Source organism: Solanum stenotomum, chromosome 8, assembly GCF_019186545.1.
Source record: "Solanum stenotomum isolate F172 chromosome 8, ASM1918654v1, whole genome shotgun sequence".
Classification (NCBI taxonomy): domain Eukaryota; kingdom Viridiplantae; phylum Streptophyta; class Magnoliopsida; order Solanales; family Solanaceae; genus Solanum; species Solanum stenotomum.
In genome coordinates, this window is record NC_064289.1 from 20,721,003 (window position 1) to 20,792,077 (window position 71,075).

The 71,075-nt window shown below is 33.8% G+C and overlaps 9 protein-coding genes across 9 annotated transcripts in view; 4 read left to right on the forward strand and 5 right to left on the reverse strand.

Moving 5' to 3' along the window:
- Positions 1-2,885: 2,885 nt before the first annotated feature.
- LOC125872695 (2-isopropylmalate synthase B) lies at positions 2,886-13,032 on the reverse strand. The gene is made up of 12 exons (XM_049553455.1): positions 12,268-13,032; positions 11,059-11,272; positions 10,897-10,977; positions 10,307-10,399; positions 10,132-10,218; positions 7,004-7,104; positions 6,799-6,832; positions 6,647-6,721; positions 5,788-5,871; positions 5,542-5,676; positions 3,948-4,093; positions 2,886-3,346 (listed from the first exon to the last, which is right to left on the reverse strand). Exons 1-12 carry the CDS (start codon positions 12,924-12,926, stop codon positions 3,217-3,219), a joined length of 1,839 nt encoding a protein of 612 aa, XP_049409412.1. The 5' UTR covers positions 12,927-13,032; the 3' UTR covers positions 2,886-3,216.
- A 1,473-nt stretch (positions 13,033-14,505) lies between these two features.
- Positions 14,506-15,738, reverse strand: LOC125874084 (protein C2-DOMAIN ABA-RELATED 7-like). The gene is made up of 3 exons (XM_049554893.1): positions 15,613-15,738; positions 15,269-15,364; positions 14,506-14,805 (listed from the first exon to the last, which is right to left on the reverse strand). Exons 1-3 carry the CDS (start codon positions 15,718-15,720, stop codon positions 14,506-14,508), a joined length of 504 nt encoding a protein of 167 aa, XP_049410850.1. The 5' UTR covers positions 15,721-15,738.
- A 2,800-nt stretch (positions 15,739-18,538) lies between these two features.
- LOC125874881 (signal recognition particle 14 kDa protein) lies at positions 18,539-26,112 on the forward strand. The gene is made up of 4 exons (XM_049555926.1): positions 18,539-18,655; positions 19,325-19,418; positions 19,540-19,649; positions 25,717-26,112. The coding sequence occupies exons 1-4, from the start codon at positions 18,653-18,655 to the stop codon at positions 25,885-25,887; spliced, it is 378 nt and encodes a 125-aa protein (XP_049411883.1). The 5' UTR covers positions 18,539-18,652; the 3' UTR covers positions 25,888-26,112.
- Positions 26,113-28,132: 2,020 nt separating this feature from the next.
- LOC125873171 (endochitinase PR4-like) lies at positions 28,133-29,601 on the forward strand. Its single transcript, XM_049554059.1, has 2 exons — positions 28,133-28,657; positions 29,139-29,601. Exons 1-2 carry the CDS (start codon positions 28,219-28,221, stop codon positions 29,549-29,551), a joined length of 852 nt encoding a protein of 283 aa, XP_049410016.1. The 5' UTR covers positions 28,133-28,218; the 3' UTR covers positions 29,552-29,601.
- A 4,715-nt stretch (positions 29,602-34,316) lies between these two features.
- On the forward strand, positions 34,317-35,910 carry LOC125874555 (RHOMBOID-like protein 13). Its single transcript, XM_049555457.1, has one exon. It carries the CDS (start codon positions 34,824-34,826, stop codon positions 35,637-35,639), a length of 816 nt encoding a protein of 271 aa, XP_049411414.1. The 5' UTR covers positions 34,317-34,823; the 3' UTR covers positions 35,640-35,910.
- Positions 35,911-38,496: 2,586 nt separating this feature from the next.
- Positions 38,497-44,267, reverse strand: LOC125874984 (protein ENHANCED DISEASE RESISTANCE 2-like). Its single transcript, XM_049556033.1, has 3 exons — positions 44,208-44,267; positions 40,633-41,595; positions 38,497-38,819 (listed from the first exon to the last, which is right to left on the reverse strand). Coding segments are annotated over exons 2-3 (948 nt in total). The 5' UTR covers positions 41,580-41,595; positions 44,208-44,267; the 3' UTR covers positions 38,497-38,818.
- Positions 44,268-45,748: 1,481 nt separating this feature from the next.
- Positions 45,749-51,819, reverse strand: LOC125873194 (probable transcription factor PosF21). The gene is made up of 5 exons (XM_049554086.1): positions 51,644-51,819; positions 50,311-51,371; positions 47,797-47,929; positions 47,464-47,548; positions 45,749-46,419 (listed from the first exon to the last, which is right to left on the reverse strand). Exons 2-5 carry the CDS (start codon positions 50,997-50,999, stop codon positions 46,037-46,039), a joined length of 1,290 nt encoding a protein of 429 aa, XP_049410043.1. The 5' UTR covers positions 51,000-51,371; positions 51,644-51,819; the 3' UTR covers positions 45,749-46,036.
- A 1,465-nt stretch (positions 51,820-53,284) lies between these two features.
- LOC125874199 (F-box protein SKIP16) lies at positions 53,285-58,902 on the reverse strand. The gene is made up of 5 exons (XM_049555044.1): positions 58,583-58,902; positions 56,972-57,694; positions 56,646-56,864; positions 54,798-54,904; positions 53,285-53,602 (listed from the first exon to the last, which is right to left on the reverse strand). The coding sequence occupies exons 1-5, from the start codon at positions 58,784-58,786 to the stop codon at positions 53,524-53,526; spliced, it is 1,332 nt and encodes a 443-aa protein (XP_049411001.1). The 5' UTR covers positions 58,787-58,902; the 3' UTR covers positions 53,285-53,523.
- Positions 58,903-68,090: 9,188 nt separating this feature from the next.
- Positions 68,091-71,075, forward strand: part of LOC125874524 (uncharacterized) — a 5,468-nt gene continuing 2,483 nt past the window's right edge. The window contains exons 1-2 of the mRNA XM_049555428.1: positions 68,091-68,569; positions 69,663-69,812. Of these exons, the coding sequence (XP_049411385.1) occupies positions 68,150-68,569; positions 69,663-69,812 (570 nt within the window). The 5' untranslated portion in view covers positions 68,091-68,149. The remainder of the gene's footprint in view (positions 68,570-69,662; positions 69,813-71,075) is intronic.

A 71,075-nucleotide genomic window follows, 5' to 3' on the forward strand; every position in this document is an offset into this window, starting at 1 on the left:
ACGAAAAGTACGAATAGAAACACCAAACTGATTTTGTATTTCAGCAAAGAAACTTTTGAAAATAGAAAATAACTCAGAACGATCTTTCATTAAGAAAACCCAAGTACATTTTGAATAATCATCAATGAAACTAACAAAATAACGAAATCCTAAGGTGGAACTGACTCTACTAGGACCCCAAATATCTGAATGAACTAATGAAAAAATAGACTCTGAACGACCCTCAGTACTACGAGAAAACGTAGCACGAGTGTGTTTCCCAAGTTGACACGACTCACAATCTAATGTGGATAAACTAGACAAACTAGGCACCATCTTTTGCAGTTTGGATAGACTCGGATGTCCCAAACGTTTGTGAATTAGATCTGGGGAATCTGTAACGGAGCATGCTGCTAAGGAGTTTGAAGAGGTAAGATAGTAAAGGCCTTGTGATTCATGTCCTGTTCCAATCATCTGTCCCGTACTGCGGTCCTGCATGAGAAAAAAATCATCGAAAAAAGTTATGCTACAATGTAGGGCTTTCGTCAAACGACTAACAGATGCTAGATTAAAAGGAGAACCAGGGACATAAAGAACAGAGTCTAAGGTGACAGAAGATAGGGGTTTGGCTTTTCCAACCCCTTTTGGTTTTGTTTGGATCCCATTGGCTAAAGTAATAGCTGAAAGAGATTGTGAATAAACAATATCGGATAAAAGTGATTTATTACCAGAGATATGATCAGAAGCCCCAGAGTCCATGACCCATGTTCCAAGAGTACTAGATTGCGACACACAAGCAAAAGAATTACCCGTAACAGAGACATCAGGTTGTGCAACCGAAACTACTTGTGGAGACGTTTGCTTATTTGCACGATACTGAAGGAACTCATCATATTCTGTCTGAGCAATATGAGCATTATTGGATGGTTGATTAGGTTGAGCACCATATGCTATTGGTGGAGATGTCTGTTTACTTGCGCGATTTCGAAGGAACTCATTATACTCCTTTAGAACAATAGGATCATAACTGGGTGGTGGACCATGCAAAATATAACATATATCACGAGTGTGTCCAGACTTATGACAATGACTACACTTGGATCGAGGTTTCCCAAAACGCCCTCCCCCTCGCCGATTCTCCATAGATTGATATGTACGCTTTTCAAAGGTTTGAGATGCGAGAATAGATGAGTCAACAGTGGGTGATGAAACTACCTTGTGACTGGGAGGTGCCGCAAGACGAAGGAGACGAGAGAATAATTCATCGATTGTAGGAACTGTAGGGCTAGCTAAAATCTGATCACGTACAGAATCATGATCAGGAGGAAGTCCAGCAAGAGTAAGAACTAGAAACAATGTTTGTCTGTGTTCTTGTTGTTTTTCCACATTCGTAGTAACTGGCATTAATGTGTCAAATTCCTCCATGACTGCCTGTACCTGTCCCAAGTAAGTAGACATATCGGATTCTTGTTTCTTTAAGTTGGTCAATCGAGATATCACATCATAGAATCGAGATATGTCATTAGTGTATAAAGCACGAGCCTTTTCCCAAACTGTATAACACGTCTGGAATGGGCGAAACAAGGGCATCAACTTGGAATCAATAGAACGCCATATGAGACTACATAATTGAGCATCTACTTTCTCCCATTGTGCTTTGGCTTTTGCATCTTCCTCACTAGTCTTTGCCTTTACATCTACCTCATAAGTCTTGTTCGTTAAGTGATCTTGGACACCTGACCCTTGCACCACAGCTCAACCGAGGAAGCCCAAGATAAATAGTTTGAACTACCCAATAAAAGTTCTGAAGTGATTATAGGGCTAGAACTTCCAATCCCCATATTTTTGGAACCAAAAACATCACACCCAAAAGACATTATGCTAAATTTGTCTCGGAAAATTCAAATCTCAAAGAAAAGTCACCGGAAACTGCCTGGAAATAGCCAGAACCCTAATTTCGGCGATCTGATCTGGTCAAAAACAGTAGGGGCCTAGTCGGAATGGCTGGACGACCCCAACTGTGAAAAAAAAATCTCAAAAAATATGATCAGAAAAGTCCTCTCGCGCCGGCGCGTGAGACAGATCTCGAACCACCTTCGATCGGCGCGTGAGAGCGCGTGGGGTGGTTTTGGCTGGGGTTTGGTCGCGGGGGCTTTCCGAGCCTCGTGGTGGTGTTGGTTTTCGCACAACACCCACAGAAAGAAAAAAGAATAACAAAATCAGACCCAAAAGTCACCGAAAATTGACATAGACACACAGTGACTTGTTTGTTCTCACCAATGCTCTGATACCATGTGAGAAATATATACGAAAAATATTATTGAATTGTGTATCTAAATAGTTACATTGAGACCCTATTTATAGACACTACATTGGAATCCTTTTCCAACTAGGATTCCTATTCTTATTCCTATTCCTATTTCTATTCTAAGTAGGAAATACTTATTTCTATTCTAACAAGTACAAAAGCCCAATTTTTTACCATTCAAAGGAGAAACATATTCAAACGGTATCAATGAACAAGGGCTTGCATTCTCACGACCCTATTTAGGTTATCAACCAAAATAATGGACTTAACATTCTTCAATTACCTAGTGCTTATGGCCCTATTTAAGTTATCAACCAAAATAATGGGCTTGACTTAACATTCTTCAATTACCTAGTGCTTATGAAGAGTTGCATGCTTTTCAAACGTATAATTTTATTGATTGACGTGACATACTCTGAAAAAATTAATTCATGTACCAAAAGAAATTCCAATACTTGTAGAAAACAAATATCACCCAAGAACTGAATACGAAAGACATAATCCAACTTATGTTAGAATGACTTTCAGCAAAATATAAAATTGCAAGTTCATAAGGCAGATTTATCAATTACAAGGTTAGAACATCACCACATAAAAATTGATAAAGAGATTATCATAATTTCTGAAATCATTTCGAAAATCTTCGTGGTTTGTGTGATTAACCCAGAATGAGATTCAGACTTTAGTAAAATGGGAGCATGAACAAAGTTAGGAAGTCCTGAAAAAACATCTTATATGGACAATGTGTCTAATGTTTTAACTGATACACCATAAACTTAGATGATTTTCAAGCACTACCAGGCATTTAAGCTTTGTTTTCTCGAAAACTACAGGTTCAAATTCTTTGAACGGCCTCCTCCATTCTGTACAAATGATAAAGCTCCAGTGCAGTTGCATAAGTTCCATAACCTTGATTTGCAGAGAAGTACCTATATGACTGCACTGCCTTCGGGTTTGTTGTTTTTCACCAACAGTTTTCTGAAACTCATCATCTTATTCAATGCACCAACATAGGCTCGGACACTGGAGATAACAATATCCATATCTGCTCCGGTTCCACTGGAAGAAGAAAGAAGATATAAAAAGCCTATTCTAGTAAGAGAAAGGAAAGGTGATATTTCATAGACTTGCCCCAAAAAAAAAAAAAGTGATGTTGGACACATGATTGACATCCAGCCAAGCATATCTACTACGGATTTTGACTCTTCTACTTGATACACACACTAACACTGGTGTTTCTTTTGGACAAGTCAAATGGAAAAATGGGAGATTGAAGAAAGAACTTGGAGGCACAAGAGTAAGAGTTGGAAGCAGTCATGTGAGGGGTTGCAGTGATGAGGAAACACCAAGGGTGAGGGCAGTCAATAGAGAAAATAAGCAAGAGGCCTGGAAGTTCTTTTGTTGGGTGAAGGCTGCACTATAGAAGAACGGCGAAGAGAAGGGGAGAGGAAACATGAATCTTATGACTACTGTGGTTATGCTTTATTGAGAACATATAAATTTGGCTCATTTCACTTTGATGTCATGTCCTCAATTCCAAAATTTATTGTGTCAACACCTACATTCGCCCCTCCCTCTCTCTCTCCATGTTCCCTAGGTTCTACAGAGAAAGAAGGCAAAGAAGAATAAATGCAAACAACATGGCTGGTACATTTCATACCTAAATGTACGGTGAACAGTCTCTCCAGTTAAGGCATGGGTTGATGTATGGCCATTTTCCCCACGAATTAAGACTCTGGTTGAAGCTATAGCATCTATACCTTGTGTGACTGCATTCATGGAATACTCAAGGAGTGTTACAGGTACCTGCACAATGCATGGACACTACGATTACCAGACCATAATACACATTAAAACAAAAAGATTATTAAATAGAAGACAAGTTTGACTGCTATAGAGGCAAACACCATCTTCTCGAACAAAAAAGTTGGGTTCTCTCTAGATATATAGAAAACTGCTTGTAAGTCAAATTCAAAATGTAAAAATTCCTACTCAAAATGCATATCAAATATAGTTTTACTTATTTTTGGAAACTATTATAAAGCTAGTAGGTTCATCAATTATGTGGAAAATGATAAAACTGCTCTTAAAAGATATCTTCACAGTACAACAACACACCCAGGGTAAACAAGTGGGGTCTGGGGAGGGTGGTGTGTACGCAGCCTTGCCCCTACCTACCCTGTGAAGGTTGAGAGGTTGTTTCCAATAGACTCTCGGCAATATCTTCACAGTACATTATAGCAAAATAGCTGGCATTTGTTATGTAGGATTTGGGTTGTCTGCTGACATCATCATTGAATGCAGCACTAGATGCTGAGTTAGGATTGGACTAGCTTTAGAAAAGGACTCCATATGAGGTTTATTATGTAGTCTTAGAGCCCGTTTGGATTGGCTTAAAAAAGTAGCTTTTAAGTCAAAAAATAAAAAGTCAAACTTAAATGACTTCTAAATGAAAAAATTAAAAGTAAGGAATTCCTACTTTTGGCTTTCAAACTTTTTTTTACTTATTTTAAGTTTTTTTTAACCATGTCAAACACTCCCAAAAACTAAAAATGACTTCAAAGTAGGTTTGACCAACATTTAAGTCAATCCAAACATGCTCTTAGTTTTGAAGTACAACATATACTTGGGTTGACCTGACTTCTTCAACAGCAAGAATACTGTTGTAAAAAAAACAATTGACCCTAAGGCAACTTTTATTTTTGGATAACTGTGGTGTCCGGACCAGCTTTCGCACAACTCGACTAATTCCACGGGATACCTGCCACCTCCCACGAACAATAGGTACCAGGTAACTCTGTCCACTAAGGCTAGGATAGGACAAATGGAAAGAAATTACCTATTTGTTTTGTCTCTGAGGAATTTGAACTCGAGACCTCATGGTTCTCAACCCACTTCTTTGACCACTAGGCCACACCTTGTGTGCACCCTAAGACAACTTTTTATGTAGTACATATGACGGGGAAAAAAAGTACAGGTAAGAGTACACAACAAGACAATATATCCAAAATAACGAGCTTCCGAATATTTTGCTCAACAAAACTCAAACTTGATGCATCTATAGCCTGGGGAGAAAATAATATTAGTATGTGTATAATTATGAATAGGATTTGCATAAAAGAGATTCACCAAATGAGTTTGTAATAAACCATTTATAGTTGAATATTAACATACTGATCGGCTTGAGATCAATATGGGTCCTAGCGCTGCGACAAGATTATTTATTATTAGGAAGTTTCATTTCTATTTCATACCTTGACAGTGAGATCAACTGCCTTATAAGCCGCGTCAACTGGCCCCGTTCCAACAGAACAAGAAATATGCTCTTGACCATCAGCATCAATGAGCTTAACGGTTGCTGTAGAAAGGCCAAGACTTCCACAAGTAACCTGTCCATAGAGCAGGAGGCCTTTCAATCAGCTGAACTATCCTTTTTAATCCAGATCAAAGGCAGAGACTTGAATTAAAACAGTGCAAATATAGTCAACATTAACATCTACCTGTACATTTTGAAGTTGCCAAACAAATTGAGGCTGGAAAACTTCATCTGACATCAGTGCTATCAGGTCATCATCTGTAATTTTCTGAAATAGCAGCGTGGAGATAAATAGATGACCAAAAAATATTTCACGATACCAACATCATATTAGATCCACACAGTTCTTAACCTTAATTTAAATTATAATTGAACTGATAAAAGTATAATTAGCCAAATAACCCTTTCAAATGAGCAGAAGAAACTTTGACAACCAAAAGAGGGTCTTAGCACAAATTTGACAGTTGCCCCCGCTTGAGAAGAGCGGTAGTTTATAATATACCAGTAATAATAGGACAGTTTTTCAAGGGTGTGGGTGTCGAATACAAAACAAATAGTTAACAGATTATCTTGGTTCAGAAGGTATGCTGAACTCTGCCCAATCTTTCCGTTCACATCCATGCTCCATTTTCTTCATCTGTTTCTACTCTTACTTCCCTCTTTACTGATACTATAGTTCATCTCACTTTACAATATCTTAGAAGTTCTTACGGATCAGTTGTTTCCAATTCCACAAGAATTAATGTACAACCCAGATACGTAGATGAATAAAAACACCACAATTCACAAAATTTGAAGATGTGACATACTTAAGATTGTACTGAATGTGAAAAAAGGGAGGGGGAGAGAGAGAGATTGTAATTATATTTTTAGCTCATGTTCTAGCCACTAGGTTATCTAGGAAGGACAAAAAGTTCCAGCCATCAATCCCCTTCCATGAATTTTCAATGAAGCAAATTTACTGAACTCCACCACTCCACATGAATTTGACTGATGACGTAAATATACCAAACAGCAATGGAAATTTCAACAGCTTAATTCACCTTTTTCTTCTCAGCCACAGATTTGAATCGCCAGAAGAGGTCATCAAGTTCTTTTCCCTCAATTTCGTATCCAAGCTGCATAGGACTAAAATGATTTGTCTCGTGCTCTTAAATTTATGAAATAAACTAGATTCTCAGAGCATACAATTTACCTCAAGCATTTTAGCTTGCAAAGCATGACGCCCACTACAAAAGAAAATGTTCAACGTATCAATTTCCTTGAAGACATGATGTAATTCAATGTAAACAATGAATAGAGCACGTTAGGAAGGAGGGCACAGGAGGGATAAAGTTACAGACTGTGATGATGATTATTTGATGCAATTGTGGTTCTGACCAGATTGGTAAATCACATACCTGAGTTTCCCGAGGACAATACCAGATTCATTAGCACGATTAAGCCCAATATCTTCAGGAGATATGATCTCATATGTATCTTTGTGTTTTAACATTCCATCCTAAAGAGCATAAAAGTAGTTTAAGAAGGAGAAGAGCTTAAAAAGGAAAGACTGAAATATTTTTCCCTTTTTTTTTAATTAGTAACTGTACGATTATAAAAAGGTGCAGGATCCAGCTTTGAGGTAAGGAAGAAAAGGGAGGGGAGACACAATATACTACATATATTCAAAGAAGTTTAACTGAAAAACTTTGGTGTAAACAGGATATGGTGGGGGAGGTAGTAAGTCTAGTGGACTTCATAGGACAATTGTAAAGTTCTTTTTTGGGTTTTTGGTTATCAGGATGCCCTATGGGGTTGTAAATCCCACCTCATCAGTTGTTATTTGATGAGTTTTTTTTTGTGTGAATACAAAGTTACCTTATCAAAAAAAAAAAAAAGTTTAACTGAAAAACTTTATGCATTTGAAGATGAATCAAAAACAAATGATAACAGGACAATCAATCAAGCTCTAACTAAATACATGGAAGATTTATCCATGGATATTCAAATATAGGATCACTACGCATCTAAAATGAGAAGGGCAATAAACAAATGAATAATCAGAAATATAAAAGAGTAAGCAGATTCAAACTCCTGATGCAAGTTCTTTTACGTCAGGAGGTATAATATCTCTTCCCCTCCAGGAATATTGGTACCAAATGTTTATTATAATCTAATGCCCCAAGAAGGAAAACTTGGAGCAACTTCTAATTGTTTGTTGGGTTTTTGAGGCTTCTCTGTTTAGCTTAGAAGTCTTCATATTAAGCTGTGAGCGAGAAAGTCTTTGACAATGTTCATTGGGAATCCCTTATACAGGGATGGCAATAGGGAGGGTTAGCGCAGAGCAAGACTTGACCCGTTAAGATTTTAACCCGCCCTAACCTGCCCCGTTTAGAATTTTCCAACATTTTGCCCCGCCCTGCCCCATTTAAGTGTTAATTTATTTTTCCCACTTTTTTATGTTCTGTTTAATTTTTAAAATGCGATGATGAGTCCAGATCTTTCTTACTTACACTAGGTGTGATACAGATTCCTTTGGATTTTGATTGTATGTACCAACACAAAGTGATAAATCGGTTAAATTTAAGTAATAAGCTACAGTGTTCAAAACGCAAATGAAATCTTAAATCTTTTGTTAATCAAATAACCCGAATAAAGGATAATGATATGCTCAGAAACATTGGAAATTTTCCTTTGGGAATCAATCTGAGCATTGCTGGCAAGCTACAGAGTGTTCAAAACACTAAGGAACCTCTCATGAACCCACACCTGCCCTGCCCTATTAAAAATTTTAAAATATTAGCTATGACCCGCCCTGCCCCGTTAAGCCTTTATTCTGCCCCACCCCGCCCTTGACCTGCCCCATTACCACCCTATCCTTGTCAACATGTTAAAATCCATGAGCTCCGGCAATAAATAGATTGAGTGGATCCACTTTTGCATCTCCATTGTCATGTCGTCCATTATCATAAATGGATCACCTAAAGAATTTTTTGCTTCACCAAAAGGTTCTAGACAAGGAAATTCGCTTTCTCCTTTTCCTTTTGCCTTGGTTATGTAAAGTCAAAGAAGAATGTTGTCAACAGCAAAACTACATGACAAGATAAAGGGCTATAACCCAAGTCTGAGAAATCAAGGAAATCTGCATCTCACTTACCTTTTCTATGCAGATGATCACTCTTTTTTTTGCAAAACTGAAATGATCATATCGTACATCTTCGTATGGTACTTTTGTTCTTCAAAGCGAATTATGGTCTTCAAGTTAATTATACAAAGAGTGTTTTTTGTCCGGTGAACGAAATGATCAACTTATAGAAATAGCTGACACCTTGGGTTGTGAAGTAGGGTCTTTTCCCATTAAATAATTAGGCCTTCGGCCTTTCTTTGGGGTCAAAGTCTAAAGCCACTACAATCTGGGATGGGAGGAAAAGTGCAAAAGGAAGTTATCAATGCTGAAAGAGAAACATCACTCATTAGGAGGTAGGCTAGTACTAATCAATAGTGTGTAAAGGGATTTTCTGTGACAAGGAATAAGACAAAACAAGTCTTTCAAAAAGGGATACGGTTTCTACTGACAAGCAGGCTGGAGGCATGGGGAACAACTATCTGAGGGTTCATAGTATCTTCTTGCAACACAAATGGCTCTAGAGATTTAATAGGGAAGAGGGAGCTTTATGGAGAGATGTTATTACGGCTAAATACGGACTTTCCAACCTATGGATTACGAAACATCCATAATTTCCTAATTCATGTGGTGTATGGAGGCATATGAGTGCACGGTGGGACTCTTTCTATCCAAGACCTCAACTGTAATTGAAAATGGCGGAAAGTAAGGTCTTGGACAGATATTTGACTTGTGCAATAACCTCCAAAAAACCAATACCCAACATTATTCACGATGGCACCAAATTCTGAAGCATCTCTGTCAGACTACAGGAGTGAAAAAGGCTGGAACATCAAATTCAAGCACAATATTAATGATTGAGAATTGGATAGCTGTGCTCTTTGCTTCTCAGACGCCATAGGACCACCCCCACCCTTCAACTCCGGTCTGATTCTTTAAAGTGAAAATATGATTCTGAAGGAGTTTTCACGGTCAAATTCTGTTATCAGAGATAAATCCCGCTGTCATTGAAAATTGGCCTTGGAAATGTATTTGGGAAAATAGGGAACCTCTGAAAGTTCGATTGTTTTGCTTGGTTGATGACAAAAGAACCTTGTCTTAAACATGAAAATCTTCAGAAAAGGGGTTTCAACATATGTAGTTGGTTTGCCTTCGTTGAAAGCGAAGTGACGACTCAACCATTCATTTCTTCATTGCTCCTTCAACTCATAGAGCTAGAGCCTCTTTCTCAGGACTACAAAAGAGCTGCCGTTAAGCAGGAATTTATGAGGTCTGGGGAAGGAAATCAGGGAACTTGGAACACCATTCCATCAGTAATTTGGTTGATCGTTGGAAAGAAAAGATGTCCATGAACTAATAAGAAGATTTGCCTCTTTCAGGAATTGTTTCTTTCAACAATAAATTAGAGCAAATTACACAAACCTGATGGATACCACTTTCATGAGCAAAGGCATTAGCTCCAACAATGGCCTTGTGTGGCTGCACATGAAGTCCCGAGTACTCCTCTACCTGCACGATAAAGGGTCAGCAGAATGCATACTGGAAGAATATTAACCAGTAAAAGATCACCATACTATGAGTTAGTAGGGGTACAAACCATCTTGCTTGACATGAGTATATGTTGTGTATTAATCCCTGTGTATAGGCCACCTAGTACTTGCTCTCCACGACACTTTAAGGCCATTACAACCTATTCCAGCATTGGACATGGTAAAAGGTTAGAAAATGAAGGCCCGACATGCCCAAGATGAAAACCAAAGAGAAACAAGTACCACAGAGGAAAAAGGAGTCCCATACATGTCAGTAGTTTGTCAGTTTTAACAGCACATATCACAACCAATGGCAGAAATTGGCTCCAAAGACCAAAATGGCAAAATACGGTTGCATGTTTGCAACTATTGTTTTGCAAAGGAATAATATTACGTACCACACAATTTCTACTCTAGTATCAGTCTAAATTCAAGATGTTAATTTAGTTTAGGAAGAGGTGGAATAGTTCCTTTTGTGCAGAGAATGCCTTACGAGATTATTGGAAATTTCTTTGAAGACCTAACTTTTTGTCAAGGAAAGAACAGAGGGGAATTCATAGTCAAGGTTGTTTAATTAGCGATTCCACCCCTCAAATTTTGGAGCCCAAATCATGCACATAAGAGAACTGAAATTTCTCAGTGAAAAGCTCTCACACACCTCCTCTAAAGAAGCATTTCCAGCTCTTTCACCAATTCCATTGATGGTCACTTCCAATTGTCTTGCACCTGCACATGCTCCCTGAAATTGGACACGCTTTAATGTGCATACAACTTAAGTTGGCATAAACAACTAGGTTCTCATCGACATTGTACCACATACAGCTAAGGTGTTGGCAGTAGAAAGCCCAAGATCGTTCTGGCAGTGTGTTGAAATGATCACATCTTCAACTCCTGGGGTATTGGCTTTTATTTTAGCAATCAATTGTCCAAATTCTTCGGGTACAGTGTATCCAACAGTATCAGGGATGTTAAGGGTTGTTGCCCCAGCTTTGATAACCTCTCCAAGGATATGATAAAGAAACTCTGGATCAGATCTGAGAGGAAAAAACAGGAAATAAGGTTTTTTTTGATAAAGTAAATTAATATTATTAAAGCTAGTACCAAGGAAGTAGTGCAAATAAACAGGAAAACAAGGCTCAGATCAGCAAAAAGAACGGATCCCAGTTAGCACAATGCATGAAAGTGGTTCCCATTGTCGATTCTAATCACTGAGCTAGTCTACAAACTTTTATACATGGCAACAGAATAAAACTTGGTAGCTTAAACCTCTTCTTTGAGAGCTCAAAGCATCATACCAGAGAACTCCTTGATAGGAAAAGGCAAATTACAGTACACAAGGTCTTATTATCTTTTAAGTGTTCCGTTGAAAGGGAAAAGAGTCAAATAATTTCAAGGTCTCCCACGCGCTTGTTAAAAAGAATGCCATAAACATGTGTGTTTAATAAAACAAGTTTGGTGTCAACAGACTCGTGATGAAATTTTCTCCAGAAACTTTTCAGAATTCTTCAGGATCATTCGCCAGCTAAATTACGAGTCACTTTAAAATAAACATCTGAATTTATCTAACACTATCTAAGCATACAACTATCTTTTCAACATATATGACCATAACGAGCATGACTAATCCAAAAAAGAAACAGGGAAATAAGTCCAATTTATTCCTTAGTCCCCGATTGGCAACTTTGTGGATAGCCTAAACTCAATAATTATCTCCATACAAGAAAAAGTCCCAGAATCAACAATTCTAGCAATGATGATTGCTCAAAGCAAGTATATAATGGTATGTGATAGGGGAACGAAAAGTTTAGATGCTAATTAACTTAAATATTATATCATCAATTTTATATTAAACTACTGAAAATGAAAAAATAGCAAAGTGATGGTAAAGAGTTTAGTCTACTAAAGTAATTCTCACATCAAAGTTCAAATTTTGAATAACTTTACATTTTTGAATGTTGTAAAAATGTATAGAAATGAAATGGTGTCAATAATTTTGGAAGGTTCAAAAGTGTAGGTGTAAAGTCCAAACCTTCCAGCATCTTCAGGGCTAAATTCAACATCCTCACACCCAATACTCCTTGCATAAGCCACCATACTCCTAGCTTTCTCAACAACTTGATCTCTACTCATTTTCAGCTTATAATTCATATGTATCTCACTTGTAGCAATAAACGTATGAATCCTCGGTTTCTTAGCATACTTCACAGCCTCCCACGCCTTATCAATATCCTTCTTATTACACCTCGCCAATCCACAAATAACCGGAACATGTCCCTCTTCATAAACACCATTCCCAACTTCCTTAGCTATCAATTTTACAGCCTCAAGATCAGCTTCAGAAGAAGCAGGAAAACCAGCCTCAATTATATCGACACCAAGCTTAGCTAACTGACGTGCAACATCCAGTTTCTCCTTTGTAGTCATTGTAGCCCCTGGTGATTGCTCGCCATCACGGAGAGTGGTGTCGAATATGCGGACGTAGTTTGGATCGGGAATGTGATTCGGAGTATATTCCGGTCGACGGCGTATTGAGCAGCGGACAATGGGAATGGAAAATGAGGAATTGGAGTGTTTGGGGTTTGATGGTTTGAAATTGAAGAGAGTTTGGGTTTGAAGAAAAGGGTTTTTGGGACGGAATGAGATTAATGGGTTACCGGAAATTGGATGATTTGCGGTGATAGACGCCATTGCCGGAGAAGAGAAGAAGAAGAGAAAGTGAAGTTTGCAAGTGCTGGTTTTAATGGCGGCTGGAAGAGAGACTGAAAATTCAAGTAAAGATAAATGAAAATATCAAATACTCTTAGTATAATTAAAAATTGCAAAAATATAACCTTAAATTGAGGTCCCTATTCTAAACCTAACTATTTTTTTTTAATAAAAGACAAATTAAAGGTTTGACTTCTTTTATTGATTTTTTATAATGGTCTCGGTATCGGTATTGAGTTCGATTAGAATTTGTGTTGCATGTCACTTCATTTGCAGAAAACACTTTTTATTAAGGTTTTTTTTTCATATCTAGAACTCGACTTTGAGACCTTTTATTCTTTCATTACATCATTTGATGGTAAAAGTCATATTCACTTTACCAAATTGCGTGGAATTTTTTGAGTTTATATTTGAATTCTATATTAACTCTACTAAAATATTTTAGCATTATGAACTTGTGATTTAAAAAGAATAGTAAGGATATCATTAGCTTTTTATTTTCATTGATCGTTAATTTTTACTCTATCGTTATTCAAATTTCAATTTCATTGAAGTAATCAGCAGACTTAAACTTTTATAACAATCAGCAGAATATCAAAAGCATGATGTATGTAATTTTAGGATACAAAATTCATAATCTTAAATAATATGGAATATAGTTATCAAAATATAATAATATGGAATATAAATTTGTGTGTAAAAATATATTTAAATTATAATAATTAGTAAATGTAATTTTAGGATACAAAATTTGCTCGCCTCTCTCCTTTCTCTTTAAATTTTGCTCGTCTCTCTCCTCCCTCTCTCGATTTTGCTCATCTCTCCCAATTTCACTCGCTTCCTCCTCTTAATATGTATTCATTTTGATACAAATCAGTTTGTATTTGTGTTTTTTCTCCAAAATTTGTAAAAAAATACACACTCTCCTCTCTCTCCCAGATCTCGGTTGCCTCACTCCTTCCCTAACATTTTGCTATTATTTGTAATTAAGCAAACTATAGCTATAGAGTTTCTAATGTTTGCTATTTTTAAAAGTTTCCCTTAATTCAAAGCTATAAAACTTAAAGATAAATCCTATAAATGTTATTCCTACAAATTATAATTTTCACCACCACTTATTTGTGCATCGTTTGGTCCCTCATTTATTATCTTATTTAAACACTTTGATTTTCGACATTAGTAATTATTCGCAGAAAAATTTCATTAAAAAAAAATAATTAAAGACTTCTTTACCAAAACTTCACTTTTCAATCAAACACCAAAAAGTTAATAATTTATAGCTATTGCAAAATTGATTTATTTCTTTTTTAAAATAAATTTTTTTGTTCAAACTTATAAAAGCTTAACGAAAAAAAGAGTACTTCACCTCCTCAAAAAAAAAACAAGTCTTTCATTAATAATCAACATGTATTGTGATACTTACATGAAATTTACAAAGTACAACAATCATCATTTTACATGATGCTCAACATCAATTCAATACAATATGACAACGATAACATACATTTAGTGTAATTTCATCGATAATATATGTCAAAAATGATTATATATCTATGACATCTCAGATGTAGAGACGACCTCTTTTACCATGAGCACTAATCAATTCGATTTGAATCTCAATTTCACCACATTCTACATTTTGCAATCTAAGAAGCATCTTTTGTGTCATTTTTCCATTTTCCCATAATATGCAACTTTCATCAGACAAGCAATTTTCTCTGTTTGGTTGAACCCTATCTACTTTCACACCATCTGGGAGACCTTCTAATCCCATGTTTATAGCATCAAGATATGGCTTTATGTCTATATTTGCATTTCCCATTTTGTCATCTGCTGTGAATGTATCTTTGTCATACACTGTCTACCAATAAAAAGTTAAAAAAATTAGCCAACCAATATACACTACAAGAAAATAGAGAATTTGTCGTTAATCGCAACTAAATAAAATTAGCATGGAAGTTTTGCTCCAAAATTTTATCTGTCGCTAATTTCTCATTTTCTAGCAATGATATATATATAAAAGCTATATATTCATTGAACCAAGTTTAAGGCCAGACAAATATTTATAGTCTATTTGGTCAAACTTCTAAAATCAACTTGTTTTGAAAGTATTTTTCAAAAAACTACTTTTGATGAAAAGCAATTGTGTTTGATCAGTAAATGTTGTGATAAATAGGTAGATATGTATTTCTCTTTTTTTAACAATTAAACTTTTGGACGAATTGAACACACAATCCAACAATGTTTAATGTTCAATATATTGTATTCTTTTTTTATAAAATGAAATAAAATCTCAAATTATATATACAACATTTGAGACTTACTAAGGTAATAGGAAGGTTGGGATCATAGAGTGCAAGGCTCAATTCCTCATTCCACACAGGATTGCAATTCTCTTTGATAACTCGAGTCTTTGATTTCTATAAAATTCATAGAAAATAAATTCTCATCAATAACGTAAAAGTCTAGCTAGTCAATCACGTGAACAATTTTTTAAAAAGGATATGGTTTTTGTTGTGAAAGGTAAATCAAAAATTATTCTCATCATTAATGTCAAGTTATTAATCAATATTATTTATAACAACTTTTTAAAATGATCCGATAATATAAATATATATATTTTTCAATGTATAAAACATAAACTCTTCAAGGACGATAAATAACGAACCTGACCACCCATGGTGATGACAACATAGGGATCACTACAAAAAGAATCCCTAATAGCAAGATTAATCCCTCTACGAACTCTTATTTTCAAAACTCCCAACACATTCATCTTTCTTCTTCTTTTTTTCTTTTTTTTCCTGTCTTATTTTGCATAGAAATTAAAAAGAATTAAATTATGTACCAAAAAAAAGAGGAAGAAGAGTACTCAAAAGAGCTCCTCAGGACTTAGATATTTAAGGTGAGCCCCCAAAAATAATTGCAATATTCTTTCTTTTTAAATGTCTCAAATTAATGACTTAAATTCAATTCCTCCATTTTTAAGAGGTTATTTTCTTAAAATAGTACTCCATTATTCATTTTACTTGTCTATTATTCAAAAAAAAAAAAATTCACTTTTACTTGTTATTTGTAACATATTAAGAAAAGATGTACTTATTTTTTATGTTTTATACTTGGTATTAATTGTTATTCTCCAAACCATTTTATAAGACTTAATACTAGGGGTAGGCTTTCAATCTTTGATTCGGGATTTTATATTTTGAGTTCGATAATTCAGTATTTGGTAGTTAAAAATAGACACCAAATATCGACCTTTTAAATTTTGGTTCGGTAATCGATAAATCAAACTTCGACCCGATATGGTGTTTGGTAATACTGCATTAAAGTTTTAGCCGATTATACTGCAAAGTTAATACTGTTGCTCCAATTATTTCTATTTTTCTATGTGAAGGCACGATATAATAGAAGATCAACAAGTAAGAAAACATAAAAAAAAAAAAAAGTGACACAACTAAAATACATATGTATTTGAGTTGTTTATGTTTAGTCTTTAATTTTTTCTATGGTCTTGTACTACTGAATAGTGAGTTTGTTGATATATGACCTTTATTAAGTAAATAATTGGTATTCGGGAAATACCGAATACCAAATGGTACTAATGTCTCATGCCAAATTCAAATCTAAATACCATAATTCTAAAATCTTACTCCCGAGTACCGAATACCAAATTTTCAAAAATTTTGGTTCGATTCAATATTTTGATTTTTGTATTTAATGTCCAACCCTACTTTTTTTTTTTATTTCCTACCCGGTGTCTGGTACCCATATTGAAGCTCGACTAAATCAAATTTGTGGCAGAGAGTCCACATTTGAGGAGTAAAGAGCTCCCTAACAAAGGCGACTACGTATGTACCTAAGGAGATTTGAATCTCAAACCTCTGGCTCGTAAGAAGGATGCTCCTGATTTTACTTATGATTTGTGCAAGAAGTGTATTGATTTGAAACAAAATACTCAGACTAATACGATGCAACAGGTTGTTAATATCTTGGTTGCACACTCCATGATCAAAGAAGCGAACGTGCTTATGACATTTCTGTTAACTGTAATCTGTCATAATATATCTGTCACTATTGATCAACGAGTTGATATCTCAAATGGTCACTCAACTAACCGTTGTTACCTCAAAACGTCACTTTCTTTTAGTATTTTCATTTTAACATTATTTGTGATAGAATTATGCGTTTCCATTCACAGTAGAGAAAATGAAAGTAGATGAAGAAGAGAAGATGATAGCAAAAGCTAAATCAGAAGAGATTATTATTGGCGTTACTTTCTTCATTGTTATCTAAGAGATTCTATAATTGAACTTTGTGCTATATGAACTTAAACGACAAATAGAAAAAGTTTTCTAGTACTATATAGTGTGTTTGGTTAATTCTTAGAAAATGTTTTCTTCGAAAGCACTATTTTTTAGTGTTTGGTAAGTAAGCAAGAAAATGTTATCCCAAAAGCATTTATATGTTATCTAACAAAACGTTATGGAGGTAGGTAAGTATGGGGAATGTGGGTGGTGGGGTTGGATAGTAAGGGGTGAGAGTTGGGAGAGGAGGAGACAATAAACTTGAAACGTCATTTATGCAACTTGTTTTCCCTATTTTTATTAGAAAGTCATTTTCCTCATTTTTAAGGAGTTTATTTTTCTAGATTAATGTTTTACAAACATTTTGATCAATCAAACATAAAAAAAAATTGAAAACTATTTTACTTGTACCAAATACATCCATATATATGAAAATTTCCCCCATATTTCTAACCAGGACATTGAGAATATTAGGGAAAGGAAATAAAAAAGAATCTGTCGACATTAATTCTCCTTTTCACATAGTTTATCATTTTATTATAATATACAAGTTTACATTAATTTTCCTACCTTTTTCAATGTACACAAAGAGTCTAGTCAATATTATAAATATAAATTAAACAATAATTTGAGAAAAATAGTAAATAACTATTTCATATATTGTAGAATTAATATAGATTAATATGATTCAAAAGAAGACATGTTAAAACATTGGTCAAAGTATACATAATTTGACTATCGATAAATAAAAATGAAGTCGAATAAAAATGTCATCAGTTGATAGTAGGTCCAACCCCTGTTGTTATTTAAAGAGTAAGAAATATCTCTTTTCGCTAATAAATATGGTACTTACTACTACTTAATATACATATGAACATATTTTGTTCCTAATACAAATATTACTTTTAAAAAAACCTATTCTTATTTCTTTTATTTTAAATCACGATAACCAACAAACAAGTAGGAAATAATATGTTTTTCTTCTTAATCAAATTTTAATTAAAATAGAATAACCTCAGGTACCTTTTCAACTAATGATACATGACCATTTTTTAAAAAAAAAGATACAATAATCTCATCATTAATTTTTCATCTAGATAACAATAAAGATTCTAATAAAATATCAAATATTTATTTTTTCATTTTTTTTCTCGAAGAAGTAAGATAAACATTTACAAATTAAAAAAAATCATCCTTAGGAATATAATATATTTAGAGAGAAAAGAAATATGAATTTATTTGGAAAAATGATATTTTTGAGCATTAAATAATAATACACTTTTATTCATATTTTCCCCTTGACGTTTCTTTGACCCATATAAACCCATCGCTTCCTCTTCATCGCTGTGTTCGACTTTTGGTTTTTGGGTTTTGCTGCTGTTTTGAGTTTTGGCTTCGAAGATGGTAAGCAAGCCCTAACTTCAACTCATCAAAATCAATTGATCTTTCGAATCAAATCTGGAAATCAAACAATGTATTGTATAAAGAATTTTCTGATGTTAATTTCTCTTGTTTACGCCGTTTAGAGCTTTATTTGATCCCCAATTTGCTATATTTTCTTTTTCAGATTATGGATTTCTGTAGATTATAAAATTCATGTTAGATTCTTTGCATTCTTGAATGTTTATGTATTGTATCCCGAATCCCAGTATATTGAATTGTGGAAATTAGTTGATACCAGTTTAAATGGTGCTTATCGATTGAATTAACTAGTTTAGAGAGTATTTAGCAATGAATTTCATGTGTAGGGTTAGAGAATTTGTTGAATCTGATGTTTTTACTTCGGAAGAATTATATGGATTGATAGCCAGAGTAGAAATAAGCATAATTACATGAATTGTCTTAACTCTACACATTGATATTCCCTTCCTCCTTTATTCGGGTGCGACTGACAATGCGAACTCACATTGGTTATGTCAAATAATCACATGGTGGAGCTCAATATGCTTCCTATTTGTGGATACAAAATTATATGGCATTTTACTTATTTTAGGAAGTTTGAAAGGAGTGGCTTTGTCCATCTTTTTGGTATAACATAAGTTGACAATTATTGATCTGAATTGGATTTTTCAGGTGCGATTACAACCAGACCCATTCCTCAATGAACTGACGAGTATGTTTGAGCGAACTACTGAGCATGGTTCCGTTTGGGTTACGCTCAAACACTGTGAGTTTGCCTCTTCATTGGTTTTCATGTATTTTGTGCTCTGTATTCGCTTCATGAGTAACTAATAATAGAGCTGTAGATTGAAATACTGATTGAGCAATCTTGTCCTATGTATCCACAGCTTCTGATAAATCTAAAGCCCAACGGAATAAGATGAAGACAGCTGGTGAAAATCTTGAATTTAAGTGCCTCATCCGAGCAACTGATGGGAAAAAGAATATTTCCACAATGGTAATCACAGAAGAAAGTTTCTTATTTTTTTTCCATTGCTTAGTCATGTTGGTTGGATTGTGGTTGCGCCTTCTTTTTGCAAGTCTTGCCGTTTTCCCTTTTTTTTTTTGCTTTGTTGGGCACTATGTTCTCTGGAACATCGAGAGTGTTAGTTTGTTGTATGAATTATTTTTTAGCATAAGTTTAAACGTGCAAATATAGATAGATTCTAGGTCCTGGCCTGTATCTTTGAGATTGAGAGCATCAAATTCAAAAAAAGGATGGTAGCCTTGTGGTGCATAGAGAATGATAGTTGTGGTCCTTGTTTACTTGTTTGATAACTAATAGTTAACGTATATGCTTGTAATACAATATTAGGGCACCTAAAGGGACAATTTTTCATAAAAGGCAAACACATTATGGATGCTACTCTTTTAGTCAGTGAATGTGTGGATTCTAGACTCAAAGGTGAAGATCCAGAGATCACGTGAAACCTAGCTATAGAGAACCCATTATGATCATGTCAACTGGGAGTTACTCCTCAACCTTCTTAAAAAAAATGGGTTTTGGTGGAAGATGGTTAAAGTGGATGGTTTTGTATCAAAACTGTCAGGTTCTCAATTCTAGTCATAGGAGAATTTGCTGGAATTTTCCCTCAAAGAGAGAGGACTCTGGGAGACCCCCCTCTCTTTTCCTTTTCATATTAGCTATGGAAGGTTTCAGTAGTATGACAAGGGGGACTATTCAGAACAGTTGGATAAAAGGTTTCAGGATAGGCAATCAAGCAGGTGAAGAGATGTAGATTTGCCTTTCATTATTGCTGATGATATCGTTGTTTTCTGAGATGCTAAAGCAGATTAGATCATGTACATCAGAATGATTTTGGTTATCTTTGAGGCAAATTTTGGTCCCATCTGTAAAATTGGAGTAAAAGTAGTATTTTCCCTGTTAAAGAAGTTCCACAAATTCAAAGTCTGTCCATGTTATATTGTGAAGTTTTGATGATTTAACAAACTATGACATCTAGTTGGGGACCTGATCCCATGAGAGACTGGGAGTTTCAGGCAATGTGAAAAGGACAGTTGTAAAGCTGCAACCGCAGCCACAACTGCAATTGTTGGTGCGCCTCTTCAGTGGAATAGTACTCTCAGCCAATGCCGTTGCACTAGGTAGTTTGTCCAACTTATAATAGTCATCTTGTCAAGGGACATTACCTAGTTTTTGAATTGAAGAATTCCATACGGCAAAATCCACTCTCAAAAAGAAATACTCTCATATGCAGCAAGAGACCTGATCGAGTGATCTATCGTTCTCTTTAGTTGTTATATGAGTTTATTGTCTCGCGTTTATACATTGTAAGATCTATTCATATGTTATAAAGGAATCAAATCATTTCGGTTGTAATCATTGTTAAAGTTTAAGTTGTAGCTAGAGTTAGCTATGTCATGTTCTTGAAGTCTACATTAACTAAACTTGTTGGTGTAGTAGCAATAGAGATATTACTTTGTTTCTGAGTAAGAGAGCTGTTACAAAGGGGGAAGGGATTAAGAGTTTAATTCCTAGGTTGCAAGAGTTTGTAATTTGAATCTTAACTCTTTGAAGTAATGGAATTGGCAAAATCTTGCGAGACGGGTTGTGATTTTCTCCTCCCTTAAGCAAGGGGGTTTACTCGTAAACATTATGTTTTGCTTATTTTAAGTTTTTCTTTGTGCATTGTTCTTACTATGTCAAGGGACCTGGTCCATTGACTTGTGGTGGATGCATATAAGTTATCAGTCCAATATCTTGAGTTGTAAAATTGAGGAATTCCCAACAACTTACTTGGGGCTGCCCTTTGGAAACAATCATAGGGAGCTAGAAATTTTGGGATGAGATTGTTGAAAAAACTAGCAGCGAGGCTCATATGGTGTTGAGAGCTTCACCTCGCTTTATGTCTTCAGTGTTTGTCACTAGTGTTCTAAGACATATTTTTCCTTGCCAATAAGCTTCTGCCGAAGAGGCGACACTAAACAATTGATATTTCACTTTATCATAATTTTTTTTCAATTTCTTTGGTAATATGTTTGTTATTCATGATTATAATTATTAGTCTTGGAATAAGCATATATATTTGTACTTTTTTCTCCCTTTGTGCCTTTTTTCATTAAAGCCCACGCTTTATTTGCGCTTAAAGCCCCAATGGACCTTAGAGCTTTTTTGCGCGTTTCGCCTTTCCTAACACTTGAAAAAACTAGCCAATNCTAGCAGCGAGGCTCAAATGGTGTTGAGAGCTTCGCCCGCTTTATGTCTTCAGTGTTTGTCACCAGTGTTCTAAGACATATTTTTCCTTGCCAATGAGCTTCTGCCGAAGAGGCGACACTAAACAATTGATATTTCACTTTATCATAAATTTTTTTCAATTTCTTTGGTAATATGTTTGTTATTCATGATTATAATTATTAGTCTTGGACTAAGCATATATATTTGTATTTTTTTCTCCCTTTGTGCCTTTTTTCATTAAAGCCCACACTTTATTTGCGCTTAAAGCCCCAATGGACCTTAGAGCTTTTTTGCGCTTTTTGCCTTTGCTAACACTTGAAAAAACTAGCCAATTGGAAAGCCCAGTGTTTATCTCTTGGAGGAGGTAGCACTCTTATCAACTCAATATTGGATTCTTTGCCAACATATGTCATGTCCTTATTTTCAATGCCTTCAGGTGGAGGATAGACTAGACAAGTTGAGGACTTTCTATGGTTGGGTAATAAGGAGGGCAGAGGTATTCACCTAGTGAAATGGCAAACTGCTCAGCTTAGCTGAGCAGACAATATGGTTGACTTGGTATTAGTAATCTGGGCTTCAGAACAGATGCTTATCGAAAAAATGGAGGTTTGTTGGTGAGGATCTTGCACTCCGGAAGGAAGTAATTATAAACAGATATGGGCAGAGTGACTATTGGTGTTCTAATATAGTATCTGGCACCTATGGGTGTCCGTGTGGAGGACAATTTGGAACTTATGGTCTATGTTGGCTGGGAATATAGACTGTAGTGTGGGGAATGACACCTAGATCCTTTTTCGGTGAGATAAATGGATTGGACATAAGCCTTTGATCTCATTTCCGGAACTGTTCTCATTCTGTAGCAACTCTGAAGCATCAATAGTTGACACTTGGTCCCCTCAAGGGTGGAATCTCACATTCAGAAGGCACTTAAATGATCGAGAAGTGGGTAGATTTGTTGAGTTACTACAAGTGCTTAGTGGTTTCTTAGGTTTATCTACAGGATCAGACACAATGAGGTGGAAGCATGATAGTGATGACTAGTTCTCAGTAAGAAGACTCTAGAGAAATGAAGTGGTGGAGAAACCAGGGGGGAGGGGGCATACAAGGTCCTTGGAAAGAGATTTGGAAGTGCAGTGTCCCAAACAAGGTGAAATGTTTCACTTGGTTGGTGAGCAGAAGAGCATGTCTCACTGATGAAAAATTGGAAAGGAGGGGCTTTCTGATAGTATCCAGATGTTTTTTTGGCAAGGAGAATGAGGAAACTAATAATCATCTGTTTCTTCATTGGAAGATTGTATCACAGATCTGGTCTGTGTTTCCAAGTATATCTCAAGCAAATTGGGTAAGGCCTGAACACATTGCTGACCTACTTATGCATAAGGAGTGGAGGGAGGGAACAAGAGTCAGAAGAAATAGTGGAAGATAATACCATATTGCATATAGTGGTCAGTATAGAGAGAAGAAACAACAGATGCTTTGATGATATCTCTAACCCAATCTAGAAAATCAAAGAAAATTGTATGAATATTTTGTATTTTTGGTGTAAAGAAAGGGTCTAGAAATAGCAGAACAGTTAGTAGACTTTTTAGGATCTTTGTAATTACTGTAATTTCCTTCTGCTTGTTTGTTTGGATCCTATAACTTTTTGGAGGTTGCCAGCATGTCCTTAATGCTGAAGAATACAACTTAACCATTCTAAAAAGACATGGTTAAGATCATCAACTTCCCAAAATATAAACATTGTCAAGTGTGTCAAGCCTTTACGGCTAAAAATAGCATGGATGTTGTAGTTTAGTTCATCTCTTCAGTGCACATGTTGGGTTTGTTTAGGTTTGTCCTTGATGAGCCAGTTGTATTTTTATCACTCTAGAAGGTACCGATTAGGTGTTCCTGCTGTAAATTTCATGTGGCACTTTCAACTCATCATAAAGTATATTTGTAGCGCTGAAAGCATTTGCTAGTTGCACTTGCACACTTTTGTTTTGAATTTTGCTCACCTTTCACATGCAAATACTCTTTGATTTGCTACTTCTTGAAATTGAGAAATTGACAAGGTTTTCCACATGGTACACATGGCATGAAGTTTGGGCTGAAACAGCCCGTCATGTGTCTAAGATTGTGAACCTCCCTTTAATATAGAACTTTGTCTGGTATGTCTGCTAGCTAGCCCTTTCAGCATTTGCTAGTTGCACACTTTTGTTCTGAATTTTGCTCATGCGAGTACTCTTTGATTTGTTACTTCTTGAAATTGAGAAATTGACAAGGTTTTCCACATGGTACACATGGCATGAAGTTGGGCTGAAACTGCCCGTCATGTGTCTAAGAATGTGAACGTCCCTTTAATATAGAACTTTGTCTGGTATGTCTGCCAGCTAGCCCTTTCAGCATTTGCTAGTTGCACAATTGTGTTCTGAATTTTGCTCATGCAATACTCTTTGATTTGTTACTTCTTAAAATTGAGAAATTGACAAGGTTTTCCACATGGTACAACACATGGCATGAAGTTTGGGCTGAAACAGCCCGTCATGTGTCTAAGAATGTGAACGTCCCTTTAATATAGAACTTTGTTTGGTATGTCTGCTAGCTAGCCCTTTCAGCATTTGCGAGTTGCACACTTTTTGTTCTGAATTTTGCTCACCTGCACATGCAAATACTCCTTTGATTTGTTACTTCTTGAAATTGAGAAATTGACAAGGTTTTCTACATGGTACACATGGCATGAAGTTTGGGCTGAAACAGCCCATCACGTGTCTTTAAGAATGTGAACCTCCCTTTAATATAGAACTTTGTCTGGTATGTCTGTTGGCTAGCCCTTTCAGCATTTGCGAGTTGCACACTTTTGTTCTGAATTTTGCTTACCTGCACATTCAAATATTCTTTGATTTGTTACTTCTTGAAATCGAGAAATTGAGAAGGTTTTCCACATGGTGCACATGACATGAAGTTTTTTAGCCTGTCACGTGTCTAAGAATGTGAACGCCCCTTTAATATAGAACTTTGTCTGGTATATCTGCTAGCTATCCCTTTCAGCATTTGCGAGTTGCACACGTTTGTTCTGAATTTCGCTCACCTGCACATGCAAATACTCTTTGATTTGTTATTCTTGAAATTGAGAAATTGACAAGATTTTGCACATGGTACACATTGCATGAAGTTTGGGCTGAAACATCCCGTCATGGGTCTAAGAATGTGAAATGTCCCTTTAATGTAGAACTTTGTCTGTTATGTCTGCTAGCTAGCCCTTTCAGCATTTGCAAGTTGCAGACTTCTGTTCTGAATTTCGCTCACCTGCACATGCAAATACTGTTTGATTTGTTACTTCTTGAAATTTAGAAAGTGACAAGGTTTTTCACTTGGTACACATGGCATGAAGTTTGGGCTGATACCTCCCGTCATGTGTCTAAGAATGTGAACGTCCCTTTAGTATAGAACTTTTCTGGTATCTCTGCCTCCTCATCCTATAATGGAGACAAGAACACCAACTTGAATTTTCTTTACCTTAGTTGTCTTTATTTTCTTCATCTTATTTGTATTCATGTCTTGCTTGTTGCTCTTTTTGATAAGGTAATTATTTTCATTAATGATTGGAGAAATCCCATAATACAAGCCATATACCAAAAAACAAAAACAGAGAATGTAAACCAAAATATTGTTCTCCACGAAAGGAAAACCAATCATCTATAAAACAGGCACCTTATGGGCGGTGTCATCTTATTTGTATTTATGTCTTGCTTGTTGCTTTAGTAGTTTTTATGATTATTATTTATGTTTTGATGCATCATTTCACTTCTTGTGGCTAATGATGCACTTGATTTCATTGGACTAACAGGTTGGTGCAAAAGATCACCAGCGTTTCCAAGCATCTTATGCAATTTTGCTGAAGGCCCGCTTGACTGCACTAAAGAAGAGGGAGAGGAAGGACAAGAGGAAGGCTACTGATTCTGACAAAAAGATGGATATTTCGAAAAAGAAATCTGCTGCTGCTAAAGCCTCTACATGAACTTTAGTCCTTTGGTTCATTTCCCCCATTTTGTTTCTAGGATAGAGTTGTAGGATTTGAACCCCGTCCGTTTGGGGTGACAAGTCTGAAACTGCATTACAACTCCAACTGCATAGAATGAAGAAAGGAGGTGTTTTTACTCAATTTGATTATTCACATCTAAATTAGTCAAACTTTCTAAAGAGCTTGTTGGGTTATGAAACATTTGAAGAAATTTTGTCATAATCTTGATCTTTAATTCCTTGAACAACAGCTTTGGCAATTGACAGTAGAGGGGACCAAATTAAGAGTAGTATGCTTACCTAACTTTAATTTCATGTCAACTGCATATGATCATACTTTTGGTTGTGGGAACTTAAAATGACATTTTTTGCTTCTTTTTGTTAGACCAGTTTTTTGTTTTCCCCACTGTTCCAAAACCATTTTGTCATGAAATAGGCACATTGTTTGGTGTGTTTTCATTTAATTTTAGTGGATGCTAGTTGCATAGCCCTTTGCATGTATGAATTAAGAGATCAGACATGAGGTCTAGTTGGTATTTTAATTAGGAAAAGTGAACAATTGATAGTTGAGGTGTGTTTCGATAAATATTTGGTGATGATTTAAGTAGGAAATTTAAACACTTGAAAGTTTGGGTATAAAACTTTAAAAAACGAAATATTTTAGGTGAGTTTTTGATCATCTCACTATTTATTAGTGTATTTCACTTTTTGTCTCCAAGTTGAATTAAACTATCAAAGTATAATTAAGAAGCAAAGAAGACTTTTGAATCTTTTGATTTTATATTAAAGATGTGTTCTATGAGTCAAAATATCCTTAGTCTTATGATTTTAAATATGTACGTGGCATGTTGGTATGGGTGTAAAATGAGTGAGTTAAACTAGATTTGTGTAATTCAAAATGATCTGAGTTAATAAATAGACGGGCCAATAGTTACTTGGATTGAATGAGTTAAAAAGCGGATCATGAGTCAACATACATTTATAATTTTAATTTGTTTTTAGAACCTAATAAAATTATTATTTTTCTTTAAATCAATTTATGCTAGATATCAATAAATTTTGATGGACTGAAATGAATTGAGCTAATAAATGAAAATATAAATTAATTTCATGTGTGATTTATGATTTCATAAGCTAATTTTGTAACCTCCAAATATTAGGACTAAGGTGTAAAGAGCTACTAAATATAGAAAATAACAATTTTCTTTAAAACAAGTTAAAATTAAAATGACAAGAAAAGAAACAATATCTGGATGTTTTGACCAGAAAAGTTGAAAGAAAGAGAAGGATAATGCTATTGCTTTAAATGATTTGAGGCAAATTCTATGATAGTTGCGTGAAAGTTCAGTAAAGCCCACTAATATTTACTTTTATTAAAGTAGTCCCTCTACAAGTCTTCACAATATATCAAGACACCTTGCTAATACCAACCAGGATTGTGATGAAACAAATAAGATATATTTCATCCATTATTAATAAAAAAAAATAGAATTTAAGTTTTGAGTATCAATCAGGACTTTAATCATGTGAAAGTTGGGAAGACATTTGGAGAAATAAAAAAAAAGCACTTTGTTAATGGCATAACATGGAATCATTGAAATTAACTTAGCTTCAAAAGAGAACAATCAGAATTTACATATGAAATAATTGCCTGCCCAGGATAAATTCAATTGCTTTTGTTCCAAGCTTAGTGACTAGTGATTTTACATTATAATAGATCATTTTCATCAATTGTAATATAGTTAACATTTCTTATTTTACCAATAACAATTGCGTAGTTTTTAGTATCAATAAATATACATATTAATAAAGAGTGTCCAAAACCTTTATGATCGGTATTAGTTATTTGTCATTGGATCCAATATCGCTATAGGCTTTAGGGGCATTTACAAAAAGTTCTAGCTAATTACTGCGAAAAATACATATTTAGCAATAATTAAATTATTTATTAATTAATTGCCTCTAAAGATTAAAAAAAAATTTGTAGTAAATATTCCTTCATCTTCAATCAAAAGTCTTGAGTTCGAGTCTTCTGCTAACCTCAAAAGTCTTTGCAATTATCAAAAGCTTCAAGGATTTCTTGTGATCAAGTGATCTTTTTAATTAATAAGCTAGGACCTTATGAGTTATGACATAACCATATCCTTCCTAATTTATTACAACACCCAAAATAATAAAAATTAAACGTACCTATACCTAAAATCCCCCAACACTAAAATTGCTGAATCTTAAACAATAATTCGACTTTTTTGCTTCTATAAATACTTATTATATCATTTAGTACCATCAAACAACAAGCTTCTTTTATCCTCTCCAAATTAAAAAAAAAATGATTATTTTTTCTTCAAGAAATTTGTTGATTTTGTTATTAATATGTACTATAGCTATAGTTGTAATTCCAAAATTAGCGTCGACACAATATTGTGGATGTACAGAAGGATTGTGTTGCAGTAGATGGGGTTATTGTGGCAGCGGAAAAGCTTATTGTGGACAAGGTTGTCAAGGAGGGCCTTGTTATACTTCTTCGACAAAAAATTACAATCATAATAATAATAACAATAGAGTTTCTGATATTGTTAGTGAATCATTTTTCAATGGAATTGCAAATCAAACTTCTTCAAATTGTGAAGGCAAAGGATTTTACACAAGATCTGTGTTTCTTGAAGCTTTAAAGTCTTATCCTGAATTCGCAACGACTGATTTTTCTGATGATGATAATAAGCGTGAAATTGCTGCTTTCTTTGCTCATGTCACACATGAGACTGGACGTAAGTCATTTTTCTTAAAATTTTATCATATGCTTAATTTTAGTAACTATCTTTGTTTTTTTTAAAAAAAATTGTTTTCTTGGATTCTTCATGTGATATGTCTTGTCAATTATGAGCCATCTTCTTATATGTTTNCTGAATTCGCAACGACTGATTTTTCTGATGATGATAATAAGCGTGAAATTGCTGCTTTCTTTGCTCATGTCACACATGAGACTGGACGTAAGTCATTTTTCTTAAAATTTTATCATATGCTTAATTTTAGTAACTATCTTTGTTTTTTTTTAAAAAATTGTTTTCTTGGATTCTTCATGTGATATGTCTTGTCAACTATGAGCCATCTTATTATATGTTTCATGTTATATGACGTTATTTGAGCAAAAGTTACTGAGTTCAACCTAACCTATTACCTGTGCCCGGCCTTCTAGCAACATTTCCACACTTAACACTATAGTTTATTTTATTTTTTGACATTATGCAGAAATGTGTTACATAAATGAGATAAATGGTTCATCTAGGGACTATTGTGACATGACAAACTCAGAGTACCCTTGTGTCTCTGGCCAAAATTATTATGGTAGAGGACCAATCCAACTATCATGGAACTTCAACTATGGTCCGGCTGGAAAAGACATCGGATTTGATGGCCTTAACGACCCTGATATTGTGTCTAGAGATAGTTTAATATCATTCAAAACTGCCTTATGGTACTGGATGAACACTTGCCATCCTCTGTTAACTTCTGGGCAAGGTTTCGGGGCAACGATTCGAGCTATTAATGGTCCTCTTGAGTGTGATGGTGCCCTTCCTCAGCCTGTTGCTAGAAGGGTTCAACATTATGTTCAGTATTGCCACCAACTTGGTGTAGATACTGGGGATAATCTCACTTGTTAGAACACTTGAAAAAGGTTCCTATATTAGAAATGTAATGGGAAGTGTTATTTTCATTTATATATATATATGAATGAAAAAACTATATGTATACCAAATTATAAATAGTACTATTTATTGAAGTCTAGATATATTACATAGTTTGATTTGTCTAGGCTAACATAATACCTACAATTTATACATATTATTAGCCTAATTGAAGGCATATGACATTTATTATGGTGAAACAGGGGTTGATTTTTTATATGATTACTCAATTAATAGTTATTATCTCAGAACGTCACTCTTTTTTTTTTTAATTCTAATTTGTTTTATTAAGATGTGACTTCAGTGACCATATGGGAAATCAACTCGGTGAAAAAGACCCTTATGTCATGACCTGCCACTTTGCCTTTCAAATTTGGCATAAAAATAAGGAGTAAGAATCTAGAGTTATGGAGAGGTTAGTGGAAGACTCTAGAATTAAGTCCGTGACACTTAACTCCAATCAACTCAATCTGTGAAAAGGGCCATATGGGAAATCAACTTGTTATTCATAGAAGTTGCTCAAAGAGAGTTGTAACATTAAATTTTAAGAAAGGAGTTTTTCATGTAAAAATACTTGTGCAAATTTTACTTTTGAGATAGTAGGTCGCAACAAACTAACATTATTTATATCTTTGTTAAAAAAAAATCATACATCTTCTATGGATATTTTAACTTGATTTGAAGCTTAAACTACTTTTGATTTGTGGTTAAGGATCAGTTATTTAAGAGATCCTAATTACAGAAACTGGGCCAAAAAACCATTTGATATAAGTTGTGCTAGTAACCCTAGCTAACAATTATTGGGGTCAAACTCTCCTATTGTACATACAGGGTGAATAAATAGTGAGTATTTATCAAAAATACTAAGGTCTCGAATTTGAGTCTTGTGTATGGAAAATATCCTATTGGAAGCGCTATCGTTCGAATGAGCCCTGTAATGTGTGATCCAGATTAAGTCAAGAGCTTTAAAATACATGTAATGAATGAGTTTAGTTGAATCTCGTCCATTAAAACTTATTGAGTGGAGATTGTATAACTTTGGTTTCAAAAAGTGTGTTATGTCTCCTGCCCAAATTAAGATTTTTTTCATTTTTTTTTAAATTCTTTGTAAAAAATTTGAAGGTACATAGAAATTAAGATTGTTTACCTTGTTAAATGAGAATTCGATTTCAACCTTGTAATCCCTTCCCTTATTTTTCACTCAAAAAGTTTGATAAAAAACAAGTGTTTAATGAATAGGGGAGGTCAAATCCAAATCTTTATTTTTTTAAAGTTAATGTTACAAATTCAATAATCTTTTTCATTTTTTCTTGAGTTAATGACAAATTAAGAATATCGATATCAATTGTACACGCTCACCTTAAATTAAGGTAGACATAAAATTACATGTAGTGGAAGGGGTTTAGTTGAATCTTGTCCGTCAAAAAATTATATAGGACCTGTTTGGAAGGACACCCTGGTAATTGGATTTGGTGTAATTGGTATAACTACACTGTCTTTCCTGTTTGATTGGACAGGGTAATTACGTGGTTAGCAGGTAATTGGTGTAATTGGCAGGGGATAATTACACTCTCCAATTCACATGCAGATACTGTGAATTGTTGGTAATTACATGGTGTAATTACCAGCTGATTACTTTTTATTTTATTTTTTAATTCTATTTTTATTTTTTTGTTTTTTGTTTTTTTCACTTCTATTATTTTAAGTTCTATTTTTATTTTTATTATTCTAAAAATTTCTAGAAGTTTATTTTTTATTTTATATTATTATATTTCATTTTCTTCTCGTTCTCAACCTTACTTCACGTGATTCTATGCAATTTTTTCGTATTATCTATTTCTTTATGCCATGCTTATTTTCTCATTAGCATTATTTTATTAGTATTCTAATTTTTAAATTAAAATAGAATTTATTGTTAAGTAAGGTTATAGACTTACGTTTTCTTTTTTTTAAAAAAAAATAAAATAAATAAATCATATTTATGTATGCTATGTTGAAATTTGCTATAAGAGTATTATGTTAAATTTTTTGTTTTGAATTTATAACTTATGTTATATTTTCAGTTTCATTTGTTTTAGTAATATTGAATTCACATTGCAAGCCATTTTTTAATTAGACCTGATAGATTATTTTTTTGTCGAATATTTAATAATTTGTGACATATTATTTATATATTAATCTTTTTATCAAACATGCATTTCACGATGTTCGTAGAAACTTCATACTTTTAATTTTTATGATCAATTCAATTGAAATATATTAATTTGAAAAAATATAAATCAATAATTTTTTCATAATATTAGTTAAGAGCATATGTTTATTAAGTAATATATTTTCAAAAAAGAATATATCTCTTAAATATTTAATTTAATATTATTTATAAAGTTTCTTATTTGTCTAGTATAAATTTTAAATAATTAATTTTTATTTTTAAAATTTAATATAATTTTATGATTGCAATTCTGCATTCAAACACAATATGTGTAATTACATTGTGACATCCAAACAGGACATGTGTAATTACAGTGTAATTACACTATCGCAACCAAACATGTCAGTGTAATTACTATACTGTGTAATTACTAGGCTGATAATTACTATCCTAGTAATTATACCAATTCCAATTACCAAGTGGCTTTCCAAACAGACCCTTTTAACTTGTGTAACCTTGGTGTCAAATAAGAGATTCAAAAAGTATTATGTCTCATGTCCAAATCAAAGTTTTTTTTACTTTTATTTCAGAGTTTTAATAGGTTTAAAATGGTCAATAAATTTATTATTAAATTCTTCGTCCAAATTTGAAAGGTAAATAGATATTAGGAACTTTTATTTTATTGAATGACGGTTCAATTTCAACATTACAATCCCTGACCCAATTTTTATTTTTATTTAAGAAAAAACTCAAAAGAATTGATGAAAAACAAGTGTCCTTTCACTTTAATATTTAAAAAAATGATACCCAAACTTTGTCCTTTCACTTTAATTTTAAAGTTAGTTTTACAAATTCAATAATCTTTTTCATTTTTCTCGAGTTAATATATCAGAGGTTCATTTATAATATTTGAAAGTCAAAAGTATTATAACTTAATGAACATGATATAACAAGTTAAATCCAAAACAAAAAAATAGACAAATTAAATTATCACACTATTGGAAATCTTTATTATTTCTTATAACATATGAATTTTTTTAAAATAGCACAATCATTTTTGTGTATAATCATAGACTCCTAATTAATTATGCAGTGACCATTATAACAAAGGGGTGTCACACTACCACAAAATTGAGCACAATCCTTATTTGTTTTGCATGGTTCACCTATCAAGGATGAACTTTCCACACTCTGCAAACCTAAAAAATAATTTAAAAAAACAACTTTTTTATCATATAGTATTATTGATAGATCACATGTTGAAAATAATCAAAATATGATTTTAATATGCAATATATCTTCTTAGGAATAATATTGTGAAAATGAATTTATATTTCAAAATCCCAAACATGAAGTTGATTTTGTATTACTGATTAAATATTTACCATTCAATTGTGACTTTAATCATGATTAAATATTTATCATTCAATTGTGATTTTAATCATACTAACGTATATGAAATTTTATGATTTTAATTTAAACGGGGAAATAAAAGAGGCATAAATATACCTATTGTGATAGGTGCCATAAAAACCATGGAGAGCAATGTGATGGATGCCTTTCTCATTGCCATGATAAAAAAAAAAAAAAAGGGTGTGCAACAAATTTGTGATGAGATGTTGTTTATTTTGTACAAATACCTATCCCTCATTGCTTTATATAGTTTTTTTTTTTGGATTATTTCAATTTAAGATTATTGCAATGTGAAATGAAGTTGAACAGATTGCCAAATAATTTATTTACCATATTAGGACAACACAACCACTTTCCTAGTAGTGATACATAAAGATTTAATTACCATTCTAAATATAATCTTACAAAAGAAAGAAGGAAAGAAAAAAAAGATTGGCAGGCTAATGAATTTTCTTCTATCTAAAAATGAGATGTTTTATTTTATTTTATATGATATATGGTCATGAATCTCTCTCTTTGGACAAATGTAGTGTGTGTATTTTGTGATTGTAATTTTGAAAACTTATAAAAATATTTTGACTATTTTTTTTTGCAATAATAGTGCAATTAATGCTCATAAATATTATGAACCCGTTTGGCCCCAAGAATACTTACAGAAAGTTTGGGGAAAACTTAGAAAGTGGTGTTTGGTCATATAACTTGGCAAATATATTTTCTAAGTATCTCAAATTCTCAAATACTAGAAAAAACTAGTATTTGGGTCAAGTTTTAATATTTGGGAATTTTGAAAAAAATCAAAAATTACCCCAAACTTTTATATTTTATAAAAAATACACGTTATTTATTAATTCCAACTAATATTGATTACTACCTTCTCCGAAAAAGTTTGAGTTCTAATTTGAGTGATAAAATTAAGAAGAAAGAACAATTTGTGTTTAATGAGTTGTAATTATATTTGAACAAGTTGGAGTATCCTGTAATAAGTTATTCTACTAGATTAATTTATCCCCTAATAAGTTATTTTGAAATAAATTATTTTACCATGTATATGAGATACACTGGAATGTGAATAGCGAAAAAATAATCATAGAAATGTCTAATACCTTCAACAAAATATAGATTCTACATTTTATCGTGAGATTATTATATCTTATACCTTATCGCCAAACTAGTCCCGACAAGAGACCACCATTGTAATCTTTCCATTTGCGTATGTCACTCCAAAGGAGCCTCGACTCTTCTTCACAAGCGAAACAACTGAAACCCCTCTTTCTAATTACATTGATTTTCTAGCAACATTTCTTCAAGAAATCTGTAAGTATTCATACATTCAATCTTGCTTGTTTATAGATTTGGGATACCATCAAATTCTCTGAATTTATTGAAAATTGATAGCTTGATTGATCTTTGTACAAAGATTTCTTGAATCTTAGTTATATTGGATCTGAATAACATTGCAATCAAGAAATTCTGAAGTTGGGTTTGCTGATTTGGGTCTTTATGTGATTTGACGTTCAATAAATTAGTCTGAAGTGCAAGATTCTTGGTTTTCTGATTTGGGGTTTTTCTATATCTGTTTCAAGATTCAATTTTTCTGTGGATTCTTTGCGTCTTTGTAAGTATTTTAGCGATAAAGTTGAAGAAGGAATTGTGAGTGGCTGAGGGGGTAAAAGGTTTCTTCACATGGGGAAACCATTGTTTTATGAGATATTGGAGAAGCCAGCAACTAGTTGTGCAATTGGAATATGCAGTGCAATTTGGTTTTATATTCAGAAGTCAAATATTGGTTATTCACATGTTGGTTTGAGTTATGAAACTGCTTTGGAAGGTCATTATTGGAGGATAATAACATCAGCATTTTCACATATTAGTGTGCTTCATCTTGTTTTCAATATGAGTGCACTTTGGAGTCTTGGAGTTGTTGAACAATTGGGGCATTTAGGTCTTGGTATGCAGTATTATCTTCATTATACACTGGTGTTGGTTGTTCTTTCGGGCATACTTGTCATTGGAATGTACCATATCTTGATTCAGAAATTTAAGCTAGAATATTTTCGGAGAGTTACTGCTGTTGGATATTCTTGTGTGGTGTTTGGGTGGATGACGATTCTTTCAGTGAAGCAACCGTCGTCAAAGTTGAATCTTTTTGGTTTTCTTTCACTTCCCATCAGCTTTGCGCCATTTGAGTCGCTCATATTCACTTCCATTATTGTTCCTCAAGCGAGTTTTATTGGACATTTATCGGGAATTGTTGTTGGTTATGCTGTTGGTTGGGGTCTGATACATGGGATGAACAATTACTGGGCGGTTACAATGCTGGGATGGACTGTGCTTGTGTTTGTTTTCAGTTTGAAAAAGTCTGGTACATTTGATTTGAACTTTCTTGAGATTGAACCTGTCACAGATCCCTCTCTGCCTTCAGTACGTTTTTTCGCAGCTGGAACTGGTAGAAGTTTGCGGATGAGTACATTACCAGATGCTGGTGCCGATCTTGTATAGCTTTTGGAAGATTTCACTGCTTACTTGGGGATCACAACGTAATTCTAGTATTGTTATTTGCTGGATGAGTTGTTGATTATGCACAGTTACCTCCAAAACCATCATTTACCCAATGATATGTTCATTGGTTCTCGAAGCACCTGTTTGTTAATTGAACCAACTTTTTAGGTAACCACTGTCATTTTTAAGTGTGGTGCGCAAAGTTGTTATTACATTTTATAGAATATAGATGAACCATGATGTATTCCACTTAACACTAAATTTTTGTGATCAAGTGCTTTAGCCTTTGTGTCCCATCTATGCATTATAAATGATTTAGCAGGATGATATTTGCAAATCTCAACAAAATTTCTGTCCTGCTGTTTACGCTATGTACTGTACAATTACATTTACTGTTGCCAATTTCTGTTCCATTATAATGCTTATTTTATGTCAGAGTAGATTCGTGGATTTTGTTTATACTGTCAAAGCTTCAGTCTTAGTTACTGATCTCCCTCTGTCCCTTATCTCTCTCTCTCTCATGCTCCGTGCTTGTACCATGTACCACCATGCTACCCTCCAATGAAAGAAACAGGAAACAAAGAAAACATGGGGACATTCACTATCTAGTCAAGAAAAAGAGTCCTGTTAAGTACAAAGATAGCCTTCAAAGAGAAGAAGGCACTGGTTTAACTATATAAATTTTTGTTTGGGGCGAGATCGCCTTCTGGTATCTTGAACTATTTCTTAGATATTTGCCTTATACTAGCTTTGTTAATTGTTGTTAGTATAAATGTTAATGTTTGAACCTTAATAGGACCTTATGTTAGCTAGTTTTTGGTCAGGTGGTATCCTTGTACCTTCATTGAGTGAACAAGTTGGAGCTGTTTTTCTTAGATATGTTGGAAGATCATATTTGCAATCTTTGAAAGATTCAAATATATTATTTGGGTTAGTTGTGTCAGGTAGCATCCTTTACCTTCATTGAGTAGAACAAGGTGGAAATGTTTTTCTTAGATCCTTTGGAAGGTCTTAGTTTTGCAACCTCTGACTAAAATTTGAACAAGTTGGAATCGTGTCGTAGACAAAAGCCTGTTAAAGTGAAGAAGGTAGAGAAGCACGCTCATTATCCGCTGAGTTTTGTACTGTGTGTCAATAGCCCTCGTACTCTTGTAGTTCTTTGTCCTTTGAGTTTGGTCATTATTTATGATTTTTTCACTTTAATTATCATTATATCTTGTTATGACTATTGTTTAGGATGATTTGTTAGGTTGTTTGTAGTATTTTGCCATGATTGTCTTCATTTTTTGTTATTTATGAATGGTTTTCTTGAATCGAGGGTCTTTCAGAAACAACCTCTATACCTCTAAGATAGTGGTAAGGTGTGCGTAGTCTCTACTAATATGTTGTTGAAGTTGTGTTTTGAATCATGTACATTTCAGCTTTGCCCTCATGGGGAGAGTATTCAAGAGTTCTCTTTTTCTTTTTCTTGTTGGGTGTGTTCAGTATGGAGGGAGATATTTTCTATTTCCTCCGTTCACTTTTACTTGTCATATTTGGATTTGACATATCCATTAAGAAAATGTCATTGACTATTTTACCACATTATCCTTAATAATTGATGTTTAGTAGTACTAATAGATTTTGGAAAATAATTGATTAATGTTAAGGGGTAAAACATGGGGAAAAAAGACCTGTCTTTTGCTTGATATGTGAAAATGAAAATTCTTAAGCAAAAAAAAAAAATGAAAATTTATTTTTTTCCAATTTTCTCATGTTTCGTTAATTGAAATTTTTGGAAAACATTTTCTCAGAGAAAATAAGTTCCTTAAGAATGAGGATAATGCCATTTCAAATGGAAGCAAAGGAAACAAGTTCCACAGCTTTCCACATTGANTCTTTTTCTTTTTCTTGTCGGGTGTGTTCAGTATGGAGGGAGATATTTTCTATTTCCTCCGTTCACTTTTACTTGTCATATTTGGATTTGACATATCCATTAAGAAAATGTCATTGACTATTTTACCACATTATCCTTAATAATTGATGTTTAGTAGTACTAATAGATTTTGGAAAATAATTGATTAATGTTAAGGGGTAAAACATGGGAAAAAAGACTTGTCTTTTGCTTGATATGTGAAAATGAAAATTCTTAAGCAAAAAAAAAAAAAACATGAAAATTTATTTTTTCCCAATTTTCTCATGTTTCGTTAATTGAAATTTTTGGAAAACATATTCTCAGAGAAAATAAGTTCCTTAAGAATGAGAATAATGCCATTTCAAATGGAAGCAAATGAAGCAAGTTAACGGCTTTCCACATCGATTGTGTCTTTCCACCTTCAAATATACATCATCCCCCATCCCCACAGGCCACAACCCTATCTCCTATCTCACCTTTCTAGTATTTGTCGAGATTATACCGAATGTTTAGGATGATATGTATTTGCTTACGTATCGAACACAAAGAAATTAGCAAGAAAATATTTTTTTATGGAAAATATCCTCAACCCTCCCTTTTATCTTAGTTATTTTGATGGAAAAATTCACATTTGATCATGGATTTGCTGATGTTGGATAGGTTTGTGCAAAAATAACTTCTCTTTGGCAAATCACAATACAAAACCAGTCAAATTAATATGGAACAATAACAACATACCCAATAAATGGAGTCTAGGAAGAGAATAGTATACGCAAACCTTACCCCTATCTTGGAGATAGAGAGGTTGTTTCCGATAGACTTTTGGCTCAAATCAATACTTAACATTTAAAGAAAAATCTAAAAATTAAGATGCAATAACTGCATAATCAAGATTTAAAGCATCTGCAACAAATATCCTACCTGCAATTTCCTTTAATGTGTAATTGATCAACACCCTTCAAATTAGTAACCTATTATCACCAAGTAATTGATATAAATAAATAAAAATCAATATCAAGAATATAAATGAATGGGCAACTGGGAGTGTTTTTATTCTTTTCAGAAAGCAATGAGAAGATGGGCAGAGGCTATTTAATAGTGAAGAATGCTACTGGAGTTCCATGTCGCTAAATCGCCCTCAGAAATGTATACATATTTTTGTAATACGTAATTTCTACAGCTATAAATAGCGGTGAGTGTAGCCATCACAAGCAACAATATTAGAATTCTCCGAGCCTGGAGCCATTGAACGTTTCAGAAATGCATCATATTTACAGTGTGAAGATCTGCAAAGTTCAAATGATTAAGAGAAGTATCAGTTTACTATACAATAAGCATATGTCCAAACTATGGCTACGAAAACTCAATTTCAGAATGCAGAGGGGAAACGGAGATATACAGATTCATTAAAGCTATTAGAAAATTAGAAAAAAAGTATATTTAATGCATATAACATGAGTAACATTTCATCTTAAACGTCCAATGAAGAATATAAAGAGAGAGAACCATCTAATGAAGAACAAGAAGAGAGCAATGGATATATTGCATGGATATTGACGATGTGTCTTCATTGGAGATAGAAAAACAAGAACAGCACACGACTTACATGTTTTTGTTTAAGCAATGAGTAAATATAAATGTTTCTGAGAAAGATTTAGCAAATTATAACGTTTCCTGTGGATTTTATAGTAGATTACTGGACGAGAGACTTGATACATGAAGGATATCCAACACTGAAATAGGTAGAAATGCCAAGTAGATATACTTGGCTAATAATTAAACTCATTGTTTATATACTTGGGAGTTAGGAGACATTTGCAAACATGAGATGAGAGAGTTACTTCAACCATTGGCACTATATATGAGGGAAGCATCTCAAATGATTTAATGCATTCTGTGGATGGGTAAATAGAAGAGAGAAGAATGATAGTGTATGTAAAATCTACTCTGGATGCATAGCTGGGCAGAGGGACCCCTACAAAATCTTTTAAAACCATAATGCGATGAGTTTGAAGCTTTGTAGATGACATGAACTTAAGAATCCACACTTACAGTGGAAATTTTCAAAGTGCATTGGCTATGGGTGGAAAGAAATCAGAGGAAATTCAGAAAAAAGATAAAACAAGTAATAGTGTTGTGTTGCTCAAAGCAATCATAACTACCATTCAAGATGCTTTAATTAACAAGGAAAATTCTCAGGAAGAGGAAGAACTGGGAGCTTTCAATGTTATGGAATTAAACCAAAGTTGTCATCTTTACTTTATTTTTAGTAACCCTGGGAAGGAAGTAACCTTTTCCGCCAATACCACCAAAAAAAAAGCTTCATCCCCTAAGTAGACTAATTTTAGTGCTAACATATTGGATCAAAGAAGGTTTTTCCGAACTTTTACTAGTTGCCATGCGTAGCAATATAAAGTGGATATCATCTTCCTTTGTCTTGAGTAAAGAGGATATAGAAAATAATAGGGAGAACATACCATAACATTCAAAAGAGGAGCAATAACATTAACCAACTAATGTGATAACTGAAGCACAATAAATAATATGGAGTAACAAAAGTCGTAAGACATGCAACTACGAGAAAAGTGCTACTATTATAAAGAGGGAAACAGGTCCAATGCACCAACCTACCGCCAAGCCTATCCAGCTAGGAAACGAGACAACGCTCAACTACCTACCAACCTTCTACCTTAATCCACAACCTCCATTACCTCCTATCTAAGGTCATGTCCTTGGAAAATTGTGTCCTGCTTCAGCTTTCCGAGGACATGACCTTAGATAGGAGGTTATGGAGGTCGCGCCTTTAGGGTATAAAGTAGAAAAAAACATGAACTCAAAAGTTTAACCCCTTTTTTTATGAAGAACTTACAAGTTTAGGGTTTTGCAATTTTTGGATAAAACAAGGATGAGCCAAACTTTCATATTTGTCATGCTAAGGAATGTAAAAGATACTCATTTTACCATGGTAAGTGTTTATATAAGTAAAAAATGCAGTCATACTTAAACAGGGAAAAAGTAAAACTAACAGAAGGAAAATTCCAGTTTCTTTCATCAGGTCATGCATTTGATGATGTGCTCTTAAATTCTAAGATCACTTACCATTTTTTGGTACCTTCTTCAGAGAGACCATTATCAACATCCCCCTTTACAAGTGAGGGGGTGGAGCTGGAGCTACCATCTTGAGTATCTGCCTGAACAAGGTGGGAGAAACTGTTCCCAAATGACTTCCATAACCTTGAAGGGAAAGAAGGAAGCAACTCTTCCATGGTCCCATTGGATGGCATTTCAACTAGCGTTGCTGAAGTGGTCTGCAGCTCTGAAAATCTTACCGCTCCTAAAATCTGTTCTGGAAGTTCTGATTGAGTTTGACTCTCGATAAGGAAAGCTAAATCAACACTAAGAGTTGATATATAATTATATGCGAGATGAACAATTGCATTTGCTATCACTGAAGATCCTATATCAACATCTACCTCTATGAAGTCGTCTGCTATACAGTACTTGCAAGTCAGTGCACGGCCAATTACGCATATAGCTTGCTCCCCAACTGCCTTTCTTACAATCCAAGGTCCTTTAACAATATTCGCAATCAATTTTAGCCTTTTAGTTCTAAATGCATCATCGCCTTTCAAGAACTGCTCCATCAAAGACCCTTCAGGGACAGGTTCGAGGCCCACAAAGTATGCAACAGCACTGAAATTTTCCTTACTAGGAACTTGCAAGTTGAAAGCCCAAATAAAGGGTTTGCAACCAGTTGGAGTTTCATCTTGAAGAGCCATCCTGATACGGTGTTTTGGATTATTTAGAATATCAGAAATCTTTTTAGGACCTTTTATCCAGTCAAAACCAAGAGGTTTCAGAAGAAATTCACCACCGGGAACTTTAACCTTTGTTGAAAAGTATTCTGGACCTCTTACCATGAAACTATTCCCCGGTGGAGAAGCCCAACCATTTGAGCAATCATCTGGGTCCAAAAAGGGAATCGCACCTTCTGATTTCACCCTCTTTATCCATTCAGGTTCGTTATCCCCATCAAGATTGGCCATATGCAATGAAAACAATCTGTATGACAACAACTTAGATTATGATCAAAGATTTTATTACCAGATGTTGTTTCTGAAAATAAATTAGAACTGATATACCAAAAACATTATTTCAAATTTGCTAGAATGTAAAGCTACTGTAGATTAGGTCCCCTTAAACTTACCAATTCTCAATAAAAAATTCGAGAAGGGTGAAAATATTAAGAGATAAGTGCTACTATTAGGAACAAAAGATGTAAAAACCATAGGCCATGCCAAAACTGTACAAAAATAGATGATCAATGTGCGTATTTCACTCACGCACTTACTTGACATGTTCCGCTGCATCATCATGATATTTTCTAGCCACAAAGTCTAAAGTTATGAGACAGTCAGTGATTCTACGCTATTTTCCAGCCATAATAGTATCTTTTATNCTGATATACCAAAAACATTATTTCAAATTTGCTAGAATGTAAAGCTACTGTAGATTAGGTCCCCTTAAACTTACCAATTCTCAATAAAAAATTCGAGAAGGGTGAAAATATTAAGAGATAAGTGCTACTATTAGGAACAAAAGATGTAAAAACCATAGGCCATGCCAAAACTGTACCAAAATAGATGATCAATGTGCTTATTTCACTCACGCACTACTTGACATGTTCCGCTGCATCATCATGATATTTTCTAGCCACAAAGTCTCAAGTTATGAGACAGTCAGTGATTCTACGCTATTTCCAGCCATAATAGTATCTTTTATTTAAGTCAATTAACTAATATAGTAACATACCATAATAGTATCTATAGTCTCATTAAATTCATAGGCTAACGTCCATCTGATGAAATTACTCTTTCTTTCCAGAACCAAGTAGTGTCCTCCTTCAACTTCTTTACCATAATGGATACTAGATCTGAGTTAGCTCTATCTAGTTTTTACTACTACATCAATGCCGGTTCATTTCCATAACAGTCATGCTTTAAAATCTGTTAAAATTTCTATAGATTAGTCTTTCATTAAGTCATCCAATCTTTATCACTCACATTCTTGATAAGAAAAGACGCTAAGAGGTTTCACAGTCAAACTGCATTCTACATATTCTTTAACATACTTAAGCTGCACTGGGAATGTTGAAGGCTGCCACCTGCCTTCAATATTTGTTACTATTTCAGTTGCATGCTATTTGCAGTCTAGGAGAATTGCAGTCTGTTACAAGGTGTTTCTTTCCATGTAAAACTAGTTCAATACAAAAGGTGCTCTTCAAAGTTTCCCTGCTAAAATTTAATACTTGTATATGCGCCCAATAAAGTAACCAGATTTGGACTCACTTATCTGACTGCAATTTCATTCCCTGAAGTGATTTTGTAGTGGAAATCAATTCTCTTTACTAACGGAAACTATAGGACCAAGCCTAAACTTTCCTAATACATCATTATCAAGTGCATAATCATATCATGAAAAAAATGGAATAACGTGATCAAAACTCCAAAACCGTAATACTGATAGTATCATCTTATCTGATCATAATCTGTAAGCTACTACTATCTCAACTTAACTTGAAATATCTAAGCCATTTAGGAAACATGTGAACCTGAGATGAATTCGTTTTTCTAGGATGGGCGACTTACTGGGAGTTCCTCACACTGAATCCCTCATGTCGTCAATTTTTTTGTTCCACACAAGAAAGACAGGAACTTTTTTTGAAACTTCATCCAACAGGAATCAAATTTACATTTTCAGTAATATACTTCTCAGAATGGAACTAGTGAAATTTCAACAAGCACCACAATTGAGAGAGCTGGCGGTTGGGGCAGAGATTTAAGGATATTACAGATACTTTCCCTTGAAAATATAAGTCTTACATTATTTAGCGGCCATATTCTTTAAACATGTCTGTGTACAATATCAGTATCTATAGCCATTGTAAGATTATTTCTTGAAAAGTGAAAGTTCGTTCGAATCTCAAAAATGTAAATAGATTACATAGGTAAAGGAAATAAGAGAGCTTGCATACTATAGTTAAAGCTATAACATAAGGTGTATTCGGTACCGAGGGGCGAGGAGTCAAAACTGTTGGAAAACAAGTTCCTTAAAAATAAAGAAAACGACTTTCCTAATGGAAGTAGGAAAAACAAATTCCACAAGTAGCATTACTACATTGATTGTGTCCTTACCGTCCAACACACCTCATCTTCACATCACCACCTAAGCTCCCATCTCCACTACCCTCCCACCCCTACCTCCCATAGTATTTAGATAGATTATATACAAATGCTTTTATGACAATATTTTTTTGCTTACCTACCAAACACACCCATAACTTAGTTCAGTTATTTCCATTCCGTATCAGTAGTTTCTATTTCATAATAAAGTTCAGTTTTTGCCCCAAAATTGTTAAGAGTTACATTTGATTAGTTTAATTAGTTGGATCATAACACTCAATTTTCCAAGAAACCTAATACATGTTTTTTATTTTATTTTTGGTCAAATTCTACGATTAAATTTTGTAAAAAAAAATAATTGTAAAACCCACCACTTCTCCTGTTATGTTTCACAATTATATTTAAAAATATCGACAATCCAAGAAACGATTTGTACAAATAATTTTAGAACAAGTATGAGCTGATGAAATTGAAGAAAAGAAAAAACCATACCTCAAACGAGTTTGATCAGGTCTTGTTTCTGTTTGAAATTATGATCGTGAAAATAAAGTTTTTTTGTTAAAAGGGAATTATAATTTTTGATTTTTTTTTTTTTTGAATTTTCAGAGAAAAGAATTCAAGATTATTTTCCTTTTTCTTTTCTCTGATTGGCCGTGAGTCAAATGAGTAGCAGAGACGGCAAGCAAATGCACACTTCTCTTTTTTCCTTTTTTCAGAATAGCTAAATTACATGAAAAAATATTATTTATCGAAAGAAGATATTTTCTTTGTTTGGTTAATAGTAGTTGATCCAAAAATGTCCATTTCATCTATAAATGTCATTATCATTACTTTGTTCCGAAAAATATCATATCATTACTTTTGGATTAAAATACTCTCTTTTTTCTAATAAATACTTTTTGAAATCATTTTAAACACATTATTTTAATTTTTAAAGAACTACTATCTTGTTATTTTTCTTTTAAAATCTCTTTAATTAATATAAAAGTAAAATCTTAGTCTCCTTTTATCAATTAAAGTAGAAATAAGTTATGCGAAAAAAGATATTAAATGGGAAAAAGATTAGTACATCATACAACAATTAGATTAATCAAGAAAAACCTATGAGAAACATGATTTATAACCTCTCATGTTGCACAAACTCGACCTAATAATAGCAAATATTATGAACAATGACAACATTAATACTAATTACCTAATCCATTAATGCAAAGGCAATTCGGAAAAAGGAGGGATTGGTTTAATTGATGATTACTGGTATCTATAATCTAAAGTAGAAGGACATCAATCAAGCATATACATATTGAGAAGCTAAATGGAGTTGCAGACCAGTTAGCCAATAATGATTGCGAGCTAGATACTTTTGAAATCTTGATTTTGTACCTCAATCGTCCCATACATAGTATTTATGCTTGATTTTGTACCTCAATCGTCCCATACATAGTATTTATGCTTTTGAAAGAGACGGAATGGGTGTTATGTTGCCTAGGCTATTTATGATTCTTGATCATGTTGAATGAATAAATTCCCCTGAGGAAAGGTCAAAAAGGTCACTAAACTACATGAAATTCAACAAAAATGCCCTCAATTAATAATTTGATCCAAAAATATGTTGCCGTCAATAGTTTGATCACCCAGCGGTAAAATATAAATTCCCAAAAAGTAGTGTAGCCTTGATGACGAGTGGACATGGAGTGAAAATCACTTTAAACTTTTTTCTGAAATGATATAACAGATTTTTTAATTTAGAAGAGACCGTTATAAGATGGAACCAACCAGCATTATGTACAGGGATAGGGGATTACAACATTAACTAAGTTCACGATCAAATATTTAACGAATACATTTACAGGCCTAGGCAAAATTTATGGAGTTCCTTGAACCCCATAGTTTACGCTCTGGATCCGCCACTGGAAGGGTCCTACCTATTGAGGAGCACCATGAGAATTTTACCCTCCACGATCACCCAAAGTTAGAGACATTGCCTCAAACATATTCGTAATATGTGAACAGTGTGAGAGAGATGTAAGTGATTGATGTCCAAAAAAACTACCACCAACAATATTGGTAACATGAAGCAATTCATGTTGATAGTTGACAAAATGACATGCATAGAATGGGATTTGAACAATTTCAACTAAAAGTCAAATGACCCTACAGAGTACTAAAATGCAGATGAAGGAGCTAATTGAAAGCAAGAACCTGAGCTAGATGTTGTTTTAACACATGATGATTTTGAAACACAAAAGTGAGCTAGATGGGAAAACACATGATGATTTTTAAAACATACACCAACTCTTGTCTCTCTGGCCATCAGCTTTTCAATCCTTTGCTACAGAACTAACATCAGAAGCGTTGTCATTTTGAGGAGATGACAGTGAACCTCTTGACATCACATCTCCGGCTTGTGACAGTTGATCCTGCTGCTGCTGCTGCATAAGAGGTTGTTGGTGCTGCAGCTGTTGCTGCTGAAACTGGTGGAGCTGATGTTGCTGAAACTGGTGTTGTTGCTTATGAGAATGTAGCTGGAGCTGTTGAAGTTGTTGTGCAGCCAACAATGTATGCATTGCCTGGTTGTTAGAGTAGAACTGCTGATTGCCTCCAAAGGATGCTGGGAAGTTCATCATAGGTCCACCATTTGCTATGCCTTGCCCAGTTAGCACTTTCAGATGCTGTATCTCCTCCTTTAAAGCATCATTCAACGCTACATATGAAGAAGAAACAGACCAAAATATCTATTAGCAACTCTACACAAAAAAACTCCAAATAATTGGTAGAGATGAATTACTTATTCACGAATTCCTATCCAAGGAATTTACATATGCAACTCTAGCAATCTCATGGAAGTATTTTCCTAGGCTTATGATACTCAATAGTCAGGTGTTAAATCCATTATCCACATAGAGTTGCAAGCAGAATCTGACTGTAGAAGTTCTTATCTGCCCAAATACAATTGTTCAAGGAGAGCAAAAAAACAAGGTTCTGGTTGAAATATGATCATTGAAAATTTCTATGGTGTCAAGGGCCTACAGGGTGATTGGTGTCTCCTAACCACCTTATTGATAACTTCCTCATATTTCTCAACACTGAGATACTTATCAAGATCTTTTACGGATTAAACAGAATATTACCTAAGACATGGGCGCCAATCATGACACTAACAATATGAATTTCTCAATGTTCACTTCTATAACCACAGGATAATGTTATGAGAAACAAAAGCTTTGGAAGTTCTAACATCTGAAATCTGCAACTATCTAACCTCCACAACAAACTATTAGAATTCAAAAAGGAAGTACTAACTTCAAAATTATTTGGACTACATATAATATTCCTATATCTACGTCAACCAGGTCCAAATTCAAACTATGTTTGACATTGTAAGGTCAAACTGGAATTCATGTTGTCTCGGTTATTGCACAATAAGATGAGAATATGGCAGAATTACTTGATTTTTAACCACTAAAACGCAAATACCACACCCAATATGAAAATGATGAAGTATATCAAAATTGATTTTACTTTCTTCTGAAATTGAGGAAATTCTTGAAACCAACGAAGCCTAAATACCAGATATTAACTTGTGGTTGACAATGAATTCACTTTGAATCATCTTGAATGGTCGAACACTTGAACTAAAGACACTCAAGATGCCATTGAGAAACGGCAACCATTATTCAGACAGATAAAAAGAGAAGGTGGTTATGGGCAAAAAGTTTACTAAAAGAAGTCATGCTCAGATTCTTACCATCTTGCAAGTGCACCTGTTGTTCCATTGTTTGTAAACGCAGTTTAAGTTCACTGTTTTCAGCATTCAGGCCATTTGTATCTCTCTGTTTCATGTGAAAAAAAAAAGCATATCAAAATCAAGTGATATGTTATACATGAGAAAAAGGTTGAAGATACATATATCTGTACATTTTTCCATGTGCAAGCAGATGCTGCAGATTCTAGACCAAGCACTTATCTACTTCCATCACTTCAACCACACTCGACATGTTTCCAATAACAGAAAGCAACAGAAATAAAAAGAGGAAAGAACACAAACAATAACTCGGTAATGAGAGCAACTGATATACACCTGCAATAGGGTCAACTGAGTAGATAAAGTAGTTGCTTCCGTTTGCAGAGTCTGAACTTTTCTCTCAAGCTCTGCTATATATCTCATTTTCCTTTCCTTTGATCTTGCAGCTGACTGCCTGTTGGCCCAAATCCTGTTGCACAGCATAAGCAAAAACAGTGATGATTAACTAATTGGCTTAACTTTTAAACAACTACATCAGACAAATTTAAACAAATTCAAGGAACACGAAAGACCTCAAAACAGCTCACCTACATCAATGCACTATGAATACTTTCAGAAAGCTGTGCAAAGACTTAAATAGCAATGAGAATTTTATTTTTTTTGCTAGCAATTGTATTTATCAAACTTAATGATTTGTCTGATCAAAAAGAGAGCAAAAGACAAGATAAAAGAGGCTTCATGGATACACAGAGAAATGGCTTCAGACTGGAGACAGCAAACCTCGGCACCACTTGAAGTAATAACATAGCCAAAAGGTAAAAAGACTGTGTTTACAAACCATCCACCTTTTCCTCTGTGATAGGTTTAGCGAATGAACCACTAGCTTGGGAATATACATTCTTCATGTATATAATCTTTTTATACTTCTCCGTTCTCATATGGTACTAGTTTCTAATTTCTATAATTTACTTTTTGAGCAGAAGAAATTAAGTGTATTTTCTTATAGATTGGTCGAGGATTTCAAAATAATTTTCTATCTGTAATAGTGATTAGACATGTTCATTGTTCTTATAATTTGTCTTACCATTCATGGAGTTGGTAAACAATTTTGTATTCGATACTTGATTTAATGCATATTAGCAGTATGGAATCTTTATGTTACTCATATTGATTATACTCTATAAAACCATTTTTAGTTAACATGCATATTAGCATTCTAAAGTCTTTATTTTACTCATCTTGATAATACTCTATACAACCGTTCTAATTTACAAGTATAGTCGCTAAACTTAGATGTCCGAAACAAACAACATTATTGCTATACAGCTCCTATTAATAAATTTTCTCACTTTACATTGTAATATAGTTCCCTTAAATCCATTTAATATTTTTGCTTAGAAATAAGGGCACGAGAAAGCAAAAGAAAAAAGGAGCCTTAATTTAATACCAGGAGAAAGATCTGCAATGAACCAATGTTTAAGCTCCCCTCCAAAACAAAAGCATAATGAAGCTACTAGCCTACTACTAAGTCGCTGAGCAAAAAAAGCATGGGACTCGGAAAAGAACAGTTTGACAACAAATCAAGCTTACGACATTGAGCCATCCCATAACTTTTCTGTAATTTGTGCAAGCCAGTAACCTTTTAAAGAAAAATTTTTACTGCCATTTGAATTATATTAGGCTCTAATCCTGTAAGGACAATCACAGTTTCCCTATATGCGCCACCATTGATTTACCTCTCGTCATTAGCACTCCAGTACAATTGTCTGCTTCACACTCCTCGGAGGGGCCATAGTTTTGATCTCATATATTTTTTTCCATAAAGGTGGAGCTCGGGCAAGCATGCCGGGACCTCGACTATTTCACCGGCTACTAGCTACCTTCCACCGTACTGGGTACTCAGCCAACAAGGCTTGAGCAAATGCCAAGAAATCACCTAGTGTCTTTTTGTCTCTGTTAGGACCGGTCTCCAAAGTTTGCACCCACATCATTGACCACTAGGTCATATCCTTGGGTGTTCAATCTCATATGTTCCCTGACCCTTCCCCCTCTCTCGTGAGGATAAATTTAAATTGTCTAAAAGGCAAGGGAGGGGTAGTGGGCCCCCATCGCTAACCACAGAGGTCAACTTTAGCTAATTTAGAGGAGCCAAGAAAGCAGGAATTTGTTATTGAGAGGTGGATTTGAACACACCATAAATGAACTCCAACTTTTGGGGAGCTGAGCTTGTTCAGATTTAGGCTCAAGGAAGAGCTGGAGAGGACAAGAAATAGAAATGAAATGCTCGGGGGAGCAGGAACAACTTGTTGGGACAGATAGAGTAGAGGGACAGAAGGGCCTGGTCAGTCTATTCTTTTTAATTTTCCTTCCTGTAACTCTCATAATTTCAGTCTTATCAGCCTTTGAACAGGAAAAGATAACAGAAAAAGCCAGAGGCAGCCTTTGAACAGGAAAAGATGACAGAAGAAGCCGCAGGCAGACCGTTAGGAGTTCAATCACAGAACTGCTTCATTAAACAAAAACCAAAAGGTTCAAGGAGCTAGGAGCTAGGAGCTAGGAAAAACACAGATAAAATGCCTAACCACCAGCAGAATGAATGAATATCATCAAAACAGAGCAGGCTTTCATAAAACAACAATGTAGCATAATATCTAAGACCGTTTTAAACATCCAGAACACATTTAGGGGGCTCATAGTTTGGGCCACTCTAGTCTGCCACCAGACCTCCATGTAACGGTTTCATCCTAAGCAGTACCAGTATAGCAAAATGCAATAGCAAGGCCAAGCTAAAATAATGTGAAAGAGACTGCTATAGTAAATGAGCAACAACATTTCCGTAGAAAGCCTTACCGCTTGGCACGTTTAGGATCAATAAGAGCAAGTTCAGCAAGCTTTGCAGCAGACGTGGCTTTCTTAGTTTCAGCTGAAGATGGATCTTCCACTCCTGACATGAGCATCTCTGGCTTGATTGTAGTTGAACCATCCATGGACTGGCTATGCTGATGTCTAACTCTTGGCTTCTCACTAACAGTAGGAGCAAATTTATTTGTTCCTGAAGCCATTGCTGGTGTTTGTGATGAACCTGGAGCTGCTGAAGAGGACTCACCCACTTGGAATTCAGAAGACAGAGTTGAAGAATTGAACTTATCCATGTCAAGGTACATTGATAAGATGTCCTCCTCAGTCTCATCTGACAGAGACGGTCCATCTAGTCCAACAACACCAAGATCACTATCAAAGCTAATATCATCAGGAAGAGTAAGAATTTCTGAGTGGGCACGTCGATGACCAAATTTTCTCGGTGGGTTATCAGACATTCGGCTTATATCAAGACTAAACAGGCTTGAATCTGCCGACAAACCATGACCAAAATGACCTGATTCTGAAGCATTTCCAGGTCCTAAGGGAGGTAAATTTGCTAATCCAGGTTGTTCTGACTTTACATTGGAACTACTACCAGGAGGTGAAAATAATGAGTATCTCCCTGATGGAGGCAACGAACCTCCTACATGGCTTGAAGAAGACTTATCCTTATCCATACAAGCCCTCCAAATCCAAACAGAAAAAACCCCAACCCTTCAAATTAATGATCTTCAAATGTTTAACAGCACAGGAACAAACCCAACATCCCACACATATATATACTCCAAATTCAAGAACCTTATCAACAGAAACCCAAAAATCAACAAGTAATGATACTTTTCCCGGTCAAAGCAAGAACTTTATAGCAGGAAACCCATAAAATCACAATCCAAGTTGTTTTTCCTCTGCATTTAAAATCACGGGGTATTCAAATTCCACCAAAACCGAATTACTTCAACAAAACTTAGCTATAACGGAACATGAAACCCCTTGCTGAGACTCTCTAGATTCCGCAAACACCAAACAAGCTTATCCCAGATCAATTCCCTCTGAAAACAAAAAAACAAAAAATGAACAAACCCTACAAAACTTAATGATACAAAGGTGGAATTCTGATAAACAGAAATTATATACAACAAAGATTCAAGAAAAAGCACAAACCCAGAATTCAAAAATCAAAGAAATCCAAAACCCATTTCTCAATTCAACACACACAGACAAAAACAAAAGTACAGGGCAACAAATCAACGAGATGGGTGATAAAGAAAATGAAAAACAATGCATTAAAATAAAATGGAAGAGAAAAGGGACAAATTCTTACACGGTTTCGATTAGCTTTGAAATTAGATCTGCAGAAAAGGGAAAATGTGAAAGGGGAAGCGGCAGCAGAATGAAGCAGCTTTATCACATGCAAGAGAGAAAAGGGAAAAGCTTGTGGAGAAGAGAGACGATAAACAAAGAGGCAAATCGAGTCTGTGTGAGAATGGAAATACTATAAATTCGGACAGGGAGGACATGTTCGGACACTTATATTCTCACCTATTTATTTATTTATTTATTTATCATATGGTCTCTAAAAAAAAATGTTACCCTCTCCGTCCTATATTAGTTGTCACAATTCCTTTCACACCTTCATAAATAAAAAAATATGTTACATTCACGTTATATATTGTCATAATTTCTTTCACACATTCACAAATAAAAAAATGTTACGCTCTGTCATATATTAATTGTCATAATTTATTTTATACCTTTGTAAATAAAAAATATTATTTTCTCCGTCATATTTTGTTTTTACAAGTTCTCCCATCTTTCATTTTTTATTTATAGGATATACACGACTTAAATAGCAATAAATAGAATGATAGTTTACACATCAAAATATAATAAATTCAATATTATAGAAAAAATATTGAATAGATATGGTTAATAATAAGGATAAATTAAGAATTAATTGATAAATCATCTTTTGATTTATTAAATTAAATAAGTAAAAATAAATTTTTATTTTTAATATAATGAACATGTAAAAATGAAAAAAAAAATATCTTGGAATAATATTGATAATTAATATAAGATGAAGGAACTAATATAAGTTCAATTGGGTACAAGAATGTGAGGCTATTGTAATTTCAATTGCATTATTTATTTTTTCAAGTTAACACTTGTTTGAAATTTACTTATTCGATTAATTAAAATTTACAACACATCTATTAAAAAAGTATAGCGTTTTCTACAAAAACAATTATTTATTTTCTTTTAACTCAAAATATTAATACTAAACAATATTGAATGAGACACCATATGTAAGAAAAACGAGTGGCGGGAAATTAACATTCAAACGTTATTAGGTATTATAATATTGAACTTGTTTAGCGTTAATTGATGAAGTTTTTAGCCAAAATTGTCCTTTATTTATAGAAAGTAGGTCAATTTTGGTCTTGTAAATATGACCTTGAGCATTTGTAGTCCCTTAAGTTTACTAAAGGAAAGCACATTTGATCCAACTAACATATGAACTTAAAAACTAACGATGGCTATCAAAAACATTATTAAAAACATGACAAAATGATCGACCTTTCAACCGATAGAAAAATTCAGTATTGTTCGGATTGAATTTCAGAGATCTTGCTCACTGTCAAAGCGCATTTTGCAAAGTGTTCTCCCACCCGCCCGTGTTACCTAAGATAAAGTCAATTGGAAACCAAGAGTCCAAAATTCCATTTGGTGAGGCTTTCAACTCCATTTATTTGCCTTCAACAGAAATATTGACATGTCTGTTAGCCATGTATTGTAGCTGCAAAATCTGATTAGGCCATAACCTTGTGGCTTTGGCATTAACCCTTGAGGATAAATTTGTTGCTGACACTATATATACAGCATTCCTTGTCACAACATTTCCAGGGGTTTAACAGTTTCGACACAACCAAACGAATAGTCAGGGCAGGGGGAAGAGCAAGGGTTAGCACAACGCGAAGTTTGGCATTACATGTTGTATATCCTTTTCTACAAGACAGTACGTTGGCCAGAGTCCAAATAACTTTCTTCTCAAAGGAAAAGAACATAATAGTAAACCAAAGAAGCACAACAGGAAGGGGGAAAGGATGAAAATCACACATAGACTAACAGGAGTAATGATAGCGCTTATTCACTACAAAAACGACCGCATAACACAGAAGAGTGAACTTCGAATGAGTTCCATCAGAAAATATAGTCCGGCATCACAAGGGTAAATCTTGACACCACAGCTTCGAACGGACTACCTTTTGGATCTGTTAATCTGCGGAAAAAGGGAACATGCAGTAATGTTCTAAGTATCCAGACAAGAAAAAAGTAACCCCAACTCTTTCAAATACGTAAACTGCTCTACATACAAAAAGAAAAAAGTAACCCCAACTCTTTCACTGCTCTACATACAAAAAGAAAAAAGCCATCACAAAGTAACAACCGATTAAATTTTGTAAAGAGAACCATAAAGTGATATCAAACACAAAAATCCTCTGGACCAAGGATACAGCATTGGAGGTTTCAGATTCTCACTGCAGAAAGGATTTCCTACAATTTTAAGGTTACTATAGTCCAGCTTCAATAAAGTGCAATACTATCACATTGTGAAAGCTTTCGTAAAACATGTTAGGCTCTGAAATATCAAGTTTTTCTCCAAACTTAGTTTGTGAGAGCAAATGAATCCTTTACTGAAATGGAAATTTCTTTATTAATCAACAGAAATTTGAACCAGATCTCAATTTGTGCATGTCATCCTTGATCAGGGACCATGCTAATCATTTATTGAAGAGGAAAATCTTATTATCAAACAACCATTCTTAAAATATAATAGAGGCAGAAAGAGAAGTATGCAGCAGGCAGACCACGACGGATGAGGCTTAACATCAATCAGCCTAATACAAGAATTCTGCAAGAAGCATTAGAATGAAAAGCAGATCCTAATTTCCTAGTTCAAGTCTGAGTATTGCCTTCAATCAAATGAAAAAACACATGGCCAAATTTACTTATTTTCTTCTATTATAAAATATAACAATTGGATGACTGTATCAATATGGTCCGTTCTGCTCGAACACACCAAACCAACTTTGCCCTACAACTTAAAAGCCTAGAAAATGCTCACCTGATTATTCAGGTCAAATCATGTCACTCCAAGGACACATACTTGAAGTTGCTATTCGACTAGATCACTGCTGCCTTCTTTTGAAAAGGTGGGTGGTGGGGATTCAAGAAATGTCTTCTATGAAGCTAAAAGTCCCAGTAAGAGTGCATAACCATTGTATTATTTCAGGATCAAAATAAGAATCTGTCGGATTAGGATCTACAGGTTGGCCATGTAAAAAGGGTATGTACATGAAAGTGCAATTACCATCCATACTAGGGTGCATGTGAAGGTGTAATGACTCATTAACAAGGAAACAACCGATAGAATGTCATTTTGATGGTGTAACAATTGCAGTAATGTGACATACCTTCCAGGTACGAAAGTAAAAGATCCTTCAATCGAGCCTGGTGAATGTGGTTGTGATGAGCAACTCTCATAGACATATTCTTCCTCCCCTGGTCGTAGCAGTGGATACTGCAAGTATCATCAGAAGCGCAAAAAATTAGATAATCTCCAGTACAAATGGCGGCTGAGCCAATTTGTACAATAATGCACATTATAATAGAAAATTAAGGCACCAGCTCCCATAGGCCATAGTTAAACTATCGCTGGGAAAAAAGAAGCAGCTCATCAAGCTTTGGATATTGGTCAAAAGAGGTCACTGGTGCAGCTAAAGGAGCAAGTAACACTATAATGAGAGTGGTAAATGAGCACAAGGGAATCTGCTTGTTCTTTCGTTTCTTTGACAATAAACAAACATGTTTCCCTGACATCTACTCTTCTTTTTTTTTTTTGTGAAATCAAGTATCATTTCATTCTTTGATGAAGGAAATCAAATAGTCATTTCATTAACATCACGCCAATATGGGGTCAAAAACTATCTACAACAAAAGAGGTTTCCCAACCTCAACATTGTGCTCTTTTTTTCTGTTGTGTTCTGATTTCATCTCAATTCTCAAAATACTATACTGATAAAGTGTTGAAATTATTCAGGTCAACAGAATACAGAGAAGAATCACATAATCGTCATAGAAAAAGAAAAACCAATAACCCTTCAATCATCCCCCACCATTTTCCACCCCTGGCTACTGGGGAAGGAAAAGAGCCTGGAGCTGTTCATCAAGGGAGGAGTTCATTGATATTAAAGTTGAGTTAATTTATTCGGCAGAAGTTTGACATAGAACTTTGAGGACTTTGACATGCTGTCAAGAAAGAGATCCACCAGAACTTCAGATTTTGGGCCATAAAAGTAAATATTTGACAGCTAGCTTAAAATGCTTTTCCCTCTCTCTCTCTCTCTGTATCAAAGCAATATCTAGTTTCCATATTTCTTTAAGTTTAACACAACTGAACTGATTTATTAGATCAATGTAAAGATACTTCCCAACTGACTTGAGCACATCCATTTTCGTCATGAACTGAAAAGACCACATAAATTTCAGCCTCAACTAGAGAAGTATCATTTGCTATGACGTTCCAGGCTTAAAAAAAATACATTTTTCCCTAGTAGCTTCCTTTCTTATCTAAAAGAAAACCAAAGAAACTTATTGAACAAATAAAACCTTTTTATCAGTCTTATCATAACTATATTATCTGTAATTCCATAAACCCCGGTTATGAAAGCCTGAACTCCTACACTTCATGAGAGCTGGTATGTCTCTTTTAGGGATGTCTTTTTTTTTTTTGATGAAGATGTCTCTTTTAGGGCTGTTTTTCCATCATTTCTACAGCTTCTGTAGTTTGACAGCAGAAGAGAAAAGAGGCTAATTCATAACCTTATGCATAATCATCCTTCCCCAAAATCAAGATAGCTATATAACTAGGTTATTACAGAAATATTATTTGAATAAGTCCTTTATGTAATCTGATCAACAAGAATATCATCTCGTCTATTATTTCTTTCCAGCAAGTTTTGTTTTCCATTTCAGAAAAAAAGCAAATCTTTATTATTTCTTTAGCTTGAGCGAAAAACAAAATAGAAGATCCCAAGTGGCAGTAGATTCTTTGTTGTCTTTGGAAAAGAAAAAACAATATACTGGCATTTCATATGAGAGAGGTGCCCACTAAGAACTTGCTAACAAGCTTTTTTTGAAACTATTTAACGAAGAACTTGCTGACAAGCTAACAGTTGAAAGAAACATGATCAACAGCAGAAGCTCAACGTTTCAATTAATAAGGGTGGTTTCCTCATCAAAAAACTTAACAAAAATGATACCTTTCCTATCACCGCTTCTCCATTTACATCATCTACAACATTATCATTGCAGCGGATGATCCAATGTCTACGATATAGTTGGCAGGAATTGAAGGTCATCCCATTCATTATGCATCCTTCAGGTGAAAGAGACATGCGGATAGAATAAGCAAAAAAAAACTTCTCATAATCATCTTGAATGGTACTGAGCTCTGGGACAAACACAGAAGAAGCGCAGACCTGACATGATTTAACTATCAGTCTAGTCTACAGAATGGAATTAAAACCAGAAACAACTGACAAGAGCAATGTTCATTTTATTTGCTCCATGGTATCAGAACAATTACCTTTACACCATTTGTAACAGCAAGAGAACAAAGTGGAGGTACTTCTGGAAAAAGACTGATACTTCTCACTTTTCCTTCTTTACGGACTTTGATCACTCCATGTTGCAAGCGACGGACATGTTCCTCTAGCCACAACAGCATGGCATCTTGGGGTTGAGTTCCTTTTACATTATGCACTGAACTTATCAAGGCACTCGGTACACAAGGAATCATTTCTCCGTCAGTTGTGAGATTCCTTGTACCAACATTAAGTTGACCAGTGGAACAGTTCAGAAAGAAAACCTTTTCATTGTAACCACAAGAAGCCGCTACAACAACATACTTAGATCGATTGCCGAGTCCGATATGTCTGATAGTTTCTTTAGTTTCTATTATCATTTGATGTAAAGGCAACAAAGATACATTCACCAGATGGTCATAAAAGGAGTAACCTCCCATGAGACCTAATAAATTCCCAGGCCATCTCCCACTGGACTCCTCACTTGATAGTTCTTGACCATCATAAAACCGGTAGAGAACCCTAGTAGGTAGAGGCAGTTTTACTTTCAAACTCTTCTCCAACTCCAGTATTTCTTCCTCAGATGCACCTTTACGCAATGTAGACAAGACTTCAGGGAAATTTATGGCTAGCCACTCTTTTAGCCTGTCCCAACATCTTTTAACGCGAGTAACCAAGGGCCATGGGTACCGATTGAAATCCTCCCGCCATGTTTGATAAGATGCCTAAGTAAACAACATAAACATGCCAAGGTGTCAGAAAGTGTTTCAGGAATGCACACTAATGGTGCATATTCACATGATCATTGCATATATAATGACTTACTTTTCTTATTTGTTTCTTCTTTTTTATTTTGGGTTTGTTTGTTAATAAAAGCTACTCTAGTACAAGCATATTTTTAGCTCAAGAATGCTACAATCACTTGCAATTCTTTACACCCTGCATATACAACTCTATCACCATCTGATGAGTCAAACAGTTTATAAATTATCACATTTTCCCAAATTTCCTTTATATTTCTAGTTCTAAAAAAGAAGCCAAGGGTTGAGCGTCATGAGGTCTGGTCAATGAAGTGGGTTGAGCGTCATGAGGTCTTAGTTCAAATCCTAACACAGACAAAACACTAGGTGATTTCTTCTATCTCTTCTAGCCTTGGTGAAGAGAGTTAGCTGGTAGTACCTGTTGGTAGTGGGAGGTGAAAGTGGTAGGTATCCTCAGTAATTAGTCAAGGCAAGTAAAATGGCCCAAACCAGGGGGCAGAGCCAGCCTAGGCCCTAGGGTCAGGGGTTCATCCGAACCCCCCTTTGGCAGAAAATCATATTATTTATAACTAAATTTTTTATTTTCTTTTGTATATATAGTAGGTGTCTAAGCTTCTTCGGCTAGTTCGTATACTTGCGCCTTCAGATTTTACTCTGCCATGGGCAGAACACCACAGTTATAAAAAAAAAAAAAAAGTTCCTAATTTCAAATTTAAAGAAAGAAATTTAAGAAATGTCTACATTCCCATTCCAAAAATCACATTTTTCGACCCTCATTCTTTTTAGGACGAAAAAAAGTGTACTTTCGACTAAAGCCTCAGTTAAATGCATAAATTAAGCAGATATCTATACCTTGAAAGACGGCAAGGGATTTCCAAGTGGGTCAATTGGAGAAGATAAGTCAAGATCATCCGCACAGAATTTGGACCATAGCAAATCATCAGAGCTCCAATTCCTAAACCTTTTGCTAACACAAGCTACAGATGCAGCATCTTGAGGCGTCAATTTCGATAAGATTATATGCATCGACAGCCCACCTAACCTTTCTAGATCCATCTTTTATCTTCCTCCGCCGTCTACGGCCGGCCGCCGGGGGTTACAGAAACGCCAAAGTGAGTGAAGATGAAAGAGAACAGATAAGCTGGTTTATTTACGTTGAGTTTTTTTTTTTTGTCATATGCTCTATGTATATATTTGTTAGGTTACAAAATCAAATGTGACAATAATCATTTTCAGTATTTTCTTTTACAAAAAAGGGTAAAAATAATCCGTCTGATTTTGGGTATAAGAAAATAAAATTTTGAAATTTTTTTGTAAAACTAATTTTGTGATCTCAAATATAATATGTGTAAAATTAAAATTAAAATTAAAAATAAGACAAATAAATTAGAACAAAAAAAGTGGGTTAAAATATAACTTAATTTTTTGTCAATTAAATCAAATTTGTCTTTAATGTTATTACGTAAACAGGTATTACTTAAACTAATCACTTCGCAACAAAATTAATAATGACATTATCCAAATTAGTTACATATGGAATAAACAATCTCCATCTTCAATTCTACGATTGTGAATTTTGAGCCATGAAGTAAAAAAATAAAAGCTCTTACAAATGTAAAATAAAAAAATTATAAAAGGATGAAGGGGGAAGAGAGAATATTTCATTTGAATATTCTTTATTTACATAGTATATATTAGGAAAAATTATGTGTATAAGCAAATATATATTAGTTAATTAGTTAACATAACTATAGTTTACCTTAATTATAATTCACGACCTATTTTTAACTATAATTACGCAGCTCAACTTTTTTGTTTTGTATAATTTGCATGTTTGTATAATTCGGAATTTGTATAACTTTTGTATAATTCGGAATTTGTATAATATAATTTGTATAACTTACACTTCTGATATTTATAATTGTATAAATTCATTATTTCAAGTTTGTACAAAAATAAACTGATTTATACAAATGTACCCGTGAATTATACAAACCTACAAATTATACAAATCCATGAATTATACAAACGAAACAGTTTAAACTGTAACTATAATCCGTAAATATGCAAACTATAGTTATAAAACATAATTAAATTTATTATAATGGGCGAAAGTTCCTACATATTATAATTTTACATTCCCAAAAGGATATTTTATTTACATGCAGACCTTTAAATAAAGTAAATAAGCATGCCAACTTGGTAGTCTAGCTATCAACCGCTTGACAATTTGTCACTTTTCTTCAACGCCCCTTATTCTGCCACGTGTTCAAAGTGCAAAGGTACAACTCATTCATCAAATAATATCGTGCAACCGTATTATTACCCCCACCTTAAAGTCACTATTACAATTGTCTCAAATTTTAAAAAAGACACATTAAGGGCTCATTTGGCTATGCGATATGGTATTATGATATAGAATCATGAGATGAAATTGAAAGTTTGTTTGGACATGCGATATGAAATTTTTGTATTGTATATTTTCTCATAAACATAAAAATCTCATAAGTTGTAAAACTATTAAAATAGCCCCAATTGTTTATTCAATCTTATCAAATAAACAAAAAATTATAACATCGCATAATAAATTATTACAAAGTTATTTGTTCTCCACTTAAGTAATTGTTTCATCTAACTTTAATTTAATAAAAAAAATTGAACATAAATTGTAGTGTACTAGTCTTTAATATAATCCTCCCACATAGTACGGACAATTTCCTCACGTTGAACTTGCGTAGTCCTTTGTATGGAGATAAAAATCCTTTTGTGTTTCGGAAACTAGCATCAACAACATAATATTTATCTACCAAAAAAACATTTTATAAAGAATTACTAAAAGCATATATGACGTAAATGAGACCGCTTTGTGTAAATAAATAATATTTATTCTAAGGATGTAATTTAAAGTTACCATGTGGTGGAAATGAAAATTGTAACGTTGGTTCAACAAGTACATTCTCAAGTACTTTACTATCATGTGCAGTACCTTCCCAACCAGCAGCAACAAAGGTAAATCGCATATCAAATCACAAGCACATAAGACATTTTGTGATGTTCTTCCTTTGCGATTACGATATGCTTGTTGCACTGCTTTAGGAACCTTCCCTTTTATATATGTTCCATCAATCGCATCAACACAATCCTACCAAATAAAAAATACATCAATATTAGTTTAGTAAACATAAAATAAATTGGAAGCATTATAGAATGCACTTCATAAAAATAATGTTTGTAAGAGTAATAAAAATAGTGCTTCCAAGACAATGCAAAGTCATAAAATAAATATTATCTCTTTAAACAAAGTTGATAGGAAATATGTAACTAATTACTAAAAACTTACACATAAAATATAAATGTTCACTTATTAAGGCAATAAAATAAATTTATTAATGTGATTGAAATTTTACCTTAAACCAAGGCCAAAATCGAGTATTATGTCGAATTTTGGAATGTACACCAGCCATATTTTTTGGTTGTATAAATGTTGGTGCCATCTTGCTAATTGTCTCGGCAACTATTTTAACATGCCGGTTAATTGTTTCAAGTGAATGTTGAAAAGTTTCACAATCGTGAGGTGTGAGTTAAAGTGACTATATGTTGGTGAGAATAATAAATTTTATGTCGGTGAGAATAATAAATTTAAAAAAGTAATGATGTAATTATAAATTTTATTTACATATGAAACAAATGGTTAGTAGATACAAATGTGGGGTTGTTTTAACAAAATATAAACTCATGAATCAATTATTGTATTAAAATATCTCAAATCATGATATGGAATCACATGGTGATTCCATATCATGGTTTTTGGAGAATATGGTATCACCTCTCATGATATGGAATCATGAGATGGAATCAACGTAAAATCGCATGTCCAAAGGTTGATTCCATCTCACGATACCATATCGTAGCGCATGGCCAAACGCCTACTAACTTTGCAACTGTTCTATTATCCCATTAAATAATTTTGAACAGATATTATTATATCATTTTTCAATCAGCCTCATATTTTAAGAAGCAAGTGTGTCCACACACCAATCATTACATGACACATATTAATTTAATTAAAAATGTATTTTTTTTTTCATTTTAAGTTTTTTCTTTATTTCTCTCTCTTACTTTTTTACTCATCATCCACCCCCACTTTCAAGTGAGATCCATCCCTCCATTTTTCTTCTCCTCCCACCCTCACCCCACCCCCACGTCAAGTTGAACCCGTCTCCCATTTTTTTCTTTTTTTTTTCTTCTTCTTCTCCTGTCAAATTCTTTATTTCAGTGATTTTTTTATAAAAAAGAATTCATACTATTTTCTAGACTTTATTGATAACAAAACTAATTATTTTTCTAAGAAAATTTAAAATTTTGAAGGTATCATCAATTAATCCTTTTCATATAACTTCAAAATTAGAAATGATAATTTTAAAAGAATCAATGAATTTCCCGGAAATTGAAAGAACTTTGTTGAAATCGGATAAAAAAACTATATGATACTTCCTAATCATCTTAAAATCTAATGGATTTATCAAATCGTTCAAAATATAAGAAAGTATTTGGATAAAGTTTTAAAAATATAGAGAGTAAAACTAATAGTAGTAAAAAAAGTAAGGTGAAGTTGTAGTAAAAATGGTGATATTGAAGTGACAAGCTTTAATGGAGGTGACAATGAATTTTTGAAGAAGAACGAAAGAGAAAAAATTAAAATGAAAAAAAAAAGTGAAAATAATAAGAAAAATAAGAAAATATATTTTATAATAAAATACTTGTAAAAATAAAACTATATTAGTTATTTTAGGTTGATCACTCTCTTTGAGAGAGTGCACACAATCTCTATGCTAGGAGTATAAAAATATCGTAATAATATCAGTTCAAGATTATTTATTGGGATAATAGGACGCCCGAATAGTTAATGTGTCTTTTTGAAAATTCGAAATAAGTTCAGGTGTCACTTTATGTCTTTTCTCTTAAAATGTCACAAAAAACATATTATAAGATGTTTTTTTTTCTTTGTTATAAATAATATTTTATTTTGAATATAATGTTGGCCAAACACATATGCAGACCCTTAAACTTGTCCCTAAATTTCATTTTGATACTCCAACTCAACTTTGTTCCACTTTAACCCTTCAACTCCAATTTTTATGTTCCATTTTGGCACTTCTTTCCAAAGAATCAACAAAGTGGGATGTGTGTACTTCACATGCCATTATTGTGATAAAAAATAATGGATGAACATCGTTTTTTTAAAAAAATATTATTTTTTTTAGAGTTTCTGTACATTATTGTGTGAAAAAATAATCGACGAAAGTGTGTTGGTTTTTTTAAAAAAACAATTAGTTAATTTAAATAACATCACATATATTGTTTTTCATATCTAGTCTATTTGGACTAACTCAAATATCAGCTTTCTAATTTTTCATTCAACTAAATACGAGTAAAAAAAAACTCACGTTCATTGCTAATTAATAACACTAAAAAAAATGTTGAAACTCGATAGACTTCGTTGGGTTGTCATTGATATTTTTAAGAAAGAAAATCGACGCACTTTCGTCGGATATTTTTCACGCAAAAATATAGGAAAACTTTTAAAAATAAATTGTTACTTTTTTTATATAAAAAAACAATGATAATCCGTCAGTTTTAATTTTTTACAATAATTAATGGATGATCATCGATTTTTAAAATGCAAATTGCAGTTGAATAACATAAATAGAAATTAAAAAAATCATAAAATTAGTATTTTGTGTTAAATGGTACATAAAAGAAATAGAGTTGAAGGGTAATCTATTATTTATTTTTTTTAAAATACTTATTTTTTTGTCTTTCACTCTCTTAGAGAATGTGTGCTGCACACTCTCTGCCACATCACTTAGAAGTGTCAAAATGGAACATAAAAATTGGAGTTGAAGGGTTAAAATGGAACAATGTTGAGTTGAAGTGTCAAAATGAAATTTAGGGACAAATTTAAGGGTCTGCATATGTGTTTGACCTATAATGTTTGTATGGGAGCAGGGTTTACCTTTCAAAATATATTCTCTAATGTGGAGGATATGATTTAAAAGGATTTCAATTGAAGAAGTCTTGGTTAGAAGTAGGATAGCATATCACATAAAGTATAGTAGTAGTAATTATTATTTTTTTTTTTGGTAAAATTGTTGTAGTAATATTATCACTCCAGAGTCATTTAACCATTTAGTTTGTATTATTTTTTGATGCTAACTATTTCTGGAAGTTGTTTGTAGGGGCCATTGAAATGCAGGGTCCATTCATTCGGATGGAGCAGACTATTTATAAGTGGTGGAAAAAGATGTAACTAAGTCAGAGCCTTCGTGTAGGGCGCTTCCAATTTTTATAATCTGATAATTATGAAAAAGGAGAAATATGATTTTACATGGAAAAAGTATGACCAAACATGTTATACTGTTGGAGATCAATAGGAATATACATCTGACGGCAAAATCAAGATACTCCTAGTTAGCAGAACTTCCTAATACTTAGCCATCCATTGTACAATTTTTAGAAATTACACACCATTAATTAACACTACAGTGGTAAGGTGTGAAAGCATCCTGAAGGAGAAAGTTACAAATAAATATGGTTATAGTCTAGTAAATTATGGCATTGGTTCAAATGTTTTTTGCATCAGAAATGGATAAGGAGATTTGGTTTATGTTAAAGCTTACAAAATTGAGTTTTGCTCTGCATTAGAGGCTGAAGTAAAAGGATTTAAAAGGGGTTTATTATATTGCATTTGTCATAATATCTTCCCTATAATTATGAAAATTGGTTCTTTAATCATTAAGAAGATTTTGGATGAAATTTGAGAGGTGCCTTGTGTTATTGCAATAGATATTAGTGGAATTATGGGTGAACAAGGATGTGATAATAGTTCATACATTTCAAGAAGGAAACAAGCTCGCAAATTATTTAACTAACATGGTTGTTAATTTTGCAGGCAGAAGTTCCATTCATTTTGATCATACCAATGATCTGCAAAAACTATTCTAAAGTTGGATAAGCAAGGAAAACCAAGTATACGAATCAAGAAAGGCCAAAACAATAATCTTTTTAGACCACCAAGATAAAGCAAAAAAAATAAAAGAAACAATCAAAATTAAAATTTGTTAGTCAGATGTACATGGGCTGCCTCTTTTTGTAAATGTTAAAAGGGTTACCTCGGTCAGTGAACATGGAGGAGGGTGTTGATCTTGGACATTATTTGAGGCAGTTATATCAATTTCTCGGAGCTCAACCTACACAAGACATGGACAAGATTAACATCAGCCTCAGAATGACCATGTTAAGGAGTATTTGGAAGAAGAAGGGACATATTTGGAGGTGTTATGGTTTAAGTCAAGTTGGGAGCTGAAGAAGTCTTCAAAGGGGTTGATTTCATGACAATGGTGAGACATGGTAAATGCCGAATGAAATACACCCAAGCTCTTGGACCATTGCTTCGTCGTCGTTAATCTGGTTAAGGCGTATCGGAGTTCTCACTGGACTCGACAAGGATGAAGACACGCGTGAGTTTTTAGGTGTTTCTTTTCTCAGATATCTTATTCTTAGTTGTTTTTGTCTCTATTTGTTCTTTTTCCCTTTCTTTGTGTTTGTCTCCTTTTTGAGCTTGAGCTTTTAACTTAAGTCTATTTTGACCGTTCTTTTTGTTTTAAAAATGGACTAATTGTGTACAATTGATTTTTAGTTGTGTGTTGAAATAACTTCAACGAGATTGTTGTAGGTTACATTATCTTAATAGTATTTCATCGATTCTATAATCTTTTAATTAGTATCTAAAATTCATGAACCCAAATACCTCAACAATATAATTATATTGACCATCGTGAAAGAACTCACAATATCAAAAAGTAAAGAAATAAAATTGATTTATTGGCCAGAAGAAAAAGTATACAATTATTCTTGTTCTGCTAAAGGAATTATACGAATTTGATATTTTTGAAAAATTTCATAACATTGATATGCTGAAAGATGCTCCAAAACTTTTAGAGTAGTCAATTACTTATGAATTACTACTTTAATTAAGGAAATCAATTACAAACATTTAATTCAAACGAATAAAACATGTATCTATATTTTGACAATTCCTTGGATACATGTATCCAATCAATGAAATTTGGTACAAAAGTAATATTCGAAACTATCATAAATGCTAATAATTAGGATTTAATTAGTGAGATTTATGTTATTTGGCCTAATTTTTTTTATATAATGTTTGATTTTTAAAAAAATAAATTGTAAACACTTATTTTAAAACTAAATTGAAAGAGGTCATAAAATCAATATCTCTAACTTACTTTTGACTTGCGAGTCATAGGCTAAAAAATTGTCCAAATGGGCTCTAAGGCATTGGATTGCAACTAGAGGTCTATTCAAGAATCAATCGGAAAACTGCAATGTGCAATTAAGGCATATTTTATGTGTTTAAGCAACTACAATATAAAATAGCTAAGTTGTAGTTTCGTCATATTAGCTATATTTTGAATGGAGTAGAAGATTTACCTTGTTTGATAAAGTTTTGGGGATTGTTCTTTTGCATCTCTGTTTGAACATTTTTTGGATTGATCAAGTATCGTGTTGGATATTCAATATGTGAGTTTATGCTATTTTTTCTTTCTTTTTTAGTCTACATTTCTTGGGTTGATCAAGTAACGTGTGGGGTATTCAATGTGTGAGTTTCTGTCTTCTTCCGTCTAAAAGTTTTCTTAGGGGTGTTCACAAAAAAATCGAATCAAATGAAACTAATTTAAAGAAAAAAAATCAATATCTTTTTGTTTGATTTGGTTTTGATTTAAAAATCGACATAATTGATTTTTGTCTTAAGAAAACAATAATTATTTTTTGAACCAGATAGATTATATGTAATAATCCAAGTATTTTCCTTTAATTCTAGTTTGATTTGTAATTTTTATTCTGATAATATTAATTATCAATTTCCTGTTCAAGATGCACAATTTTATTATATTTTTAGAAATAGCTAAAATTCATGGACACAACATACAAATTTTGAAAGAAAGTTAGATGGATAACTTGATTAATATAATGCCTACATATTTTTTTTCTTATTTAGCAGTGTTATGTTGAAATGTAGTCAATCTAAAACGTACTTAAAAGTATATTATCATATTTTATATTTAAAAAAGACAAAAAAACAACTCAAAAAACTCGACAAAAATTGATCGACTTAATTGGTTTGATTTGATTCCAACATTTAGAAAATTAGTTTAATTGATTTGATTTTTTTGTGAAAAATCAAACCGCGAATACCCTAACGCTTCCTTTCTATTTCTAGTCATGGTAATCATATCTTATTTAATTTCATGTCTATTTTATTGCTTCCAAGTTCCACGTATTTAATTCATATTATTTGATATTTGAGCTTGGATTAGTGAGTTCCTACCTACATGCATTGTCTAAGATTTGATTTTAATCTGGTGCAAAGTCAATAGCACCAAAGCTTTCGAGTTAGAAATTTCCAGTTATAAACAAATGTAACGAAGTCATCTTCATTCTCGATTTCTATTGCAATGCAGGAGTGTATCATTATAAAGTAAAAATCACAATTAAAGTCCATTCAAATCAAAGGACGTTCTAGCGTGCATTATGCCAACAGGTCCCATCACCAACTCTAGTTAAGAAGTTGAGTCACCCTTTTTTTTCCTCTAGAAATTGAATAGAATAAAGAATGAGATAGTCTATATCTTGCTTGATTGACCCTAATAACATGATCGATCTAACGAAGATCCCTTTCTAGATCTATGAAAAGCCGAACCAAATGTGAATCCTAGGTATAGGCAAGGGTGGGAGGGATGAGAGAGTAAGCTGGCGTGGGGGGCAAAGGTAAGAACATCCTAGCAAAGCAAGCTCAACAGGGTATGATGAAAAGCTCTCAACAAGATTATCGTTCCAAATCGATTGATCAACATTTCCCTCTTTGTGATAATTGAGAAGCATTCTAAATACTTTTCGACAAGGAGAGAGTTCCAACAAAAACACAATCTTCTACGACGGAAGCTAACGTGGATGTTCCACCGGCATTGGGGTTCGAAGGTCATGATCATTGGATCCAATCTCCTTCATTCTGATCTTATTGGCTGTTCAACGGATATAAGAACAAGAAAGTTTCGACTTAATTAAATTAAAAACTAACATTCTGATCTTCTAAAATTAAATATTTTAAGTACTTTCTAAGCATATCTTTTTTATAATTTGTTTTAATAAAATAAGATAAAAGGTGCTCATTTTTTTTTAGTAAATATATAGTAAAGGATTAAAGTTGCTAAGTCTTGATTACAAAGGACCACTTTAATAAATCAACTCAAACTACAATTTTTTTTCATTTTATTACAGTAGGGTTTATGCTTTATAAGTTTGTCACTCTTCGCTTTCCTCCTTCTTTGAACAACTATGGCTAAACACAAAGAAAAGAAGAACCTAGAGGACCAAAACCCTAGCGAAGTAGAAGGCAAAATGGGCGAATCGACTAAGAAGAAGACGAAGAAGAAGAAGGAGACGCATACTGTCACAATGGAAACCATCGCTGAAAATCCTAATAATATTTCTCCGATTGTTGGTTATTTTCCGTCAGGTTATGACCCTTTAACGAACAACAACGACGGTGTTGAGGAATTGAGTACTAAGTTATATAGGAATGCTAAAAGGAATAATCGGTTACAGCTTGTGGTGAGCCCTAATGGGTCGCAGGTCGATTTTGTTGGGACTAATTATTCTGGCGAGGCGACGTCTGCTCAATTGTGTACTTACTCGCTTGGGATACTGGATAAGGAAACTCAAACTCTCAAGATTGTTCCTATTGCAGCTAACAAGGTAATTTTTTTGGTTGATTGGAAGGTATTGTATCATGGGAATTGTTTATGTTTTAGTGTACAAGGTAGATTTGTTTTCTCTCTGGTTATTGTGTTTGATTGGTGAGTAAAAGAAGCTAGTTTATTTGAGGATCTATCCCTGTTGCAGCAAACAAGGTGAATTCGATTCCGAAGGTTAGTATAATTGATTGGTGAGTTAGAAGGCAGGAACTTTTGCACCAAAGGTGTAGCTTAGTGGTCGATGAATTGAGTTGAGAATTCTCAGGTTCAAACCCCTATAGAGACAAAAAAAAACACTAGGTGATTACCTTTCATCAGTCCTAACCCTACATGTTGGCCGGGACACCTCGGTTATCAAAAAAGGAACTTTTTCATAGAAATATTCACTATTATAATAAACAAAGTAAATGGCTCTGAAGGATTTGATTGGTGAGAGTTAAAAGAAGGTATTTTGCTACTTCGTCTATAACTGGGCAGAGTAAGTTTTGTCAATTGGCTCCTTCGTCTGATTTTATGTAGATGTTAATAAAGAATGGAATCATTTTTGCATTATTATGTTCTTTTCTTTTCTCAATTCCACTTGAATGAAAATAAAATCAAATCCCAGCCACAGCAGCTGAGATATTATTAGATTAACACAGCAATCAAATGATGGTGTGAATATGTTACGGTATGGCTGGTTCTAGTCTTATAATTATCAAAATTGAATGTCCACTTGAACTATGATTGGATGGAATGTTTATTGTAATTGATCCGTATCATTCTTTTAGTTTTTCTTGAATGTGATCATAAAACAGGGAGTTTTGGCATTGATTTGCGTAGTGTTATGTGTTGCTAATTTGTTTGCTCAAGGGTTCTTGCAAAGGAAGCTTCAGTGAGCTTACCATTTTGAAATGCTTAAAACTGGAGAGTATTCTACTTTACACATAAACTCAGTTTGTTCTCTAACCAATAGTTTTGATATTATCTAGGCTATCATACATAGCTTGGGTGATCTCGTATATCCTGATTTTCATTAACTTTAAGTAGATGATGAGTGTAACAGCTGTTTCAATATCTTATTCTCTTTCATATTTGTTGGCTTACGATCACAGATAATTAGGTTGGAACCTAGAGTTAGAGGGTTAGAAGTGCAGGAAACTGAAGATCCAGATACTGCCAAGCAAGAAATCACTGCAGAAGAGAGGAATGACAAAATCAGAGAATTAACTCAAAAGTACACATCAAAGAAGTCTATACGACAGGTATGCTCCTCCCATTTTCCGTAATCCTTAACCGACATAAAGAACATTGTGGATTCTCTACTTTTCAGTTGCTCGAAATTCGTAGATTTTATTTTAATGACAAAGATAAATCGTTGAAGAGAAAAAGTTGGTCTATCTATCTGTATATATTATTATAAAAGCAAGAACCCCAAATTGAAAAGTTAAATTCCCTAAATACCATTCTAATAAACCTACTTAAGCGAAATACCCTTCTGTCATAATTAACTAACCTTTCCTAGTTTCTATTTGGTCTTCAACGTCATGTCTTTAGGCATCTCTAATATGCTGTCCTCGGCAAGAGCTGTGCCGTTTAGTTCCGTCTTTAGAAATCAATTCCCCCATGTCTATCTTCTCAATTTCATCTTCTCCATTTTTTCTTGAGAAAGTAACAAAGTTTCATCTTCTCTATTATCGACTTCAGATTCGGTGTCTTCGTATTCTTTCACCAAGCAGCTGTCTTCCCTTTTCACTTTTCTTACCCATTTTGTGTACTTGATCATCAGAACTTCGGTGCTGCTCTATTTGTTCTGTTTATTTTTCCCGGTTAAATCCTTGTAGATATCTATCTCCAAATTATCAACTTGTAAGTTCCTTTATTGTTTACTTAGCCGAAAACATTCTTATCCGTTGAAACTTCTATGAATCACTGGTATGTATATTATCAATCGTGGTGTTCTTTTTTGGTTGGGGGTATTCTTAAGTTTAATCAAACATTAGTTTTACGCAATTTAACGCTCATCGGTGAGAAATCTCACTCTCCAAGCACAAGTACTGAGATCACCTAGCATAGTTACTTCTTTACATAAGTCTTCATCATGAGGTGTATATATCCTGCACATTTCTCTTAAAGAACTCTGTTGTATGTAGCAGATTATTAACTTTTGATCAAAATTCTTCCTGAAGACTTAACAGTTCGTTCTATAGTCTCACAGATACCTAATGTTATATAATTGATAAAATAATCAGGGGGCCATCACTAGTGCCTTTTGTGTCCTAATAGTCTCCTATTGGCGAAACAGAGATTTGTCTGATTGAACATTATAGCATGATGATAAAAGAGCTCTGCATCAGTCGAGCCCGATTTTTTCTGCAGTTATATTGCCAAAGTCATCTATTTTAGTCCTTGAGTTGTTTTTTAAATCTCTTTTTCCCCATGTCACTCGACTGAGCATATTTAACCTTCAATTAATTCAACCGTGTTTAGTCCATGAAGATAACTAAACTAACGGAACTAATAAAACT

Bases quoted from the DNA above. Each gene is read 5' to 3' on its own strand.
- LOC125872695 (XM_049553455.1), bottom strand. From the start codon at position 12,926: ATGGCGTCTATCACCGCAAATCATCCAATTTCCGGTAACCCATTAATC. The intron at 10,219-10,306 runs GTTTGTACCCCT...TTTATCGTGCAG, and splicing joins TACTCATGTCAAGCAAGATG to GTAGAGGAGTACTCGGGACT. The intron at 7,105-10,131 runs GTTTGTGTAATT...TATGCTCTTTAG, and splicing joins ATGAAAGTGGTATCCATCAG to GATGGAATGTTAAAACACAA.
- LOC125874084 (XM_049554893.1), bottom strand. From the start codon at position 15,720: ATGAATGTGTTGGGAGTTTTGAAAATAAGAGTTCGTAGAGGGATTAAT. The intron at 15,365-15,612 runs GTTCGTTATTTA...TGAATTTTATAG, and splicing joins TCATCACCATGGGTGGTCAG to AAATCAAAGACTCGAGTTAT. The intron at 14,806-15,268 runs GTAAGTCTCAAA...TTTTATTGGTAG, and splicing joins CCAACCTTCCTATTACCTTA to ACAGTGTATGACAAAGATAC.
- LOC125874881 (XM_049555926.1), top strand. The intron at 19,419-19,539 runs GTGAGTTTGCCT...ATGTATCCACAG, and splicing joins TTGGGTTACGCTCAAACACT to CTTCTGATAAATCTAAAGCC. The intron at 19,650-25,716 runs GTAATCACAGAA...TTGGACTAACAG, and splicing joins AAAAGAATATTTCCACAATG to GTTGGTGCAAAAGATCACCA.
- LOC125873171 (XM_049554059.1), top strand. From the start codon at position 28,219: ATGATTATTTTTTCTTCAAGAAATTTGTTGATTTTGTTATTAATATGT. The intron at 28,658-29,138 runs GTAAGTCATTTT...GACATTATGCAG, and splicing joins TGTCACACATGAGACTGGAC to AAATGTGTTACATAAATGAG.
- LOC125874555 (XM_049555457.1), top strand. From the start codon at position 34,824: ATGGGGAAACCATTGTTTTATGAGATATTGGAGAAGCCAGCAACTAGT.
- LOC125874984 (XM_049556033.1), bottom strand. From the start codon at position 41,579: ATGGCCAATCTTGATGGGGATAACGAACCTGAATGGATAAAGAGGGTG.
- LOC125873194 (XM_049554086.1), bottom strand. From the start codon at position 50,999: ATGGATAAGGATAAGTCTTCTTCAAGCCATGTAGGAGGTTCGTTGCCT. The intron at 47,930-50,310 runs GTAAGGCTTTCT...GCTGTGCAACAG, and splicing joins GATCCTAAACGTGCCAAGCG to GATTTGGGCCAACAGGCAGT. The intron at 47,549-47,796 runs GTGTATATCAGT...CACATGAAACAG, and splicing joins CTCAGTTGACCCTATTGCAG to AGAGATACAAATGGCCTGAA.
- LOC125874199 (XM_049555044.1), bottom strand. From the start codon at position 58,786: ATGGATCTAGAAAGGTTAGGTGGGCTGTCGATGCATATAATCTTATCG. The intron at 54,905-56,645 runs GTATCATTTTTG...TGATACTTGCAG, and splicing joins GAGAAGCGGTGATAGGAAAG to TATCCACTGCTACGACCAGG. The intron at 53,603-54,797 runs GTATGTCACATT...CTTTTTCCGCAG, and splicing joins TTTACTTTCGTACCTGGAAG to ATTAACAGATCCAAAAGGTA.